Here is a 72,089-nt window from a genome sequence, read left to right as displayed (position 1 = left end):
AAAAAAAATTTCATTCCACTGAAGATCTCGAGGTGATCAAACATCTGTGGCATTTTCAGGGTTGTAAAATGCCTCCATGGCTAGCTAGAAAGGACTGCTGATATATTTAGTCTGTAGGGGAAAAAAAGTAAGTATAACTGGCTTGGAGCAGATTTGAAGATTTTTATCTGAGAGATTTTAATGGAATTCTGAGAGAGACTGATTCCACGTTTCTGTGGTATATAAACCCTTTTTCCTCACACATCATCCTAGACAGGGGTGATATAAGACACCAGTGGAAAGATCAATGAGACACACTGGAGCACGAGTTTCTCTGCACGGTAACAGCACCTGCTTCGTGTCTACCTCCTCTATCAACATCGAGTGACTGCAGATTTGATATAGCTGCTGGCTGGCTAGAGCTCAATCCAGGGAGCACTGAGATAAAGCACAAAGGTTTGAGGAAGCACCAAAAGTCTTAGCAGAGATTAACTCAATCCCTCGACTGAAGTAGAGCACCTACTTACGTGGTCTCACAGGTTAAAGGTCTGGTTGGCAGAATGATTGCCACTGCCAAAATTTCTCTTGTATTAGCGGTCCCTGGAAAGACCTGGTTTCTTTCAAATGCAAGCTACCTGGAGCAATTTGTCTTTTGTCACCTGAGGATGAGTCTAGTGCCATAAATCACGTAAGCTTCCAGACAACAAGTAAAAGTCCAACGTTCTCTGTTACAAGCACCTATTCACCCACCAAATAATGTCACGGACGTTAGAGTTTCAAAGGGGAATGCGAGGAGTGGGTTTGACACGCTGATCTCACTGACCCCACTTGTTCCCCAGGAAGCCAAATTGCAGCTGCTGAGCCAGGAGATGCTGAGATGCCTGACAGGACCAGGGACTGAAGCTCAGCCTGAGAGAACCTGGGTCGAGTCAGCCCCAAGGAATGGGAGGCCATCCAGGATTCACAGCTGCCCGGCTGCATGCTGTAGTTGGCTGGTGGTGGACCTCACATGCAACCAAAGCGTATTTCAGGTGCATATTGTAACTTCAGGCTTGAGCATATAAATAACATTCAACGCAGTGTACAATCTGCATCAGTTAGGTGTTGCTATGGTCTGGTCATGCATCTCTGCCGAGCTTCTTAATTGAAATTACAGGGACTTTTGTGACCCATACATAAAACTACATATCAATGAACTTTTGGGCACTGGTTAATGCAGAATGAGTGGTTACTGTTAGACAGAGAAAGCTGATATATGGACAAACTAGTGCTACTCACTTCAGGAATCATATTGCCCCCTCACTTCCCACCCTAACTAACCACACAACAGGCCTGCCGAAGATGTTAAAACTGCTATGTGCTATTTACCATTTTAACACTAAAAGGTGTTAATAACTGCTATGTGTTATTTGTCATTTAACTTATAATTGTAAGGACTCTTGGAAGAAAACACAACAGGAAAATACCTAGGACATTGTCACATAGAATAAGGCTGTTAGAGAATTATTGCAATTCTGTCCAGTCATTTTATGCATAGTTTTGTTGTAAAATATGACATTCTTTTGTTTTTTGTTGAAAAAAACTGTGGAAATAAAGTGGTTGGAAGAACCACTTAGAATCTTAGGCTATCCCAACAGTGATAATTTTAATATCTCTGTGATAATGTGAAGCTTTCCAGAATGACTATTTCCCTTTAAGATATTAATTCATTTAGCTAACAGTGCCCAGATTTGCCTATATCCCCATTCTGAAACATGTCTGTTTCTCTGGACAGAACTATATCAAGCTCCTCTACAAGGAGAGAAAACAACTACACAAATCCTGTCAACACACAATCAAATACCTGTGGTTTCCTCCCATTTACTGGCAATTTCATATGTTACAGGGTCTCTTTGGTGCAGCTGCTGTGAACCACTAGCTGAAAATTGGAAATCTACTATGAATCATATTCACATGAGTTGTTGTAAGTTTATACAAAAGGACAGCTACCTAATTGAGAAAGCATCCATAAATATTTACTTCCTGATAGGCAAGATAAGCTGCATACCAAAAAGAAAAAAAAAAAAAAAAAAGAGATGAAGTTTCCAGTTCTCTGCAGAGCGTATGCTCTCAGCAGCTGTCAGTAGCACTGCTTCTCGTGTAAGTCCCAGATGAAGTTGCAGCTTTGTTGGTCTATATGGTCTACAGCACAAAAGATAGTCAATTAGCCAAGGAAAGTTCCCTTCTGTGGGTATAAATCTGAAGTCAAAGGTCTTATTCTAAACGTATTCAACCTATCAGTTTGGGAAGAATGCTAGCCATATGCACAAATATTTACTACCTAAAGCTGAAGATTTTTTTCCCTGGATACTAGACATGATGGGAAATGAAAAACAATAACAACAACAACAGCATTTCTTCCTGGCTCCTAACAGCAGAACATTATTTTCATTTTTAATCTACCAATATTAGTCTCTTGTGTTTCCATTCTCAGTTTAGTAAAAACATAACTTGTGAGCTAACATTGATTATTTCTAAATAATAAACACAAGTGCATTGAAGTTTTTAGATCAGCCGTCACAATGCTGCACAAGCTGACATAACCACCTTTCAGAGCAAAACAAGCCCTTTCACAATTGCTTCATTTCAGGAACCACCTTTCCCTCCAATTATACGCAAGCAGCAAAACAGCTGTCAACTCCTAAACTCACTCAAATATCTAATTAGGCTTTATTGTACAGCATAACTAGTTTCTGGGATCAAATTTAAAAGGGTAAAAAATCATCAATCAATAGAAAATGAAATTAAAAGGAATGAAAAGACTGCAGGTTGGGTTTGCAGGAGCAATATTGTGTGTAATCGGGACAATCAATTTTGTCATCACTCCTACCTTAAGCTACGAAAGGCAAGGTCAGCCTCTGAGAGCAACCTAATCCGGTGGAGCTGAAGTTTGGCAGGAAGGCAAACAAATCATATAAACAAGTTAGTCAATTGCTTAGTCAAAGCTCAACCTCTAAGTCGAACGGAAAACAGAGAAATAGAAAATGTATTGTATTATTTATTTACAAAAGGAGTACATTTTAATCACTGGCTCTCTCTGAAAAAAATATCAAAAGAAGCTCTGTTGGAGTTCCAAAGATCATGTTATTTCTAAACTTGAGCAGAGCATCCAAAGTATTGCTCTTAGCCATATTAGGTTAAAGTAACAGAGCTCTCTAAGTTCCAAACTTTAGCCAGAGATACGAAAACATGTGCTTTCTTGCTCAGTGATGTCAGTTAGTCGAATAGCTGAAAAAATTAAGTTTTATGTTCAGCAAAAACCAGAAGTTATGTGCATGAATAATGCTGGACCCCGCACATGTGAAAAGAATATAGCCTAAATAATGACATTTTGGATATTTTTTTTTAAAAAAAAAAGGTATTTCAAATGTTTTTGCTGTCTCAAAAAGCTGCTAACTTGTGCCTTATTTGATTTTTTAAATTATATTGGCTCTTGCAATCCATTTTGATAGTGACCCATGCTTTAACTCACTGGTATGCAGCAATTCAAAGTTCACAGGCAACAAAAATGCTGTGGCTTTGTCTGTGAAATTCTGATTTATTTAATTTTTTTTGAGATACAATGTTGCGTCCCTTCTTTCATCCACAGCCCCAAAAAGCTTGGCAGGAGAAGAAATTAGTAGCTAAGCACCAAGGAGCAGCGGCAACGAGGCAGATGCGTGCTGCCACCAGAAGACAGCCCAGACCCACCCCACATCACAGCGAGCCGGGATCTCCCAGCGCTTGGGACAGGGGTGAACACAGAAGGTGAAGGACAGGAGACAACCTGTGCTCCTTCACAACCAGCTCCCAGCTCCAACTTTCACCCTCAGCTACCCTCCCTTCCTAATTCATCATTCCGTACTGCAAATGCCACTCTTTACATAGCTAAACTGTGCTGCAGTGCTGAAGGTTCAAACGCTACCACCCATGCCTTGTAAGAAGGCCACAACTGTCTATTTTCTACAACTCCCGTTATAACCTCTAGGAAATGAAATCCTCATTGAAAGCATAGTGGTTTAAAAATAGGCACTAAAAATGGAGGAAATGCCAAATTTTAAATGAGCCCTATTTGTGTACACACATCGTGCTACTACGATTGCACACAAACGTTTTCTCCAGAGAAGCCTCATCTTGTTCAGCAATGAGGATAAATACATGAGGAGGCAGGATAATAACCACTCGTGCAGCCTGAAACCTGGAACTTGTCAGTGTTTTAATTCTGTGAATTTATAGTCTGAACATCATGAATGGGTTTCCTTGTATAAAAAAAAAAAAAAAAAAGAATTTAAATCCTAAATCTGGAAAAGGTATATAAGTATATATTAAGTATATTATTATTAATATACATCAAGGAAAATATCTTACTGCTTTTTTATGGCATTAATACTATAAACTTCTTTCAAAAAAGAGAATATAAAATAAAACTGAATATGAAATACAAAAGCCACTTCTTTAAACTAAAATGCGTACCTACATGTTATAAATCACCCTGTATATTACTAAAAAGGTCAAAGTTAAAACTTTTCTGCTTCTTTAAAGAAGTCATCATGACTACAGAATTGCATCTGACAGAGCTCATGTCCTTTCAAACTATTACTCAAAGCCTTTCTGCATGCTGCATACTTTCATATAACCATATAACCAAAAAATGGGAGAATCTTTTAACATCAAAGCTGAGGTTGTTTTGTTTTGCATTATAATTACCTATAAATACTTATTAATCATGTCAATAAATTGTTAACTATGCATGAAAATACAAGCAAAATTAATATATTGATCTTAAGCAAAATTAATGCCAGGTACTTGTCCCTATTACAAGATACCTATGGTAATTTTCTGGTCAGATTCAGATGTGCACTCTTGCACACCACAAAACAAAAATAAAATTTTTATCCTCAAGAATCCTATCAACCAATTCCAGCACAGTAAGAGCAAAAGTAGACAGAAGAAACATTTGGATGCAGATGGTACGTATACAAGGAGTACTGAAATACACCTTTATTTACAAGTGACATGAATGTAACAGATTTATCTTTCACACATGTAGTGTCCTAGCAAAGTCCAACAGAAGAGCTAAGCCCAGTAGCTGGCTTTAGGCAACTTTTATACATCCTACTGAGTTACTAAGCACGAACAATCGTCCGCTGAACGTTCCAAGAAGAAAAGCATTGACTGAGATGGAGAACAATGAACAAATTTTTCCTTTTCCACTCGCACTTCTCCGCTTCCATTTTGGAATGTGCTCATTTTGCATACAAACCGATCCCATTCTTACAAACCCTGTTTTGTGTACCAGCCCCTGATCAAGACACACAAGGATTACAGTATACCCATTGCACATTAATAGACAAAATGACATGGCCTTGCAACCTAAGAAACACCTGACATGAAGTATTCGACGTGTCATCTAGCTCCCAATTCTTTTTAGGAATATAGGAGAAGGTAGCATCACAAAGTTTTAAGTTGATGTGGAGCCTATGGGAGCAGACTCCGCATTCGCTCAGTTGAGAATTAGACCATTTTCTACCTCCCTTAAACAACCACAGAACTAAACACTCAAAGCTCTCCTTCTCACTTATTGCCCATAACGAGCCTGTTGACCAAAGTCCCCAGACAGGTCTAAGGATTAACTGGGCTATACAAGTGATTACCCAAGGTTAAAATAATCGGGTACTGAAATTATAAGCAAGGGCAACATTTGTTCTTCCTTAGTTACTGGAATCAGTAACAGGCATCAGTAAGGGATCTACTTGTGCTTTTGCTGGTAAAGTTTATTTCAAATAGGTTCAAATACATGTTTGTCCAAGCTAGGATCCCTGCCACTGTGAAATGCTGCTGCTCAGGCAAGATGCCACTAGCTTGCAGCTGAACTCAGTGTCTCAGCTGAAATTTAAACACCGGTGTTATAAAGAAAATTTCACTTTCCACATGCCTTAAGTACCTAACATGCCATGTTTCCATTTCCTTTTAAAGTTGACACAGTATGTAATGCGAGCCACAAAACAAAGTACCTTGTTATATGCTTCAGCAGAACATCCCTAACAGCTTTGCAAATTAGTTCAGCAAGTAATATTTATTTATTTTTTAATTCCTTAAAGTTATACGTACGCCATTCAATCGTGCAATGGCATCAGAATTACTAAGGAAGCCTCTGGGGACTCATCCCAGCGTTCTGTGATGTTCATTTTACTGCTACTTTATTGTTGCTTGTTTAAGAGAATTTTTTTCTCATAGAGTGAACACCAGGCAATACCGATCCTTCTTTGCTTAGCTTACTCCATGAGTGTTTCTAAGGTTTGTTCGATTTATGATATAGCTGAAACTGGTAATTTTAAAAGACCTAAAAGAAAATGAGTTTCTTTAAATAAGTTTGGGATGTTGACAACTTTGGCCAACCAACCCAAAACCTAAACAGTCTGGATGCAATGTTTTTAACATCTAACACACCACTGATACACAGTGATGCTTGCATTTTTGTGTTTCATCAGCTGAGTAGCTGTTTTCCTCATCAGCTATCTCTGCTTCTCATTAAGACACCCATGTCCCCATCTTTGCCTTGTTCTCACCCCAGAACCCAGTTTTCCAGAGATTCAGTCAAGCTAGGCAATAACAGACTAGCAAGACTGCTTTTTCCACCATCATTAGGCCTTTAAAGTGCATGATTGCATGTATTAAAAAAAAGGGGGGGGGGGGGGGAGGGAAATATACTCTGCGTGTAACACTTCAATGCTTTGAAAATTATAGAAATGTATTACATTTCCTCTTTGCAACATATAAAACAGTTCCAAATATACACACGATCAGCCCTGCAGCTCATTATCAGAACACGTGTGCTCAAATAAGACTGCAGCATTTCAGCTGCTTAGTTCATCTTTAATCCTAATTTTAAGCCCGTACTCTCCTGTTGTTTAAGGATGACCTAGTATTTTTAGAAATGAGGAAAGATAGCTGTAAATACACACTGTCCTGTTTAACAACTTGCAAGGCATTTCACTCTTGTAAGGGAAGGAAAAGCTGTATTTCCTTGTATTACTTCCATCCTAGTAACAAGAAAAGCGTTACAGAGGTATCTATAGTGACAGGGCTAATCTAAAACGTCTGGGAATGGCTGCAGAACAGAGGTTCCTCAACCACAGAGGTCCCAGTGCAAGTCTGCACGGGCCCAGCAGGGAGCTGGCTCATCACAACCCATGTTATCACCACTGCAGGTACCACATTTGGGAACCCCTCTTCTAAGGCATAACATACAAAAATGTTTCTCGTTGGCAAAGATAAATGCTATGATCTCTTACAGTCACAAAATAATTCATTCATCACTGATTGTTTGCATTTCTTTCACACATTCACAGACACCAGAATTATCAGTTGTTCACATTTGTCAAGCATCACATCCCTGCCTCCTGCCTATTAAGTGGGGAAACTAGGACAGAGAAACTACATAAAAGTTACTGGGAGTCAACTTGCAGATTTTCACCACACAAGGAATGCAAAGGGTGCACAAGTAAAATTATATTCTTTATTCATTCCATTTTAGCTGAGAATACTCCTATTATACAAATACGGTATAAATTCCAAAATCACAATATATTACAAAATAAAAAAGTACAAACTGCATTACTTAATAAATATATCTAACAAGTTAATCAGAAAGTAGAAGAAACAGAATTCAGATTGGAAACATTTAAATGTTTGACCCAGCAAACCATACAAATCTCAATTTAAATACTTTTTAATGCAGAACACCGCTCCTGATTTCTTGATTAGAAAATAAAGTTAAATGAATAAAATGTTGTGATCAGATAATGATTTGTTGGTGCAATACAAGTGCCAAAAAAGAAGCAGGGCCTGTACAAAAGACACCATAACCCCAGAAACCAGACACAAACACTGAGGTGCAGCCAAGGCAATTATTGCCGAAGCGGGAGGCTATTATCTAGTCACAACATTCTATTGCAAGTTAATGTTCTGTTATTACAGATAAATAACATAAATGGAGCAGAGGGTAAGCCAACCAGGCAACAAGAGGCCAGTTTACTCAAAACAGTAATTAAATACAGAAGAGTCAATTGCTCCCTGTACTGTTCATGTCAGCTGCATTCCAACCGGCTCAAAGGACCTGTTCTGTGCTGGAGGCAGAGAAAGCAACTGTTTTAAGAAGTAATCTTTTCAGACTTTGCTGCACTTCTAGAGAAACTATTGTTTTGCAAGAAACACCCACAATGCTTTCATCAGCTAGGGAGGGTCATTTGACACCAACTTCATTTGGTAGAAATATAAGGTTTATGGGTAAAAAAACACAGCAAAAAATAGCTGTTACATCATAAGCCTTATCTACAAAAACCGTTTACAAACGTTTTTGGCTGTACAGCTCAGAGCCAGATACTAACACGAGATGTAGAAGATGGAGGTAACAGTTTATAAATATTGTGCAAAAAATACATTCTTATAGAAAATAGAGAAACAGTGGGGAGGGGAGACACAAACATACACGGAGAACCCGCTGGCAAATAATCCGAGGCTAAGGTGGTTTTTTTACAACAGAATATTACAAATACGCTTGGATTTATCCCCCACAATCTGCGGCTCTTCTCAGTCTGGGGTGCTGCTGCTTCGTTAAGGATTAAGGCATCACCATCACAGCCAGCGCACCTTTTGTCAGTCTGTCAGCCCACGGGCCTGGTGGTCTCATGAGCAGGCATTCTGCTCGATGTACATCTTGGACAGGGACACTGCCATGGACTTGGCCAGCTCCTCGTCCCGCCTGCGCTGCACCTGAGTCTGTCTGCACCACGCCTCGTACTCCGGGTTGGGGCACAGGCGGTCCAGCACGGCATCGTAGTGCCCGTTGCTGAGCCAGCTCAGCCAGATGCTGGGCCGCGTCGGGTCCTCGGGCCCCAGGTAGTGGACCATGGTGGACACGGTGGGGCTCTCGGGCCGGCCGCCCGTCGTCAGGTGGATGTTCACGTTGAGCATCTGCCCCATGGCCAGCAGCTCCGGGTAGCCGGCCCAGGCGCCGTCCTGCGCGGCGGCGATGAGGAACTCTCCCACGTCGCCCTCGATGATGGGGCTGAAGTGGTCCAGGTGGTCGGCGATGTAGTGCACCGTCTGCTCGCGGAGCTCGCCGTGCAGCCGCTGGTCGCCGTACAGCGCCTTGCAGACGGCTCGGTACAGGCAGTTCCCGTCGGGGATGATGTGGAAGCGGAACCGGCCCTTCTGCCGCAGGTACCCGTCCTGCTTCTCCACCTCGGCCAGGTACAGCGCCAGCTTCTCGCTGCGCTCCGCACGCCCGCACAACCCCCGGAGGGGCACACCGCCACTACGGCCGCCTTCCTCCTCCTCCTCCTCCTCCTCCACCTCCTCTCCCTCAGGGCCAGCAGGCCGCCCCTCACCGCGGGGCCCGCCGGCGGCGGCCTGCAGCGCCTGGCGGTGCTCGCTGAGGCGCAGGCTGCGGTTGCTGGGCTCCTCGGCGGGCCGCGGGATGGCGGCGGCGGGGGCCGGGGGCTCGGCGTCGCCCCCGACTTGCCGCACGCCCTCCAGGACGCCCTCCAGCCAGGCTCGGCCGTGAGGCGGCGGCGGGGCCGGCAGCGTCTCCCCGCGGGCCTCGTCTCGCTGCACGACGCGCACCGGCACGATCCGCTCCAGCGGGCGGCGGCGGCGGGCGGCCACGGCGATGTGGGCGCAGGAGCTGTAGTGCGGGCCGGCGGGGCTGGCCGCCGGCATCACCTGCAGGCAGGAGGAGAAGGCGGGCATGGCGCTGCTGCTCGTGGTGGCGCTGGTGGCGGTGGTGCCCCCGCCGGGCACGGAGCCGTCCTTAGCGGGGCTCCCCGCGGCCGGGCCGGGCCCCGCGGCGCCGCTCTTGGCCGCCTCAGCGGAGGGAGGTCCCGGCGGCAGCGAGACCTTGAAGACGGCCGCGGCGGTGGCCGGGGGAGCGGCGCCCGGCGGGTAGTGGGTGATGACCGAGCTGTACAGCTGCATCCTCGCCGCCCCGCCGCTTTATAGGCGGCGCCGCCGGAGCCGGGGCGGGGAGCGGGGAGCGGCGGGGGTAAAAATAAACGCGGGCATCACCCCCCGTCCTCCCGCCCGGCCCCTCCCCGCCCCGCCGCCCCCAATTCCGCCTGCGCCACAAGCGCCGCGCGCTCCCGCCGCACGGCACCGCCCCCCCCCCTCCCTCCGCGGGCACGCGCGCGTCGGGCCCGGGCCCTTCTGGAAGCTGCTGGAGGCCGGGCGCGGGGGGGCGGGGCCGCGGCTGTGTTTACCTCAGGGCCCGGGCACGTTGGAATGCGGGGGGCGGGGCTTCGTGTGGCCACGCCCCCGCCAGATGGCCCCGCCCCCGGGCCGCCTTAAGGCGTCCATAACAAACTTGGTGGCGGTGGGCGAATACCACGGGAGGGGCGGGGTTGAAAGCGCAGCGCTCGGAAAGATCACGGGGAGTTTTCTTCGTTCCTGTTTTACATTAAATGAAAAAGTCTTAACTAAGAGAATCACTCGTGACAGACCACAGTGTCAAAAATAACTGCTTCTTTGGGGCCTTAGTTGTCTTTTGAACGCGTGCCCAGTGATACCAGCAATACCACACAGCATTTAATCATTTATGCAGAAAACATTTATTGATCTCCTCGCCTAATTTGCACGTAGAATGAAAAACTCTGAAATCCTCGACGCTAAAAACTGGGGGTGCTTAAGGGCACAGTTTTCACATCTGCTTTCCCTTTTTGTTTCGACTATAACACAGCATCCACTCCCATGCACTACTGGGAGCCTTTTCATAAAAATTTAGAGTCAACACGTATCCAAAAGCATTGCCTCTGAAGTATAAGAGGTGCATCAGATCTGAATCAAATCCCTGATTTCCCTGCCCCAGTCAGCAAGCTGACACCTCTGGACAAATGGCGATGGGCATTAGCCAGGAGCCCTTCTGGCAGCCTCTTACAGGGTGATCAGGTATTACAGCTGCTCTGAAATTACAGAATGACTCCTGTATTTCTGAATGTTCAGCACTCTGCCTTAAATATAGCATGTGAGATCAGTCAGTGAATCTGTATTTCTGGATGACAAATTGCTCAGAGAGGAAACAAACTAGCCAAGTGGTAGTAAGTCAAAGTGCTTTCCTCCTTAAAATGAAGGCCTGGAGCAAAAGAAAGATTCCTGTTTAGTTTTGCTTCTTAATCAAAATTTTACAAGGTATATTCCCAAGCTAAAATGATTTCTAATATATTCATAGGTGATCTAATGTAAAATCACTGGAAGTTGTCCCTTCCCAGAGGGTTTAAAACGTGCCAATAGCTGTTCACTGTGGGGTTTTTGCGTTGTTGCTGTAATAAAGATGCACATTACTCAATGCTCACCAGCTCTTCTGCCTACCTTTCTTAGTTTTAAAATGGTATGTCTACATTTTTGCTTAGTGAATCGTTCTGCCTGCAAGTGAATGCCAGAGCTGACTTCAGGGTGGTGGGTTTAAGGTCTTAAATAGTCTGGTAACTGGGGAGGGGGGGGAGGCAGCTCTTTCTGTTAGAGAGCACTAAACTGATGCAGTAGAATAACACCACTTCTGTTAAAAATGAGTGCTGCAGTTTGAATACTCAGTACCACAGTTTTCTTTCTGCTAGGATGTTACAGAAACTCCCAATTCTGTTCTGCCTCTCCAAAACCGTAAGTTATTTGGAACAGTGGTACAGTAACCGATGGGCAGCTGTTTTATTTTGATTGTTAGTTATGATGAGGTAAAACATTTGTGGTGCTTCCTTTGAGGAAAGAACCATATTCATTATGTATGCCCAAATTTCCATCGTGTTAGTATTCTGATCACAGAATCACAGAATTGTAGGGGTTGGAAGGGACCTCCAGAGATCATCGGGTCCAACCCCCCTGCCAAAGCAGGTTCCCTAGAGCAGGTTGCCCAGGTAAGCATCCAGATGGGCCTTGAATATTTTCAGAGGAGACTCTACAACCTCCCTGGGCAGCCTGTTCCAGTGCTCCGTCACCCTCACCGTGAAGTTCTTTTGCATATTGGTGCGGAACTTCCTTGCCTCCATTTTTTTGACCATTGCCCCTTGTCTCGTCCCCACAAACCACTGAAAAGAGGTTGGCCAAATTGCTCTGTCTCCCACACCTCAGGTATTTGTAAACATTGTTAAGATCCCTTCTCAGTCTTCTCAAGGCTGAACAGACCCGGGTCTCTCAGCCTTTCCTCACAGGGAAGATGCTCCAGGCCCCGTATCATCTTTGTTGCCCTCTGCTGGACTCTTTCCAGGAGATCCCCGTCTTTTTTGTACCGGGGAGCCCAGATCTGGACACAGTACTCCAGGTGAGGCCTGACCAGGGCAGAGTAGAGGCAGAGGATCACCTCCCTTGACCTGCTGGCCACGCTCCTTTTTATGCACGCCAGGATCCCACTGGCCTTCTTGGCCACCAGGGCACACTGCTGACTCATGGTCAACCTGTTGTCCACCAGGACCCCCAGGTCCTTCTCCTCAGAGCTCCTCTCCAGCAGGTCGTCCCCCAGCCTGTACTGATACATGCAGTTGTTCCTTCCCAGGTGCAGGACTCTGCACTTGCTCTTGTTAAACCTCATTTGGTTACTTCCCACCAAAAATTCTGATGCTCTGCTACAGCGTATTCTGGACAAAAAGGTTATTTATAGCTGAACAAAAATCCAAGGAGCACTCTGAAATAGATGCTAAATATGCCAGCAGTTTTTGGTGATGTTATCAGATGGATCATTCTTTTATTCTCTTTTCACCTATAAACAAGTGTAAATAATGCCATTCCTGTTTTCAGTTAAAATGCATGTAGTCAGCTTCCTAATGTTAAAATACAAACAAAATCTGTTACTAGGTAACTAGTGACAAAACAAACATTTATACCACTCTATTAGCGTTAATAGTATATTGCTTTCAACATATTAATTACCTCCCATGTGAAGTAAATAGAAAGAGAAGTTCACCTTGATGTTTTTTACCTGTTATTAAACACTGACAGTGCAATGTGGCCAACATTTTCCGTGACTGAGCACCTAGAGTTAGTCATACGCATTTGGCTTGGGTGGAATCCAGTCTCTCATGAAATCAATGACAAAAATCCCATTGAGCCTTGGCAGCACAAGCCTTTCATGGCTAGTTCTCAGCTTTCATAGAAGGAGTTACCAAGAAGTCAGTACAGATCTGAAAGGTCATTTTCTAAATATCTGCCTTCTGTTTTTAACAATTACCTCTTAATCCATGGTTTGCTTAAGGGTTGCAGGCTGAAGAAGAGGGTGGCAACAGAGAGGAATGATCAGGTGCTATGAATACAATCCCTGTGAGAATTAAATTTCAAGGAAGAATTTGAACTTCTTCAATGCAAGGGTATCTATAAAAGGATGGGGCACATGGTTATGCCTTTTGTACCTTCTACTACCAGAAGATGCGTTTTTGCTGTTTCTCTGAGCTAGGTATACAGCAGCTGTTGGGGAAAAATTAAACTCTGCTTTTCAGAGTGGCCTGGATAAAACATGATGCGCAGATTGACTGCTTCCAGAATATTTTGACATTTTCAGCTTCTGTCAGTTTTGCCTGCATACTATGGCCACACAGGCACTAGAAGGCTTTGTAAAGCATGCAGAACACAACATGGAGATGCCTTTGACTGTCTTCCATAAATTACTGTTCCCAGGTTTCTGGTTCATTCAGTATAGGCAAATGTACAGTCCTTTGCTAATACAGAATAGATCTTAAAAGCGATCTCTGTAGTAATAAAGCATAAATATCTCTTGAGGTTAAAGTTTCTCCTGACATAATCATTATCCCTGGTTATGCTGTACATTCCAGGAATTGTTCAGATTGTTTAGAAGGCAGACCACAATATAAAAACAGCTGTGGAAAAATGGTGGCATTCAGTGACGTAAAACTGAAGTTCCTGAGAGTGGAACTACTTTAATGATTGACACAGAAGAGACAAATTAATTACATCAGCAGGATCATTTATTAGTGAAGAAGGGGAGAGAAGTTAGCTTAAATGATGTATTGAATGACACTGAATAAGCGTTTCCATAGCCTTTTTTTTTTCCTTGCAAACGTAACTGTCCTTAAGCCAAAGATATTTCTGGCTGAAGTATTTCATGAACTGATAGCTCTTTGTACATAATTGGACAATGAGATGTTTATTTTTTATTAGTAATTTAAAGTAGTATATCAAGGACAAAGTTAAAAAATAATAGAAAAAAGAAAAATAATAGAAAAATATATACATACTATGGATACCGAGGATCATCCAAGACAGGGAAGAAATACGTATGAGCTGGAACTAGAAAGAACATCCCGAATCATTAGTTTTATCCTTTGTTGCTGCAGGTGATCATATCATTCCTTTCATAAAGTTACCGACTCACAGGTAAGTTATTCAGCATTAAATGAACTTGTGAAGACGTCATGAACTAACAGCACTGCCACAAGAACGAACTGTGCTCTTTCCATTCCCAGTCTCTTTTTTCTTCTCTTGATGCCAGCTTCTTTGTGATGGCCTTGCGATGACTCTGTACTAGCTAGAGTATCTACCTCCTTCAACCCTTAACACACCACTAACATAAAATGAAGAGTAAGCGTATCAACACTTACTTTTGAAGTATAAATATGCTGCATAAAACAAGGGATGTATCTTAGAGAGTTTCCTCACAATTTGTTGTTTAGCTTCTGTTATACTGTCATGTTAAAATCATACTCATTGTATGGGTGCACTAGTCATTAGAGATGTAACCGACAGTGTGAAGTGTGACATCATGTGGCAAGACTGTGGAAAAAGGACTGTTGGTGATAAATATAGACATTCACTCATATCTCAGGGTCCCACAGTCATATCCCACTTGATAAGCGAGCCTCTAAATGTGAGCTATGACGCAGGTCAAGTCTCTCATTTCTACTCAGAAGTGTAGATGGCATTTGTGGTGGTCATTGTGAATACAGCCTTAAGATGCTATCAGAAAAATAAAGAGATCAACAATGCTATTTTCTCTGAGGAAAAAAATAGTAATAATGTGATGTAAACAAGCTTCAAAATGTGTATGAACTTTAGAAAGGGTTATATTTTAATAAACCTCAAATGATATAGAAGTGTTTGCTATGTCTATATTTTGTTATCTGATATAGGAAATCAAATAGTTAACTTTTTTCCTTTCATGTTGGTCAATGGCAAATTCAGAGTTGAGGCAAGTGGATATTCTGGCTCATACCAAGAGCAGAACAGAGTTCTGACAAGAACAGATTGTGAAGGTAGTTGAGGAAGTTTGCAATACAGAAATAACAGAAGCAGGAAATCACCACGTACAATTACAGGAAATATCATTAATAGATTAATCTTGATTAAAAAAAACAAACTGTAAATGTAAAAAAAAAAAACTGTGGTAGAAAAGAAGCTGCCGTACTGCCTACTCCTGAAGTTAAGACATGCTTCAGTGAGGCAGCAAGTAGCCAACATTTCCATGGGTGGCCTTGCAACAGAAAGGCTTTGGAAACTGAGGCTGATTCAAACAGCAGTCTCATCTGCTCTATCCTCCAAAACCTTGCAATGCAGAGCTTTCCTTACCTTTTTTTTCCACCAGGAAGCTGCCAAAGGAGGTATCATCATTTTACACAGCCAAGGATTGTAGAAGAAAGCCACACTGCATAGTTCATGTTTTCAGAGTCATGGAATAGCATATAATTACATAAAATACCTTTGTTATTCCACTGCTTGGTCCATCCTGTGGGAAAGGACTGTGGTTACGCATGGTATAACCAGCTCAACAAGTAATGTTCTAGCCCTGATGAAATTTAGGGAAAGAACGTACCTCATCGCAATTACAAACCTGCTTTGTTTCCACCTACGTTGCGTAGAGCTAACTGTTACGGCAAGGTCAAATCACAGCTATTTAACTCCACTGTCTAATGAGAAAAAATAAGGCAGGTAGAGCCATTAGAGAGGAGGGATGACATCAATTAATCCTTATTAACATCCTACCCTGTAAACAGGCAAACCTTTCTTAACCTAGTTTTTCATGCCTAAATGTAGAATACACCATTATTTTTCTGATTCAACATTTTCAAAGTTCCAATATAGTGAGAGGTAATTGAAAAGACTGTAACAGTGAGCCCAACTCCAATGTCTTTTTCACTGGAAGAAGCTGGGAACAACTACACTCCAATTAGTCAATTTATACCAGTAACTACCAACAAGATAGAATCTTAACTCAGTTTGGTCATCCTGAAACACAAAGTAGTGTTTCTACAGTTATGAGTGATAACTTACAGAAATTTTAAAATTAAATTTCAGCAATGTCAGTTTCTGTACTTATTCAAGTACATTTGAAACATTAAAATTGCTATTAAAAAAAGTACTAATTACAAGTTAATTCTCACATATTATCCATACATGAAAATTTTTCTAATTCACATTTTTCTAATTGTGATTTCTATGCAAGTACAATTTTATAAAAATTAAACTGTACTCATTTAGTAATTCAGTGTGAGAATCCCAACTAAAATTAACTTACTGTATCAGACCTGGGCCTTTCTGCTGAACAGAGGGCTTTGTGCATGCTCCTTTGAATTTCGTATAAAATTACTAGAGGAAATTTAGTGTATCTAATCTTGCTGGATCTAAATAAAGCTTCTGATACTGCACAGTGTGAAGTATTATTAAACCGATGAAAATGGGAATTAGAACTACAAGGCGGCTGTGGGACTCATTAGAGGAGAGAAAACTGAAGATAATTTAAAGGAATCATTATGCTGAAAGAAACTTGCTGGTGGAGTTCTTTAAAGATCAGTCTTGGGACTGACTTTGTTTAATATTTTCATTAATTACTCTGGCACATGGTGTACTATTGACTTTCACTAATGGCTGTAGAGCTGAGCAACATTCTTACTGTAATGATTTTTGAAATATCATACTGGAAACATTTGGAGACTGGAAATGGAGTTGCCTACGTGGATAGATGAAATTCAGCACTGCAAATGGAAGATCATCCACCTGGTGACAGGTAAGTATTTCTGCTATTAGCAGAATATCAGCAGTGGGAAATCATCAGGAGAGAAGAAAAATCAACACATGCTATGAAATCGTGGAATAGCTTCGTCATTATCACTTCTCATCTGGAGTATCATATCTATTTCTAGTCAACGTTGCTTAAGGATGTTAAATTTTGACTGGAACATAAGCAAGGGGGAATTAAAATGATCACAGCACCGGTGACACCCTAACAAGAGGAGAGCAAACATTCTTGGCTTACGTTATCTAAAGAAGATTGAAAAGGGCTGTCTATAAATATCTCACAGATGAAATACTAGGAAGCAAGAAGAGCTGATTAAGTTAAAGGACAGCACTGGCCAAAATGAAATGGATACAACCTGGCAATGAATAAATTTAGTCTTGACTCACAGCCTTGGCTTTCAGATATGACATAATTGCAAATAATTTCACGAAAGGATCCTGGTAACAAAATACTAGTAGCAGTATGTTGAAAACAGGATGGCCTGTGAATGCAAGGACCATTTTGGTATAATGATAACAGTATGGCAAATCGCTTGGTTAAGACTTTAATCTGTGTATGTGCAGTAAAATCTCATCCTGCTTCTTTGTTCCATTTATTTCTGTTTCCCAAGGGGTTTGTGATCTGTCATTCTCTCCTCCTGCAAATATACCCATCTTCTGAAAGTGCTACTACACCTTTTTTTTTTTTTTTTTACCAAATTGTTTGAGGGATTTATGTCATTAGTCTGAACAAAGAGCAACTGTCTCTTATATCTTGTTTGAAGTTTGCTGCTGCTTTAATGGCCTTCAAAAGGAACTATATACCTGAAGACCTGTTCACTTGTTCCAACGCAGTGAGAATAAAATAGACTTCCTGTATTTCTTTTGGGTCAAAAATGCCTCCGACAATCTGGAAAAAAAAATAGGAAATACATGCATTGTTTGAGTTGTCATACTTGTGTTGCAACCTACTCTATCTGTTTCTCTGAAATACAGGACTAAGACAAATTTTGTTTTTATAAGAAAAAAATGTCAAGAACTGTTAGCAGACGATGAACCTGGTTACCTTGGAGACTCAGTCAGAAATTCATGGCCTGACATTGACTCTTGATGACTGTCAGTCAAAGGAGGCAGGATGTGTAAAATGATCACAATTAGAATCTGAATCAAAATCTGAGGTAGCTGAACGGGACAGGAGCTTTATCGTGTTTTGCCAATTCCCTTGTGTTGTTGAATCTGGACATTTCCAAGCTAAAGAGACAAACGGGCATATTATGCACAGATACAAAAGCTTTCTTGTTCTATTCTGACATAATGGACACTAAATACTGTGTTTTAGTTCAGTAATAAAAGGGCATCTAGTTTTAAAAAGATGTTATGTTCAACTGTAAACATCAGTACCTTAGAGGTCAAGTTCATCTAAGCTCAGCAAGAAGCCATGGTGAGGAGTGGTGCTGATGCAAAAGCCCCATCTCCCACTTGTGGAACCACAGGAAAGAGAAAACCCAACCCACTAGTGAAAGAGCAACTGTCCTGGAGAGACAACCAACCTCACTTTGTAAAATTAAAGCCAGTATTTTATTATGTCATAAGTGCTATTATTTAAGATTTGGCACAAGCACCGTTCCAAATCCATTTTCAACAGCTCCTAACTAGGTTAAAATATCATAAAATCCATTTCAGGGAATTTGATGAACGAAGACAATAAGCAAATAACTTTTGATTATTATCTCAGAAGATTCAGTAGCTGACCTTGTATAGACAGCAACGATGTTTCTAAATAAACAAGGTTATTATGACTGCAGTAATTAAGGTGTGAAACATCAAGCTACTTAACATAAACATAGTAGTTACAGTAGTAAGACCGGGCTGTAATCAAAAGTAAGAAAACAACTACGACAGGATAAAATACATCATAAGCAAAGTGTTGAATTTTCTGTTTATAAATAAATGTGAATCATCAGGTCAGTACCCCAGTGTTCCTCTCACATGTATTGAAGCAATGTACGGGATTACAAAAAACAGTTTTCTTAACCTTTAATCTGATTCCTGTATTTCAGTGTAACACAGATGTAATTTGGGGCAGTTTTCCATGTATCATGCTACAGCCTATGTTAATAAACTTTGTCTGTTTCCAGTGGAAAACTACACTTCTTCCCCAAACAAAATGAACTCTTCTATATATTATTATTGCTGGAAGGTGTCCTAAAAGTAAGGCAAGTCTTACAAATGGTATTTGTAAGCCAAGTAACAATTTTTGCTTTTCACTCACTTGCCCTTATCATTTTTGCTAAACTGAGAGAAAAGGTCTGAGAACACCTGAGTTACAAGCATAAGTTTAAACTATTACTCAGCACATGACTTCATAATGACATTATAATGACATAACCCTTTTTATATTAACTTTAGTAGCATTTGTGAAAGTAGTAAGTGATGACATTTGCCCATTTCTTACCAATTACATTTCTCTGATATAAAAAGATTGTTGCTTTACATCTTTATCAGCTTGAACTCAAGAAAGAGAAAAATTCCAGCATTTTAAATTTCACGTTAGTTTCTATCTCTTTCCATATTTCTTCTGTGGACAAAGTGAAATGGTGCCCAGAGATTGCAAAAAAGAGGCACAATTAATAAAATTGTTTTAATTCTCAAAATTGAAGGCACACTTTTTCTATAAGCCATACGAATCCTTTACACCTTGTGGATTCATAGCAATTAGAAAGATTTCATCCATGCTAATGACTCCAAATATCATAAATGATGATTTATTATGTAAACAAAGTTTGTAATAACTTCTGGTCCATAAAGATTATATACCACATTGAGCAGACATAGGTGTTAATCCTAGGAAAATTAGAAGATTTCATCCCATTTAAAAATCCTTATGGTTTCTGCTAGATAAGCCATTATTTTGCTCCTATATTTATAGGATTGTGCTGTATTGATGTGGTTTGTTCTTAAACGGTTACTTTCTCTCTATGTGCAACTTGAGTTCAAACAAAATTAAAGTGATTTTTAGTGCAAATGCTAATTATTGATTTGAGAGCACTGCAGATCACAGTGTATTGAAACACAGACTAAAAACCAAGTAGTTTTTTCCATCTAGCCCATTCTCTGATGGATTTCTTATCGTGGGAGAATTATAAGAAAATTCAGTGCAGCTTCTGATCATTGCACTGGTGTCTCAAACATTTTAAAAGAAGTCAAAACCTACCTTTGCTATTACACAGGAGGCAAATCAGCCACTCACCATGACTTATATGTGTTTGACATCACCTTTTTCTAGCTTGCAGTCATAACCAGCAAGAAATTTGGCTTTCTTCCACCTCTGGCACCTAACTCACTATTCTCTATTTCCTCCAGATTTGCTTCTGGTCCTGATGTAGCTGAAAGAGCCCACCTGGGCTTCTCACCTGTTTCCAAACAGACTGGAGGAGGGAGAGGAGCATCGACTCCAGGATGATCCATGCGGCATTTGGGTGCCCGATGACCACCTAAAACAATTAACCAATTCCTCTGCAACATGCCACGACGGGGAGGGGGGGTGGTTCTTTACCTGTCAGTAATTTAGGCACAGTGCACCAGCTCTCCTCGGGTACCGCTCAGTGCACCTCCCAGACGGTCTAACCGTTTATATTTCAATCCAGCACCTTCCACGGGCAGCCAGCTGCTCCTAACCGCTCACAGATTACCTGGAACGCAGAGGGGGCTGCGAGCGGACGAAACGCCCCTCACACGCACCCGAGGGGGCCGCGGGCCCCCACTGACCGCAGCCATTTCCCCTTCCCGAACGGAAGCGTTCTCGTCCCGCTCCGCCTGCCGGGGGCGGGCACTGGTTGCCATGGGTGCGGCGCGGCGGCCCCGGCCCAGCCGGGCCCAGCCCGGCCAGGAGCGGCCGTGAGGCGGGGGCGGCCGCCGCCCGCCCGCAGCCCTGGGCCCGCTGCCTCGCCCCGGCGCTGCCCTGCTGCCTGCCCTAGCCCCAGCCCCAGCACCGGTGAGGCCCGGCGGTGTCCCCGGTCCTGGGGTCCCCGGTCCTGGGGAATCTCCTTGTGCTGAAATTGTAAAGGAATCTCCCTGCGCACTAAATTAAAGTTAATGTAGCCCACGGTCATCCACAGTCATTCTTTCCTTTTGGTTGTACTTCTCACAGTGTAATCTCACTCCGGCGAGGAGTTCTGCGCATCCCATCCTAAGGTGCAGAGATTTGGGAAGTGATGATACAACTATGATGCCACCCTTGAATAATTATAGTCTTGAACACAGTAATGGAATAGTTAAGCTTTTCTTTGTCTAGCTTACTTTGTATATAAAAATAAATAATAACAGGAGTTTGATTTTTAGCTCACTCAATCCCTCCAGCAAGACTTGTTCATCTACAAAAGCACCATTCAAGCACAATATGAAGAAAAAATTGAAGAGCAGGCTTCAAATCTCTGTAAATATGTAAAAGATAGACTGACAGACATTGAGTCTTTTCATAAACGGGTAAAGAGAAAAATTCTCGTTCACTTATATGTTAACCTTCAATATATGCCAGTTCTCATTCATATGTCCTCCTTGTTTGGGTTAATATGATATTTTACTTAATAAAAAGCAATTCACAGAAGTATTGAAAATAAGAAAATAAAGTAAAATGCTAGCATAGTTTTAAAAAAATGACTAAGGTGTCTTTTGCAAATTTGCAATTAAAACGGATTATGTTGTACTCTGCATACTAACAGTGATAGCTATGAAAACATCTTAAATTCTAGGGTAGTTATTTCTAGTAAAATTTTTCATAATAATATTGTAATAGGCAAGAAATGTAGCACACTTTGTGTGCATACATTATTTACTATTCTTTTCCCATACATTTCTTTGAAAATACATATTCAGTGATCTTTAGGACCTTCCATGAGATCTTCAGGGTCTCATGGACCACAATCCATGTCAGCATTAATGCTTGTAGGCAATCATGTTGAAACTAGGGTGCACTCACTACGAGGGAGAAGTATGTGTAAAGATTCAACCTCATTTTTAAGCTTCTGATACGAGCATAAAGAAGCAAAAGTTAAAAAAAATAAATAAAGGTGTGAATTCCCATTTTAAACATCTGAAACAACCCTTATTTAATAAGTGCTTGTATTTAAAGCAGTTGGGAACCTACCTTTTGTAGAGGAAGAAATACAGTTTGATAATTAGCCAAAAGCTGAAAAGGGATTGAAGAATGTGTCAGGGGGAAAAAATGATAGAAAAGGAACATAAGCTTAGTATTTTTTCTTTGAAATTCAAGAGTTTTAGTAGTATTTCATTTTCTTAAAAGAAAAAGAAGGCACAGTTCAAGTTCTTTGTTTTTTATTATTATTGTTTTTTATTTTTGTTTGTTTGGGTTTGATTATTTAGTGATTGTCTGCCTCCTATTATTGCTCATCAAATTGCAGAAAGAAATCCAAATTTGTCAGAGCTACCAACAACAGTTATGCGATGCATTGGCTGTTCTCAGAGGAAATATTGAGGTGGGTTTTAACCATTAAACTGGTAGTAGACTGCTGATTGGAGTAGTAATATGTCATAAGTCGGTACACTCCCTAAATCTGGAGAAGGAGATGTTTAAATTTTCCATGAAGGCTAAGTATGTAAACTATATTAAGTAGAAAGAATATAATGGGCAGAAAATACTGTTTTTACAAGTGCTGTTTTTCCCCCCTCTAGTATTAAAATGCGCAGTTTAGCATTCTTGAATATAGTTTTAGATAAGTAACAGTGTTACTACCTCATACATAAGGAGTATATTAGTAGGCATCAGTGGAAGAAAGCAAAAATTGCACAGCTTTGCATTTCTTGGCTACTGAAAAATAAATGACCACAAAATATTAAAAAAAAAAAAAAAAAAAAAAAAGGATTAGACCCATATAGGCAGTCAGCACTTATTTTTGCATGAGGATAGTAAACCAGAGCAAATGAAGGGATTTCCTGGAACTACTGGCCAGTGGGAAGGTAAACTTGTTTGAATTCACAGTAAAGATGTGACAGCTGTAAGAGGTGGGTGAAGTTGTCGTAATATAGAATGTAGTCTGTTCCATTAAAAGGCAAAAAAAAAAAAAATCCTCTGCTTTTGTAGTTATGTTACTATAAATGTAGACAGTCTATGACTGGGTCTCTTCAGAAGCAGAAGCATAGTGATCACATAAAATTCCATTCAACAAAAATTGAAAATATCTTGATAAATTTGATAATTGAACACTGAGGCTGCCAGATAGAGATGATGATGACTGATGACTGATCATGGGCACTCAAAGTGACTTTCTACTGCCCTCTAGGGACTGTGCCACAAACTTTTTTATTAACATGTTTGAGTGTAATGGGAACAATAATAATGATCCAACTTTTGGATGGAACTTAAATTTTATCTTTCTTCTTCTATTAAAAAAGCAAAATGTGAAAGCTAAAATGTGAACGTCTACATATGATCAAGTAACTGCTATAAAGACCATCTGGAATAATGGAAGCTTTATTTTGTGTGTGGAAAAAAAAAAAAAAAGCTTTTGAATTCCATGGAGTGTGTAGTAGCAGCAGGGAACTGAATTGCAGGGTCAGGTTCCTTCTGCTTTTCTTTCCCTTTGGAAAATCTTGCACTACTCTTGGATAATTTCAGACCAGGTTCAGCAACCAGGTAAAGATTCACCCCATGCTAGGCATGCTAGCTCAGTAGGTAGGGTGCTCTGAGAAAGAAGAACTGAGTTTGACTCCACTGTAGCTGGAGAAAGAATTGAACCCTGCTTCTTTCAATTCATCAGTGAGTGCTACGATTCTTAAGGTATTGCACTAGATATTGCTGCTAATATTAATATTTTAAGAAAGTTAATCAATTTTTAATCACCTGACCGTGGAAAAAGAAGTAAACTAGGTGCTTAGGTACTCATGAAGGAAAAGCTCACACACACTTTTAAGCTTAGTGTTTCCTAATGGCCAGTTGTTGGCCCTATACCACCACGGATATGCATTTCTGTATAACGGGAGGCTGCACATATTTTTCTTTGAAAATCTTATTTTTATTTTTTGACTACATAGGAAGTAAATCATCCACTGTGGATGCTTATTTTTTTAATGCTTTAATGCAATTTAAGCACTTTACTAGTGCAATCAAGAAGCAAAAATAAATGCCAGTAATGCAGAAGTTAACATTTTAGTAGTTTATCTTAATTGCACCCTCAGCAAGTTTGTGAATGACACCAAGCTGTGTGGTGCAGTCAACACACTGGAGGGAAGGGATGCCGCCCAGAGGGACCTGGGCAGGCCTGAGAGGTGGGCCTGTGCGAATCTCATGAGGTTCAACAAGGCCAAGCGCAAGGTCCTGCACCTGGGCTGGGGCAATCCCAAGCACAAATGCAGGCTGGGTGGAGAATGGATTGAGAGCAGCCCTGAGGAGAAGGACCTGGGGGTGTTGGTTGACGAGAAGCTTGACATCAGCCGGCAACGTGCACTTGCAGCCCAGGAAGCCAACCGTATACTGGGCTGCACCAAAAGCAGCGTGAGCAGGGCGAGGAAGGGCATTCTGCCCCTCTGCTCTGCTCTTGTGAGACCCCACCTGGAGTGCTGCGTTCAGCTTTGGGACCCCCAGCACCAGAAGGACATGGATGTATTAGAGCAGGTCCAGAGGAGGGCCACAAGGATGATCAGAGGGCTGGAGCACCTCTCCTGTGAAGACAGGCTGAGGGAGCTGGGGTTGTTCAGCCTGGAGAAGAGAAGGCCCCAGGGAGACCTTATAGCGGCCTGCCAGTGCCTAAAGGCGGCCTACAGGAAAGCTGGGGAGGGACTCTGTGTCAGGGGGTGTAGGGTTAGCACAGGGGGTAGTGGTTTTATACTAAAAGAGGGGAGAGTGTGGTGATGCACTGCCACAGGCTGCCCAGAGAAGCTGTGGATGCCCCATTCCTGGAGGTGTTCAAGGCCAGGCTGGATGGGGCTTTGGGCAACCTGGTGTGGTGGGAGGTGTCCCTGCCCATGGCAGGGGGTTGGGACTGGGAAATCTTTAAGGTCCCTTCCAAACCAAACCATTCTATGATCTTGCTACACTGTATGTATGCTGTACTTTCTGCATACTTTATTATATGAGTATTAAATATGTCTATATTTTTAATATATTAAATATGCATTTTTTCCAATTTTTCTTTGTATTTTTCTATGGTATTATAGATTGTGTATTAGATATAACATGCTTCTCGCTTAAATATTTGAAATGTCAGATAGAGTAAAATTTTATTTTCAATACCACAAAGAACTCTGGAATGTAAAATATGTCCCGTGATGTATTCAAATTACAAAAGAAAAAAATCTGTAGAATTTAAAAAAAAAAAAAAAAAGGTCTGTGTGGCTTATGCAAAACTCTCATTCAAGAATCTCTTCTTGTAATAGAAGTATTACAACATAAATACAGAAGACACAGAATGTTCACCAGGAAAGCTTTTGAGGCTTTTACGTAACAAACTGCATGAGAAGGAGTCCATAATTAAAAATCTGGAAAGAAGACTGCAGGAATGTCAAGAAAAAGGAAGGGCTAAAATGGTATTTTTTTTAAAAAAAATAAATAAATCATAAACTCATTGTCTGAATGTGGAAATCTTTAAATTTAAACACCTTCTACAAAGTATACTTCTAGTCTCATTATTTTTATAGAAAACACTAGGATGGGAAAATACTAGCACACTACCCTTACTAAAGGTAAGTACTTTGACTAAGATAATCTACAGTACTTTATTAATGTCACACAATTTTATATCAGTGATAGTCTGAACAAGGGTTTGTAGTTGTACTGCCTCTTTTGGTCTATTTTTTAATAAAATAATATATATATATATATATAAAAAACACTTCTATAAATACTTAACAAAAACATTTTAGAAATTATAAATCTTTCATAAAATATTGCTCTCAATGCTGTTTTTGTCCCATACATGAACATTTCAGTTACAAAAAGTCCGTCTCTGTCCTACTGCTTCTTACAGAATTTACTTACATTACTTCTCATGTTTCTCTTTGTTCCTTCTGTCTCTAAATAACTTCTGAAATAAATCATTTTATTCAGAATTGTGTTGTTAATCATTTAAACTGGCATTTCGAGTATTCAAATGACGATTAAAATCTTTCATGTTTATTTTTTCTTAACTCCTGCAATAGAAGTTATCTGAGTATGACAGTTACTTGGTTACTACCATTAATAGATACGAAAAGCCCTTTTCAATTATGATTCTTTTTCCCCCACAAATGCAGACAAAAATAACTAGATACCAGGGCTAAGAACTGTCTTAAATATTCAGTCTGTAGCCTTCAAACGGTAAACATAATTCAGCCACAGAAGTCCATACATCATCTCTTTATCCCTTCTGTAACATAAACATGTCCTACACAAATTAAGTATACTTGTCTGCAGTTCACTGAAATGTGAGAAATCTATAAAACCTTTTCAAAACTTCACATATGGCTTAGACTGATGAAAAGCAGTCTCAGGCTTTAAAGAGGTTCTAGCAAAGCCTGACACTAGATCACTTTTTCATCTCAGCTCCCTATACATCATTGAGATGTATAGTACTAATGAGATCTAAAAATGCCATCTAATTCTTCTGGCAGCCATCTAAGATAGACAGTATGACCTGTAAAGAAAAAAGGTGGGGTTGCAGATGTACCCTGTAGGAAATGAGCTCTCTTTCCAGCTGGAATTCATAACTATTCAACCTTTTCTAGAAATGGATATTTAAACCAGGTCAGTAGTTCTCACATACAGAAAGAAGTGATAGTAATTCCATCTTGTAATGGTTTGTTAGCTACAGCAGTCAACAGTGATACAGCTTATTTCTCCATTGCTTCATTTGACCCCAATAAGTCTGCCTTACTTTAAGAAAATATGTGTATTTAAGTGTTCTCTGTAACAAAGACTGCAATCAAGTCTTCCACGTGCATATAGGAGGCTGTCATTGCATTTCTTATGATTCAGATTCTCCAGAAGAGGAAGAGGCTGGATGTGAACCAGCGTTGTCATTATCACAGTAGTCTGTGGAATTTTAGTGGTATAGTATGTTCACTATCTTTTAAAAGGTCTGATTCGGTGAGAGTGTTTTTAGTGCACCTGACTGGATCAGAAAGCAGAGTGTAAAGAAATGTTTGTAACTTCCACTGGAAATTGGATGTTACATTTTTGATCATTCAGATAGTTTGACAGGAGAATTTAAACTGTCTTGCAGCTTTTAATTGCACAAGTTCAGGTATTTGGAGACTTTTAGTGCCTGCAATGCAGAATTCTCAGTGCATCATCAGATTGTTCTGCAGCTTTTGGACTCTACCTCTTAAACAACTGGTGTGTGTATACCAACTGTAATGGCTGTGAAACCCACTGTAAAGATACCCAAGCTATCAGTTGGTCATCATTTTGGAGCCAGATGCAATAAATTGGTACATGCACATGTGGTCTCGAAAGCATTGGGTTCTGCTTAACAAAAAAAAATCATGTGTAGATTCTCACTAATAGCATAAGCTGAGAAGGTAAATAGTATTACAAATTTTTGTGTAACAAGTATTACAAACATTAGTTTGAAGTGGCAGAGGATGTGAAGAGAAGAAAAATTTTAATTAACTATACACTAATAACAGGATTTAACCAAGAGGGAGGGGAAATAGGCATAGTCATGCTGCCATCAAGCAATGTGTTGTAATGTAACCACAATATTGAAATGCGGTAGAATTCTACCTGTAAAGTCTAAATCTTTGACTAAAACAACTTTTTATAAAAGATGAAGCAGCTAAAAATAAATAAATAAATAAATAAGAGGAGTCGTCTTCAACATCAGAGACAAATTCATTTTTTAAATTTTTGGCAACTGCACAGTAAGAATCTTGTAATCCTGAAATGGCACTAACAAAGCTTTCTGGTGAGGTTCTATTACAAGTGACAAACTGGTAAAGAGAGTAACTCTAAGTATTCATCTATATCATGTGAAGAAAAAGGTGAAGACAAAGGTTAGAAAATTTTTCTTTTTCTAAGTTATATTGCTTAATCTATGAGAATTTTCTAACAAAATATTTAAATGAATATAACCAAATGCTTATTTTGGACCTTGAAATTTACTGCTGAACAGGAAGATAGTTTTCTAAGGAATGATAAATGAGTAACTGATGGTATATGTGAGCACACTGGTGTATGAAAGTGGTGTTGCATGCACATTACGGGAATATTTCAAAAACTTGATTCACATTGGTGAGTGAAACTGAATGAAGCTCAAAATCTGAACACAGGAATATGAATTAAAAAGCTGGAATCTCAAAGAAAAAAAAATGTTTTGTGACCAAAGAGACAGACATAGTTTCATAATCAAGAAAGAGGACAGCTTTTCTCAAGTCGTATTTTAGTTCCACAGCAAGATGTCATTAGCAAATCATGTAAATTAAAGCATAACATAACAAATGTGGAAAAAGAAAAAAAAAATATGCCAACTAATATTGGAAGTTTTTGAAGGGTATAAAATAGACAGTGAATCAATGAAAGAATAATAAATGGCAATATTAAGGACAAAATATTCTTAACATATTGGGAGCAAAGGAAATAGCTGCAATTGCATGAGCTTACTATTAGGTGAAAATTGTAGCATTGGTTATAATGTGAAAATCCTGGGGGCATTTTAAAAAAGGATGTGTTGCATTTAGAAGAAGGCAGAACAATGTGCCTATATCACAGGGTAACAATTACTTTCTAATTTACTAGCCTCCAGAAAGGATTTAAAATATTTGCAGAGAATGTGCATTTGTAGATGAGGAAACCCAAATAGCTTAGGTTCAGGAATCCCCCGGAGACAGCTGTCCTGTTTGTATTAAGTGTGTTAACATAATGAAAAACTTACTCTGACTTTTTTTTTTTTTTAATCAGCATTACAGATTTTACAAAAAAAAAGAAATTTTCTGACAAAGCTGATTTTTTTTTTATTTCAGTAGGATACCCATTTGGTTGGATGGTACCTGTCAACACAAGACTTTTGCAAGGTGTTTGATTTAGTAGCACTGTTTAAAAGATAGCATTAAATTTGCTACATTTGTATGTCATGCATTAAAGTTTAGCTATGTGACCTTCAACTAAAGGGGTGGCAAGATCCTTGAAGTCTAGTTTCAGACCATAGGTAGAGGTGGATATTCATGGATGAAGGCGTTTTCCTACAGGGAGAACTAGGAGGCACAGTGGTGAAGTTTTCACTTAGGAGAACTTCAGCGTTACATTAGTTATGTGCACTGTGGAGCCTGTAGGGTAAATATCTACTGTTGACATTTGTCTTTGTCACTCCAATTAGATAGGATTCTGTCTAGGTCCTGCACTTTGCATAATTTTTGAAAGAGGTAAAATTTTCTTCGGGCAAAGCACTTGTTCAGCAGTGAAAGATCTCAAAAAATACCTGGAAATGAGGAATCAACTCTGCTTCTTCTCCAAGGGTTCTGCATTTATACAAAAGAAAACATTCTGTTCTCCTCTGTCAAGGAATTTGCAATGCAATGCCTATTCTCCCTCCAAAGCTATGCTACCCTAACTCTTTTTCCAGCTCTGTCATGCTTTAAAAAGATAAAAAGAGCTATTTGGGCCAGTAGTTACTTGTTAATCCCATCCTTGCAGGTGCCTCCATTTTGTTACATTTAAAAGACTTGACATAATCAAACACATTGGCTAGGAGATGAAACCACATAGGAAAATGATTGCTGATTGGAGTGTGTTTCCAAAGGAATAAAGGCATCTTGATATCCTGAAATTTTCAAGACTGGAAGCCCTTTTAGAATATATCCATTAGCTGATCTGAAGATGGGGGTGTAGTAAGAGGGTGACTGTCTGAAAAGCAATGGCTTGTGTTCGACCATAGGCTATCCTAAAACTTTTCACACTCAACCTTAACGTTTGAGATGTATAGCTATACTCAGTGCAAGACTTAAAATTATAAAAGTGTTATGTAACATGTTATGGATATATGATTTCCCGCAATAAATATAAATAAACATTGAAATGATAATTTCCCTTGCAACTCAAAACTCGTATATTTTGAGTGTTTTTCACGACAACTTGTACAATTGCACCCTCTTGTGGTATAAATAATAGGCTTTAAATACCTGAAGTATACCTCAGAAAGGGAAAGGTACATCATAATTTAAATGACTGATGTTCAACAATAGGTTTTGTTTTCAAGGCAAATTCATAATATATCAGCAGCAGATCCAAACTTCAGTTTATAATTTTGCCTAGCATAAGCTCAAATATTTTCTTGTTTGGTATCATAAGATAGCATCAGTGATTTTCATTTTATTTCTTTGCAGTAAAAACACAAAAATCATACCTGTTATTCAAACAGACAATTATTTTGAGAGTATATTAAATACTGCAAGATATCAAAGGCAAATGAGTTGTTCTCAACTGCATAACAAATAGCTACATTCTCTTAGTATTACCTCAAGGACTATTTGGCTAGAATACTGTGCTTATCAATGGATGAGTCTGGTTTAATTTTGTTATAGTCCAAAATTATGTATGTAGATCTATCTAGTACTATTAGAAGCATTATTGTAAAAGTCTACAATACGTAAAAGTTAATATTTAATAAATATATAGTTGAATTTATTAAGGCTTAAAATATAAATTTTTTAATTTAAGGTAGTAAAAATGTTAGAATGAAGGCAATAAACTAGATAAGGTGAGAAATGTTGAAGTATCCTGTATAAGCCACGCTATAATCGCCTTCCAACCTCTCGCCCTTTTTTCTTACAACTTAAAAGTTCCCCAGTTTAAGCAAGCCAAACGCTACCGCTGTGGGCAGATGGTAGAGAGAACATTGCTACAAAACCTGCCACTCAAAGTGTAACAGATGACTGTAGCTACAGAAAATTGTCCCTTTGTTCATTTTGCTAATGAGTGTCCTCATTGCAGCAGGAGACTGAATAGTTAATGACCTGCAGTTCTTGGGCTTAGCAGATGGTGGAGCTAGAGCTAAAGGTTGCCTAAGTAATGTGCAAAGGGGAAGTTTGGGAAGAAAGCGTCTTGTGTGTAGTTTACAGCCTTTCATTAAAACAGTAAAATATTATGACCACGCTTATAGTTGCGATACCATTTAAAGCTCATTCAATTTCCATTTCAAATCGTTTTAGTTTGTCTAAGACTAAAGGGTCTTCTCTGAGCATCAGCTGTTGATGCTCAAATATAGCCTGGGTGAGGGAACAAATACCTAAGCCCATTAGGAGCTGTAACAGTTGCTTAAAAGTAAGTTTGTTTTGCAGGGTTTCAAGTTGACCACTGACAGATCATAGTCTTAGTTAATTACTCAAATATTACTTGTGCTGTTTCCTTAGCACTATTGGTTTCCCTAGGCTGTGCTAGTCTCTCTTGGTAAAAGTTTTCAGTAAAAACATGCAATCTAGTAATTATCTCAGAAGACTAATTGAAAGTTTCTTACTGCATAAAGACCGTTTACAACGAAATAATGTTCAAGCATTTTATTAGGGTTCCAAAAAAAAAAATTGCATTATTAAAAGTAACATTTTTTAATAATATTGGGTCTTTATGTAAGCTGCTACTGTTTCTTCAGTAAAGGAAGGGGAGACACAAAGTAGTATGAATTACTTTTCAAACCACTTGACATTTTATTTACATGATTTCTTATAAAATCGGTGAAAACTTTGTGGCTTTGCATAATACATTGATAATTTGTTCTGGTAAACAGGAGATCAAAACTGTCTTTTCTGAGGAAAAACATAAAGTTCTAGACTAAATTTTACCCATAAATACATTATAGTTCAAGTTTATATGTCATTTGAAAACCTCTGAATTTTGTTTTCAAAGTTCCTTAACACTTTTATTTGCAAGAAATTTTTTAAAAAGAGTACATATTTTTACCAGGCAAAGCAAATAATATCCTAAGTTTTCCTTAGTAAGCAGAGTAATTGCTGTCTGAGTCTTCTCTTTTGTGTTAATATTTTAAATAGTTTCAGGAGTTAGTTAATATTCTGGTATTACTATAAAGATTCGTGCCAGCTTGAAAGCTTTTCTATAATTTTAAAAGAAATATGTGGCAGTAAAATCTAGACAGCCATAAGACAATATATTCAAATGTTTTCAATAGCTTTGAAACCAACAAGAAAAAAAGAGTAGCTGTCCCAATAAGCTTCAGTTGCATAAGAAGTCTTTTCCATAATGGATGTGGCAAGATTTAAACAAAGGACACGCATAATAAAAATGTAAATGAGTTTGCTTTACTAAAACTATAACTTTAAAGTCTTTTGTTGTATGTTATCCTGGAACCTTCTTACAAGGTAATCACTGTTTGCATAGAGATTTAAACCGTAGTCTTCAATAGCATTAAACCCCTGCACGGTCTATGTGTGACAGGCATGCAAAGCCATGTTAATGTTCAGAATATGAATTGCCTCTGGGTGGCTCCGACACCAAGTAGAAAACCAACTGTGTTGATATCAGAAGGCCTGATGGACTCCATGCGGCTCCCAGCCTGAAAACTTCACCGCTTTGACATGTGATGTGCTCCTCATGACACTGGCAGCACTGTCACTGAGAAATGGCACAAAGGCAACAAGCCCCCCTCCTTCGCCATGCACTTTGCAACCCCCTGGTGTTGCCTGTCCACAGCCTCTCCTGCCTGCCTAGTTACGGACAGCACTTCATAAACGCAGGGGGAAGTGTGGGTGGATAGGCCCCAGCTGCCTTCCTGGACACAGCCTCCATAATAAATTGACCTGAATGATGAGGGCACACAAACAGTATGATATGCATTATTCCTGTCAATAAAATGTCCCCATGTGTTATGGTCTTTGTATATAATGTACTGCAGCCTTTCTTCTAGCGGGGACCCATTTAGAGTCGCAACTTTTTTTTTCTATTCATATTATGACTCTGTAATAGAATTCAGAAATTATATGATACTGTGTTGTATAATATTATACCAGTGCAGCGTTTAAATCCTTGATTCCTTACATACAAATTCAAGGCATCGCAATCTTTTAGGTTGTCTTTGAAGATGATGACCATGAAAAAAAAAAGTCTGAAAAGGAGAGAGAGGATTTCAGTGAAGAGGTTTTTAAACCGGGCAACGAGATTTCTCGTCTTGAAAATTCTCTGAAACAGTCTGAAAAAGAAAAATATGTATTAGGTTAAAGTTTAAACTGCTGTTAGATCAAGATGATCAGCTTAAATGCAACATGTAAGAAATGTTACTAAAGTTGGAATTAATTGTTAACATGCTTCAGAAGGATAGCAACTCATTTCTGTGCTGTTGTCTTTTTCTGGTATTGAATGCTAATTTTGTGTGTATTTGTACAGAAATTCATACATATTTATTCTAATTTTAATGCATATATTTACATAATTTTAATTTATGACAAAGGAATATTTGCTGTGGCTTTTGAGACTTCTAATATTGCCTAGCAATGTGGTTAGAGTACATATTTTGTGGCAGATACATGTGGTAAAGTTACTGAAATAGAAAAGTGTTGGATGTAGATATTGATATTTTAAAATAATAGTCTATTATTTTATTGTAATGGAACTGTATTAAAACCTACTCTCTCTAGAGTAGTTTTTGAGCTTTGTAAAATATCTGAATATGCATTTCTTCATCTAATTACCAACTTTTGTGTTTCTGTGGAAGTTTTCTAACAGATTAGTTTCTATCAAATAAGCTGTCACTACCTTTCATACCTTTGCCTTATTACAGTTCTTAAAAGGAGCCTTTTTTCCCCTTAAAATACAACGTACAGTCTTTACCTACAAATTACTTTTCATATATTGGCAGCGTGAAATATTTAATGGAAGACTGGAAACCATGGCAGTAGAGTAGTATTTGGCTGTTTAGTTTTGTTATGTCCATATAGATGAGACTCGGTATCACCTTTAATAGTGGCAGGATGAATTTGATATAGAAAGTATTCCTGGTTCTTGTTTATCATCTGATTCAATGGTGCTTCTCATCTTTTGGTAGTTTTGTATGAGCAATAAAGAACCACCTGCTAAAACACTTTGTATTGGCTGTGACTAACAGCAAGGATGTCCAGAATTAGTAATAATGAAAAGCTGTGGGCACTCAGTCACACTTGGCTCTTGAACTTACTCCTTAATCTCTATCTGACCAGCCGGCTGAACAGCAGGAAGAAGGCTGTGAATGTCAAGGGCGGTTGTGAAGGTCACCGTTCTGCCAGGGCTCTCATCCACCGCACATTCCACTGGGTTTATAGACTGACCTGAAGCAAACATTTTGCATACATTCATGTGGGCATGTAATTTCATGGTTTTTCTCTTTCTCCTCTTGTTTTCAGATAGACAAGTTCAAAGCATGCGATCAAAAATGGAATCTGATGAGCGAACTATTCAAAAGGTACTGTAATTTTTGCATTTATGAGCTACGCTCCTGGTAGAACAGTAATGAGCTTGGACTGTTAGCAGCGTATAGACCAAACAGTGCTGGAAAGCTGAGAAATAGACTTTAACTTGAATGACGATACATTTTGTTTTATGGTAGTGTAACTTGCTGTAGGGTAATAATGAATTAGTGTTCTTTGAATGAGTATGGTGGTTTCTCATCCCATCATATCATATACTTTTGTTAAAATGCAGTGAAAATTCTGAACCTCAATAAACTACAGTAAAATGGTTGATGACTTTAATATAAAAAGAAACATATTCGGTAACCTTTTGAAGGCAGGGAAAGAAGAAGAGTATATGCAAATAGATAGTTACTTAAAAAAAATAAAGGTTAATTTTGGTAACCTGTGATTTGTTAAACATTCTGCTATTTATAGATATATATAGATATATATATAGATATATGCTATATATAGAGTTGTTAGTGTATACGAATTATTGTTTATGTGTTATATGAGCAAACAGTAACTGAACTAATTATAAAAATCATTTTAAAATAACTTTTAAATGCTAATATGTATTCATTAATAAGTGATCTCAATAAAACATTGACAGGTCCTAGCGTCTTCCTGGTATAACATCTAGATATATTTCCAGTCAGCTTTCTATGTTGTGATAGTTCTCAAATGACTTTTTTTGACAGTGTATAGCTGTCATTCCTGAGACCTATTCATTTTTAATAGGAAATCTAAATTCCTATGAAGAACATTCCTTCTGTCAAACATTTCCAAAAGGTTTTGTAGAAAAGTCACTTTGTGGTAAAGAATAACAGAAATAGTGATGCCTCTATGTCCTCATTCCAGCATTACTAAATTCTCACCAAAAAAAATCACATTTAAAGAAGGGTTTGGGGGCGTGGGTGGGGGATGGATGACAACTGAGGCACTGGAGTTCTGAAATCATCCCTTCCATTGACTTTCCTTGTGACCTTAGATGAATCTGTCTTCTATGACCAAGTTCCCCACTCTGAAAATACTTATCTTTACAAGAGTATTGAAAAGTTAATTTAATTAAAGTTTTAAAACTATCAGGATCCTATACATGAAATCTAAAATCAGAAGTGGAAAATTAATTGGTCTGTCTAACGCACTAGTCTGTCAAAGAAGGGATGTTTCTGTTAGTTTTGTTGATGTTTAGGTCTGACTGTGCTCGGGGAGCCCGCTTAGGTTTGAAGTCTGATTATGCTGTAAAGAAAGTGACTGTCATCAGTTCTTATATTGAACATTTCTTCTTATTACAGTTGCAAAGTCCAAATAATATTTTATATAGTACATTTTTTTTCCATTTTTTCACTCATGGGAAATTTTTTCCAGAAACTTACTCTTTATTTTCCTTCACTTCATCTCCATACAATGGAGGGCATTCTTACATGCAGTACCTTCCCATAGATACTACCTCAGTCTGTGGGTTTGAGTCAAAGCATAGGAACACTTTTACCTTCCTCTTACATGATTTGAAAGTGCTGCGCTTGTGTAAATTTGGATCATGTTCTTTCCTCCGAAACTTCCTCCAATAAAACTATCCATATAGGTGTCTCTTCACAGTCAAGTTAGATAAAATGTAAGACTGTATTGCTTTCAGAAGCCTTTGGAGAGCTCTTTTGCGTTATAATTCTGATAATGTATCTGATCATTTCTATTCCCAAAAGAAAAACTACAGTTCTAAAGGATTAACCAAATTATTGAAGTTTCTGACATTTTTTTCCCTCCTTTGCATATCCCACTGAAAGGTGTTCACTTGATAGGCAGAATATGTATAAATTCTTCTTTCATCTTTAAAAAGAGGAGCCAGGCAGGAAGACATGCACTACTGCAGTGCCCAGCAGTTGGAATTTCACTCCAGAAATTGAGTTCACAAAGTTGATGCAGACATTAGTATGCTATGGATGCTATGTAGGGAAAAGTTGACACTTAAAAATAGGATTTGAAGCAGACTCAGTGTTGAATCAGCTGGTAGTAAGTGATGGTGAAGCATGTTGGAAGCTCTGTCTCTTAAATGACTAACTAGAAAATACTGACCAATGTCTTGTAGGTGGGACTTGGAGCCTGAAACTTCTTCCTGTGCCCAAGCAGCCAGGCTGTGCCCTACCTGTGGGCAGCTGCCTCCCTGATTTCTCTCAAACCTTCCTAAGTGATGGCAAGCACTGAGTTTCTCATAAGGACTAGAGCACTTGCCTAGGGTTCTGGTGAACTTGAGGACATTTGAACACATAGTTCTATATGCCAGTGATTTAACTGCTAGTTTACACTGTGTTCTGTCTGGAAAATATTCACCTCAAAACTGGGTGCAGGAAGAGCAAGCACAGAAGAGCCGTAATCTCTAGACGACAGGCGAGGGTACTCAGCATAGAGGAAGGAACTTTTCTGTAGATTTGTTCTTTGGATTACTGCTGAGTACCTTTGTTTGGGTTTTGTGTGTGTGTGCATAGTGGGGGTTTGTTGTTTTGTTTCTTTGGTGTTTTTTTTCCTCGTAGTTCGTAATCTAATGTAAAATTCATAAATGATCTAGTAAGTCAAAACACAATGTTCTCCCTTTCTCATGTAGTCACAGCTTTGCTATGTTATGAAGCTCATGCATGAGTATTCTGTATCTAGTCTCATGAATTTCATATTCTTTGAGTCCAATGGCACAGCTTGAACAGAACTGGTGGCTTATTCTCATCATAGAGTGGTAGTTAAGCTACTTTTCCATGACTTGGGATATTGTAATCAAGCCCCATAAAACTCCCAGAGGCATACAATGTAGGCTGCCCTGATTTGTGGCTGAGCATTCCAGCTTCTAGGTTATTATGCTGAAGGGGAGCGTTTCTCCATTTTTATGAAAGAAAATGAATGACAGTGTTGTACTCAACATTGTCCCCTTTTAAATATGTTCTAAATGCAAATTCAGCAAGTAACAAACTCTGTTCTTCGTGATGCTGAGAAATATAGATGTTTAACTTGCAAGTCCCAAGTGACAGTAGCTCTGACAGCTCAAAACCAGCAGAACCTAAGGACGCTTTGCCATGCAGTGTAACTGTTTAACCAAGCTTGATCCTGGAACTTGTGAAGGCTCGTTTTAAAGTCCTTCTTAAATTGTTCTTTAGGCACAGTCCTTTGTCCTCGGTGAGGTTAAATGTATAATTTGACTGGCAAAGTGTATTTTACAAGGACCTGTTAGAATTCACTGCAGGTTATACAGATGTGTGCTGATTGTTACACAAATGTGTAACAGAAGGATTGCCACTGCCACTGCTGTATGACTGTAACAAGTTGCCACAACTCATTGACCGTTAGCCACATTTCTGAGAGTTTAAGTCAATGAAGTCTGTTTCTAATGTTTTTGTTGTCTTCCTACCTCGTGTGACATCACACTCTATTTTGCTTACATCAAAAGAACTTTCTATGTGTGACTCGCGGCATTATTAAATCCTACCATAAAAGTATCCAGCTGTAAGTCCAGCTCCCCATCTGCGACCAGTTATAATATAAAAATGCTTGTCCGCATGTAGTCTCTTGATCAGGGAGACTGTATCTAGAAAGAAATTTTAGAGAACTATGCCTGTTTATAATATGAAATCCAACACTAATTCTCATGTGTTTATATTCTAGTTGATTGAAATTCAAGAACAAATGAAGGCAGAACTTGAAAATGGAAGGCTATTAGCTAAAAATATGGTAAGATATTTACATATATAGTATTTTTGGTAAACCATCATTTACTGAAAATCTGATAAAATATACAAAAACCCTTTAATACCCCATAGATTTAATATACTTTTTTTGGGGGGGGGGTGATGGGTCAGGAAATTGTTTTTCAAGTGATAAAACATAGCAAAAATATGTTAGAGTTTTATTTTGTGCATGTGGTATTTTGAGAAGAACAGATAAACAACAATACTAAAACTATTTTTTAAAAAACATGATTTTTTTTTAGGAGGACTTGGAAAATAATTAAATGCAACATTATTTAGAAAGATTTGCTGCTGCTGTTAACAAACATTATAGGCAAAGATACAGAGTTTTGTCTTAAAATATTTTTGTATTCTGCATTAGTCTCATAAGAACACAGCCTTTTATTTTCTTTTTACATGATTCAGGAACTTTCCAGACGGCTGGTCCTTTATTTTACCATTGGACTTTTTTTTTCCTAGCCTGATTTCGTACTGGCTTTCACACTGATCACCACTAGTATGTCTTTGTTACAGTAAACTGACTGGGTTTATTATAATAAAAAATAAAACACAGCTTGACTTGCAATCTAAATGTGCTGGAAAAGAATATGATACTGTTTAGGAGAGAAAAGGTTGTGAATAGAAAATCAGTACCACTTCAGTTATTTAAACATTTGCTTTTCTGCAGCTTGTCAAACTTTGTGCCAAGTCATAGCTGCTTTACTTACTTTGTTTTGTTAATCTCAACACCATGTGTCTTGGGCTTTTTTAGTAGGGGGGCCAGTCCTGCAGTCCTTACTCAATTTTCAGTTTCAGTGAGTCTGGGTAAGTTTTGTAGTACTGCATTTTTTAAAATTAGAGAAAAACAAAATATAGTGTTATAGAACAGGTCTTTCAAATCAGTTGAAGAGGGTAAAAAAAATATAAAATAAATAGCCTATTAAATAAATTTTAATCAGCATCTTCATAATGAAAATAGTTTATAATTCTCATGACATTTAAGGAAAATGTCTTTAACCTGAAAATGTAAGTGGGATTCTATTGGAATTAGGAAGTGATGAATGAAAGATTTTAAAGTCTGACTGTCTAAATTTAGTCTATTAAGTCAGGGTATACACTCTGCTCTTTCTAGGAAAATCTTTTTGGATAGGAATGTGCCAGTAGAGAATGCTGATGAAGTACTGCAGTCTGATTTGTGGATTTGTAAATCTGCATATTTATCAAAAGCAGCTGAAGGCATTGTTGTTAGATGATATAACTGAGAATTGATTTGGCTTTATAGCATGTTTCTGAACTGATATGTAACATGAGAAGAACTCAGACAGACTTCTGGATCTCAAATAATAACTGAGGTACCTAGAAAAATCATTTTAAGTGATTTTACTTGTTTTAAAAATAATTTTAAGTGAAGTACAAATTGAGTTGTGATAGTTCTAGAAATCCCTTTGGAACCTTTTACACCAAAGCTTAGGTAGTCAGGTTGGATATAATCTTAATGTATGAAAAAATCCAGAGATTAGAAAAAATAAATCAGGGCAAAAATAAGTTCTCAAAATAAAATTATTTTGAAAAATGAATCAATATTGATTCTTAGATATACAATTCTGTTTATTCCCACCCCAGGGGTAGTTCCAACTTTTATCTAGAAATGCTTCATCAAAGGGGATCTTATTGAATGAACTGGGAAAACCTTTCTAGGTTAGAAATAGTTTGAGTTCAAAACAAATGAGTACATAGCCGTCCAACCTTTGCAAAGGCTGTTGAGCGAGATTTGACCTCACTAGTCCCTGTCCTCCTAATTCTCTCTGTAGTCAGGCACACAGTTAGCAAATATCTAGGACATACATACTGTGCTGGTTCTAAGGTCCTGTAGTGCCCCAAAATAAAGACACAGAAAGCATGCATCATGGTCCCTTATGAAATGAGACGAAGATGCCTTGACTACCCTGCAGTACCTCCTTGCATTTATTTAAAATGCAACTTCTTGTGGCCTTATCTTTTCATTGCATATTATCAAACAAATCAGCATGAAATATAGCAGTAATGCAGTAAGTTAGACAAGTTAGAGCAGTAATGTGCACAGTGAATGTGAAATAACATGGAAATAAAGTGGAATTCTTATCCTCTGGGAATCAGCAAGGAAGAAGTAGATTCCGTGAGCCCTTACACGCTTTGCTCGTTGAGACTTCTTGTTGATACTCTGGGTGCATACAAATGTGGAAATGAAAGATGGACAAGCAAGAGAAAAAAAACACCCTCAGAGTCAATAGTGCTCAAGAGGAAGAGAAATGAGCACTGAGTGTAAAAAGTAATTTGTAAGTAAGGTTGGAATATATAAATCCTGAAAATATAAATCCCATGACATATGACTGGAATAGAGCATTTACACTCTCAGAAGATCTCTAAGTACTAGCAATTTTAAAAGCAATTCTTGTAGTTCTGCATATTTTGACTTCATTAAAAGAAATTGAAATGTTAGAAAGTGATATAAAATGATATTTCCTAATAGCTTGAATCCTGGAAAATATAATAATGTTAGATGAACAATTACAAAACAAAATCAATAAAGAAGTACACAAATTTGAATCAATAGTAAAATTCTGGAATAAATCTTAGGGGAAAATGTTGATTTAAATGTTTTTCCCCTCTTGCCCGCTTTCATGATTCTCTCAATATTTGGGGGGTTCATTATTTGTAAACAATATTTCTGCTTTCCTCTCATTTGAGTAATACAAATTTATGATCAATGTTGAGCAGTAACACAGAAATTACTGGCTTTGTTACAACTCAGTGCAAGCCAAGAGTTGCTGTCACTTTCTGATGTTGTTAACAGTCCCAGTTCATATCCAACAGAGTTTTCGAAGAAAAAGTGTTTTTCTCTCCAATTATCATGTCCCCCATCTGTGAACTGAAAAATAGTTTTTCACTGCCATAGATCAAAAGTGGTAACACAATTAAATTTATATCTGCAAAAAGTCACTTGCCTTTTGAATATCCTATTTAGAGAATACTTCTTGTATTCTAATTTTAATATTTTTAATAAATTATAACAAAGAGTTGATATTAGACTTTTTCCAAAAGTTTATGCATATAATTTTGTTCATATTTCCTGGTGGTTCATTTTAGCAGCAGAAGGAGAAGAGAGATAACACTGAGACAAAACTGCAAGATGCCTTGTTTGTGGCACAGAAAGAAGTATTCAATTATCTTTTTTAAGTAAAATACAAACAGATTTTTTTTAGCTAATATTGCAAAGTGTTCTGCTTGTGTTATACCTCTATTTTATTTGTCTTAATCTAGTTTTTCCACTCTTTTCTCTAAAATCCATATTCGTGTTTCAGCTGAGTAATTAAATAATTCTGTTAAACTGTACTGGTAAGACTCTACTCTCATTACAACTTTACTCTTTTACTCTTTTTTTCCATTGTATCTAAATGGAGTTAAATAACAACACCCCTAGGCTTGGTCCTTATCCTCCACTCACTGCCCCTTTGAATTTAAATGTTCCTGGCTGTTTCTTGCATTTTAATCTAGATAGAGTGAACATGGCAGATCACAGGTCATGATGTTTGACAGATATAATTAGTCACTAAGCCTAGCTCAAGGTTTGTCCATCTGAAATCAGTTCAATTTACAAGGTAAGAATCTGCTGGAAGAAATCCTTTTGTTACCGTTTTACTGCCTAAGTAGCTAAAAATACTGATCACCATTTATAACACTAGACCCCAAATCCTAGTTTTGTCCACGGGCATTTTGTCTACAAAAATACAAGAAGCAGAGACAGAAAACTGGGATGCTGTTTGACGAAATACCTACATATTTGAAGACCAAAAGCAGCACAAGGTCTACCTTATGTACATGCCATAGTATTGCAGAAGACCAACAGGTTACTGTGCTGCACAGCACTGCAAGTTTTTAAAAGATACTCCATGTATTGAATAAACTTTTATTTCTTAGTTTCTTAAGCTGAGAATCAAGTTCATCCACAAGAAAAATATTTCCTTTACTTCATCAAGATTTACTAAGTAGGATGTGATCCTGAAGGAACTGTAGAAATAGAAGCAGAGTTTAAAATGCTGCTAGGGCATTTGGTTAAAGCTCTCACCTGAGTTACTAGCTAACAGGAAAATCCTTGGTAGGGTCTAAATAGTGCTGAGAGGCTCTTGAGAATCAGCTGAGATAACCTGTCACAAAGATCCTGTAGTTTATCCACATTTTTATACTTGTCGTGAGGTATGGTTGGTTATTATTGCAAATGTATGCACTTAATTTGTCCCAGTCTTCAAGCAACAACAACATATGCATCCTATATATATATAGTAAATGTATGTGTATGTGTATGCATGTGTATGCGTATGTTTATGTGTATATGTACATATGAATATATGTCAGTACTGAAAGGCTGCTCAAAGATATTAAGAAATCATTGAATTATCTTGAGATGAAAGGAAAGATTGGCGAGAGTCTGCAAATAAAATATTCGTGACTACATAACTAATTTTTTTGAATGGCTTTAAAGCTTAGTGTAGTTTTGAAAAGCCTATTGTCATCCACCATCCAAACACTTTAAAATATGCCCATGGTCAAATAAATATATTAACTCCACAAAGCAGTTCATTTAGGGAATTAATTTGTCCTTTATGAGACTCTAGTTTCATTTGAAATGGCATGGGAGGGGATTCCTGTGGCAATGGCCTCAATGATTTTATAAGTAAAATATATGTCTTTATATTACTATTGATGTTAAAGGAGTTATTTTCCATTTATGATCTCATTTTTTCATGAATGATCAAAAACACTTCTTGGATTTACAGAGAGAGAGAGAAAGTGTGGTCTGCCTTATATAAGTTGTCCTCAATTTCCAAAGACAGCCTGTTCTTGTAAGTCCTTCTACTCACTTGCCAGATTTGGAATCCTTTAAGTATAAGAACATGTGAGAGTAATACGGAGAAATCTTTTAACATTTGAAGGTTTTCCTTTAAAACTTGTACTTTGCTCCTTTGTAAGAATGGTTAGCACTGTGAATCTATTAGAGTTAGTTTTTTGAATTATTTAAACCATCACTCTACCATGAGTTTTATGGATGTGATTATAATCAAATAAATATAATTTATCATCTGTATGTAGTACCACATCCTGTCATTCACCAAAAGTGTGAGGAAAGTTGAACGGTTTGGATTTCTCTTTTGCTATGAGTTATATTGTATGTATTTTAGAAAAATATTTGACTGAAAATGTATATATATTTGAGGACATTCTTTAACTTTTGCAAAATATTTTTATATCGGAATAAACATAGAGAACCATTATAAAAAAGAAGGATTTTTTAATGTTTTATTATCCCTAAAGTTAGATTGAAGTTTCACAATGCCTTTGAGTAAAGGATTATTGATAGCTATGATCTTCCTAAAAGTTTAAATAACAGGAGAATAAATAAATAAATAAATAAATAAAAAGAACTCATGACGCTTAGAAGTTAATATCTAAATCAATGTGTTAATCAGCCTCACTTTTTGAAGTTGGATTTCCTTCAACAGTTATTTGACATATCCTATTAATTAGAGTTAGATTTGGAAATCTGCAGCATGTATTGAGAACAAGCTATATGTTGAGATTAACTGAACATCTAGGTTAGTTGAAACGTGTCATATTTGAAAGTGATATTTGATTGTCTTAAAACAAAAAATGGTATACCATTAGTAATTATCTATTTGTTACTGAGTTACATCTCAAATGTTATAAGCATAGAGGAATATCCTTTACTAAAGAATTTACTTTCTACCCATATGTAGTGCATTTGGTATCATTTAAGTACTGGTTTGAAATGTACCCAGATCTCTACTTGCCCTAAAAATTTAATCATACAGTAAAATCTTCACAGCAACAACATGGAATTTCAATCTCAATAGCAATAACATAAAATTCCAACAGAAATTCAGCCTCTGTACTATCTACAAAACATTTTTCATTTTAAGGACAATTTCCTTGTCAAGCACGAGGAGATTTTTGTCCAAAGCCCACCAGAAAAGATCCTTAGATACTATGAGAACAGTCTTGCTATAGAATTTTCCCTGGTCATGCATATCCTACCCCCTAAAGATTACACGGGGTTTGAAAAAACAGATCTTCATGAGAAACTTGGTTGATACAGCTGTGATGTTGAGAGGTGAGGGGATGATGAACTGTAGGCAATACTTACAACATTTCCATGCTCAAAAAGTCTAGATGTTTCTACATGCTTATGCTTCGACTTTCCAGCAAACCTTTCTGAGTGTTGGGCTGCTCTGTTTGAAGAGTAGAGCTTTAAGCTACAGGTAATATGGGCAGTTGCAGGGAAGGAAAGATATGAAACTGAAAAGTTAAAAGAAAATTCCAACTTATACTGAAAAATAGCACTTAAAATTTGTGCATGAATCATTCTTCAGATATCATCTTTTATCCCAGTACACTTTGATAAAATGACAATTTCAGTTTCTTCAGTATTTTATTAGGTATATTTTTTGTGGTTGCAAATGCCCTTTTTTCCTCTTGCTTCTTTTAGTATTTTGTGAATTTTCCTGTTAGAAACATGTCAGGAGTACCTGAGGAACTGAAGGAGATCTTGATTATAGTTTAACCTTTAAAATGACCTATCCTGTTTTTTCTCCTGTTAGAAATGTTTTGAGGAGTTTGAAACACTGCTTACATTTTTCTGTATTCCTTTTAATTATTGATTCTCCTGTTCTACCATTTATTATCCTTGGCCATAGGCTATTTTTTGACCAATCTGGTGCTGCTGTTTCACAATCTTTCTCTTTTCTTTTTCCCTATTAGCTGAATGTCTAAGGGTATACCATCCATAATAATCATAATTCTATTATGGTTTTCTACTACTCTTACAGTTGTTCTTTCTGGTGTCCAGAACCCTTCATAATTGCTATTGTGCTTTAAAACATATCAAAGACAGTAGGATTCTGACTTGGTGAATTAAAAATTATTAAACCTGTATTGTTTGGTATTGATATTGATCAATATTGATCCTACAAGAGAGTACATGAACATTCCTCCTCCACTCCTCCACACACCCTTTAAAAAAAAAAAAAAAAAGAGCAAAGCACGTTTATCCCCTTCAATCTCTGAAGTAAGAGGATAAACGCCCAGACCTGACCACTCTTCAGTGGCCATCCCAAGGGCCACTCTGTGGATGTCCAGGCCTAACCTGGCATCCTGCCCATAACTCTACAGCTCTGGGAGGATGGTGCCTCTCAGAAACCACATAGACTTTGACATGGCCTTAAGTGTTTTAAAGGTATAATCTACTGTTAATGAATAGAACAGTAAATGATATCGGTACGTTTCTGCTGTATAGGGTTTTTTAATTTTTTGAATGTGGGTTTGAAGGAGCACACAACAGTACAGTCAATAAAGTTAAATTACTATTCAATTACTATTAAGTACACATATGGTGTTAGCTGATATTTTGCTCAGTGTTTATATTGTAGCGAATTTGGTTGTGTAATTTTGTTTTGTAGGTAGAGCAGGGGACACCTGCATTCGCCTTAGAAATTTTTATGTATCTAGATGGGGATTGTATTTACACTGGAAAATCCATTTTGTTATGAATGAAGATACTGAAAATAATAAGATATCTGCTTATACTCGGTTTCAGTGGCAGCAGATGACTGCATACTGCACTGTTGACAAAATAAGAGGTAGATACAAGAAGAAATAGTATTTAGTAGGAAAACAGTAAAATGGAAATGGAAAAGTACATCATTCTAGCTAGTGCCATCAATGAGGAGGTTTATCTTACTGAATATTTTTTTGTTATTTCATCCATTTAGAGCAAATAATTCATATTTAAGTAATGTAATGGTGAGAAGGATATAATAGTAGAGCAGAAAGAGTGTCAAAGAGGATTGCCACAGTTCTCCTGAAATCTGTTTCATAGCTTCATTACTTTTATTTTTAATTCCATTTCTTGGGTTCATTCTGTTCTCTATATTCCCTAAATTCATCCCTTAAATCCTAGTATTTAATACAGACCAAATGGTTTTCTTCCTCAGTATTTATATTCTTCAAGGTTTACTCAATGTTATTGCAAAGTCTTACAATAGCATTATAATTATTAGTGTTGAAATCTGTTCTGTTGATAGTATTGAGGTTCACTCAAGTTTGCCTTTTTTTTTTTTTTTTTTGAACTTAACTAAACTAAAAGGAATTAATTTTCCATAAGATCTTAACAGAAATTTATAAAACCATTTTGATGCCACTTGTATTGCAAGCAGCGGAAGCTGTAAGTACATCCAAAAAGAGGGCGGTAACCTTTGGCTAGTACATACATACGTACAACTTCTAGATTTTTTTTTAATTTTATTTTTTACAGTGGCTGAAGTAATTGTAATTTCATAATTTATGCAAGAAGGAAGAAGACTCTTGAAATTCCCCAAAATGGAAGATTCCCAGGTCACTGTGTCTGATATTTAGAACACTCCTCTACATTAGGTAGAAAGTGAAAATCTGTCAAGCCCCATGTTCATCCCTCTCCATGATGCATGTTCATCCCTCTCCAGCCGGGCCTTTTTAGCTGTTCAGTCAACAGTGTTCACGTTTAGAACCGTTCAGGCAATTAGGAGTCTTGCCCAGGGTGAAATACTTTCTGGTAATATGAATGGATTTTTGTTCTAAGTAGTATATGTTATATTTCAAACTTTCACCTTTAAAGATGAAAATGAGATTGGCAGTAAGGAGACGTTTGACCAAAATTGCCAAGTGCTCCTTCCTAGATGTATTTTTTCCTAATGAAGAAGTTGCATTTCCAGTGTCTGAAAGCTGAGTCTATTTGAACAGTGGATGGAAAGCATAGTGAGCATGAAAAACTTCAGTTATTAAATTCTGTCTATGCTTAATTTGCTAGAGATTAATTACGTATTTGATTACATACAGAAATATGTGAAATGTCTTTCCTGAAATATGATTATTATCATCATAATAATAATAATATGTTATATACTAACTCATGCTACAGAAGAGCAGAATTTTCCTACCAAAGTTAAATTTTGGAATCCTTGTTCAATAGGATTCATATTTTGATTTTCAGGAGGCAATGTTTAGATCAAGTTCAGTTCTTTTACATTGCCTGAGGTAGTGAGGTGTTATAACCATGCTGAAACCATAGCTAATTAATTACTTCCTCTGCTAAATATATGGTTGGTTTTCATCTCTATTAACAGGTGTATCAGGTAGACTTGATGTATGTAATAAAATCAGGTATTTTTGCCAGTTGTTCTATTTGGTTCCAAATAACATGCCGTCATAATTCCTATTATATAAAAGCTTACATAAGTAAATAAATATATAGTTATGTGCTACAAATACTTCATTAATGACACAGAGAAAGGATTTCCTGTAGAACAGATGGCCCTTGTAGTGTTAACCAAACTGTTCATCTATACCAGCATTGTCTGGACCCTAATGCCCTCAGGCAAGGGTCCGACCCAGTTGTGGAGAGGCTCCATGCAATCATGACAGATGGCCATGTGTTGAGGCAGCCCAAAGACCGTGCATATGTACCAAGGGTGGTTGTCGAGAGCTCAGGCTCACAGTGGAGATTAGTCAGTAGGCTTATGGGTCTTCTACTATGAACAACATTAATGTAAAACAAATGAAGGCACATGAGAAGTTAAATCTAATGGAAGGAAGAAAGCAATAGTTTCTCAGCCCTTCACCCATGTTTCATTGGGTAGATGAATAGGGGGCAGAAATTTGTTTCATTAGCTTCAGTCAGTCTGCAATGAGTTGAATGACTGACAACAATAAATACCTAAAATGATACATTCCCAATTTTGAAAAGCAAAAATGAAAATGCACTACTATTCCAAGTGGTTGGAACATGCCTATAATGTTTAGTGTTTCTTAGCTATTTTATATATAAATCTGAATACAATCTTAACTAAGCCTTAGGTTTTAAAACTGATGGATAAGAAATACAGTTTAAATAGCAAGAACTTTTCTGATCAAGATATTAAGACTCCTTCTGTGTTAGGAATATGGTTCGATCAGTTGGATATGCTCTTGAAATGGAGCTGGAGTCTCACCTTCAGAAGATGATTTTTCATCCAGTTTATGGTTGCTTTCCATATTTGCAAAGAGCTTTGCTCTTCTGTTCAGAGAGGAAGAGCATAGTTTTGACAGATACACAGATTTCAGAGAAAGAAACTAAAAAAAAAAATAGTAGAATATCAAAACAGTTGGGGTTGAAGTGATCTAATGAGAAACAGGGTAATGGTTTGCAATGAGGAAAAAGAGTGAGTTGGAAAAATACAATGGAAGGGAATTCACACATTTAAAATTGAACAAGTTGAAGCCTAAAAAGTAGCTACTGTTAGCATTACTTTTAAAGTTTGACGTAAAATAAGGAAGCACAGGTGCAACTCTCATTCATTTCTTTTTGACTGCCATCCTGAACAGGAGTTCAGTGCCACTGCTTCCTCAGGGGATCACTCCTAGAGCTAGGAATCTTCAGATTAGGGGAAGTCATTAGATGTGGTCCCTTCTACCCTGACATGTCCCAGCAGTAAGTGAGGGGATCAGTAAGGGTTACAGGAGCCTCTTTGCCTTGTATTTCAAGGAGCTCTGATCTTTAAAAAGAATCAGAAGGAAAAAAAAAAAATAAGCTTGTGACTTTAGAGCTCCTTTGCACAATGATTGCCTGGTTTGCTATTTTATGTATAGTTACAATGGGCCTGTTTCTATTTTTAGAAACTCTCCATTTGCCCAGCTATATTGCCACAAATCCGGGACGTCACACCAGTGTAAAAACAATGTGAGAAAGGAGAGTTTGATCACGTGATTGTTTTTGCAGTCATTTAGTAATAATTAATATTTACAATTAATTTCATTTGATTTTTTTTCATAGTATGTAGATAAAAATGACTTTCCTTTATTTAAAAAGGCCTGATAACTCTGCAGTGCTATCTATTCTTTAATTCTGGTGTTTACACCTCTGAACTGGCCACATAGCTACCAGCATGTGTATTTGAAAGAAAGTGGAATGTATCTGCAGCTGAAAAAACAAAATGATGATTTGATCTGGATAGGATTAATACAAAACAATACTGACAGTTTGAATTTTCTGTTCAAGCAGACAGGTGTATAATGTATTTGATTTACCAGATCCATGTCCAGTATGCCTGTATGGAGAACCCTGGAAATGTAACAGGGATTAAATGTCTCTCTTGGAAGACAGAATATTTATTTGTGTGAGGTGTGAAGAAGCAGCAGGGGGGTTGGAATTAGATGATCTTTAAGGGTCCCTTCCAACCCAAACCATTCTATGAATCACTTAGGTTGGAAAAGACATTCAAGCTCATCGAGTCCAACCATAGCCTGACCTACTGAGTCCCATCACCAAACCATTTCCCTTAGTGCTACGTCCACATGTCTGTTAAATACCTTCAGGGGTCCCCACCCCTCTCTACCACTCTACCACTTCCCTGTGCAATGCTTTAGCTCCCTTTCTATGAAGAAATTCTTCCTAATATCCAATCTAAACCTCCCCTGGTGCAACTTGAGACTGTTTCTTTGTGTCCTGTTGCTTCTTACCTGAAAAAAGAGACCAACACCCTCCTTTCTGCAATCTCCTTTCAGGTAGTTGTAGAGAGTGATGAGGTCTCCCCTCAGCCTCCTTTACAAATACCTTACAAAACAAAAGAATGAACTTACTGACAAGATGATCTTTTAATTATTACAAGCTAATATGATCGTCTATATATTATTTATTTTTACATCTATGTATATACACACTGACCCTTTTTAAAGTCTGTGGATGTCACAGAACTACTGCTTCTTTTACCTTTTAGTGTTAAAGTAATGCTATGAGTAGACATTTATGTAGCAGCTTTATCCCAGGACCTCATAGAATTTCTCATGACATTTAAGGAAATAGAAATCAGAATCCCAGAAAGGAGAGTAAAGATCCAAGGTCACACAGACTGTGCCTAAGCTGAGTGATGGGGGTGCTCTATTGGCACCCGCATAAATACTTCCATCCAGTCACCCAGACTGGAAATTGACCATAGCTTCCTTCTAAATCCATGCACCTGGTTTTTCCTTGCTCTTACCCTTGATGTGGGACTGATTTGAGTCAGAACATCCACACAACACCAAAGATTAGGAATTATTCCTGGGCCCAGAATAGACACAATCATGAAAATCAGGGTTAGGTCTAAGAATCAAGAGTTCAATTCTTCGTTCTAATTTCTTGACCGTGTATTTCCACACGCTGCTGGTTTTGCTATGGAAAATTTGTAGTGATAGGTCTTGAATACTCCTCCATTTAAGGCAACAGTAATTTTACCACTGATAGCAGTTAAGATGAGGTTCAGACACATAAATGGAGGACAAGATTGCATTTATATACCCACAGTGCTGTTTTTGTTACAGTTGCCAAAATATTGCTTGTCACAGCCCTTAGAAACAAATGAAAAAATGAGCCGACTGTGAATTTAGGTTATAAGACCCTTTTTTTTTTTTTTAATGGAGTACTGGAAATATCAAACAGCCCAAAATAGGAAAACTTGTCCCAAGAACAGCACTGCATATGAGCAAAACTTTGTATTTGTTTTTTACAAAGTTGACTAAGAAAATAAACAGTGTTTTACTTACATTTAGATAACATGCGTAGCACCTGAGCAGCAAGCTGCTGAAAAGACCCTGACTGCAGAAAATGAGAAACTGAAGAAATATAAAGGTCAAGAAAGGCAAACCACAGCAAGGTAGTAGCCAATATTTTTAAGATGGGCTTTGAAGACATTTAAGAAGCCCCTACATTTAACTACTTCTTTTTATACTTTCTTCTATCTTAGAAAGGAAGTTGAGCAATGTAATATGATATGGAAAAAGAAATTCCAGATTCTACAAAACAGGTTTAGTATTATAACTCCATCGATCACATTTATAAAAAAAGGTCTATAGACTTTGCAAATTATATTCATGAAAATGAAAGTAGTTAAATATATTGTCCAGTTACCTAGTCATTAACATCTGAGGACATAATAGCTAAGTCTAAAAATTGAAAATAAATAACTGCAATAATTTTGTTCACCTGCTTGTAACAACCATAAACACTTCAGACAGGTAATTTTGCATGATTTTGCTAATAGTACTCAACATTTTTAAAAATTGAACTGGTGTTCATGCTTTTAGACTACATGTTTCTTTAAGCCTGCCTTCTCTGGCAGGCTTGAATGAGATTTTAAGCTGTTAATACTCTGGTTCATTACCCAATTTGTTTCTCTGTGTCTTCTTTCCTAATGCTCCTTTTTCCCAGCAATCTTTTTCATCTCCCTTGTTTCATACTTTTCTGTCACTTCCTTTTCTCTATCCCAGAATAACAGTGCTTTAATCTGTTTTTTCATGCAGTTGCAGTTTTCTTTAGAACATACACTTTTACTCAGATGGTCTTCTTTGCTATATCCAGCCTCTCTACAATCTTCATCTTCCTTCTTTGCACTCTGAAGTATTTGGGCTGAAACATGCTGATTTGCTGAAACTCACAAATTTTCTCATTGTCAAATGTAATGAACTTCCAGCCAGTGAACACTAAGGGTCCCATGGAACGCTGCTCAGTCACGGAGACCTGTTGAGAACTGTGCTTCTGGGTCACACAGCTCCAGCATAACTGCTCACGACATAGCTTCCTGATTTGCTATGAAGTTGTGACTGAAGTTGAAAACCTTGGAAAAGCTATGAATTCCCTTAGTCTAAAGCTGGTTCTAGCACAAATCCTGTTAATTGGAAAAGCCTTATGGTGCTTCTAGGGTAGGTAACACCCTAGGGTAGGTAACACAGTCAGCCTCAGTGTATGTCTACTGCTTCACTCACTTGGATTAAAGCAACCACTTCATCAAGATAAAGCCCTAGAGCAGTTCTGGTGCTTGTTTGTTTCCTGTAGGCAGTACAGATTAGACGGCACTAGGTTTGGCTCACTCAGCATTGTGCAGTCCCCTGCTTCTATCTCTAGAACACTTGAGTTTTCAAATACACCCACATAACATCAGGCTGCACGTATGCAACATATTTGTTTGACACCATTTTCATAGGCCATGATGTAGTTCAGTGCTATTTTAGGTAGAAAACTACAGATTAAGAATATCTAAAATCCACAGTAGTGTCCCATGGGACCAATATGGACCCATATGAATGTAACAAGTCCTCTCTGGAGGGCACTAGTACTGATCAGTGTGGTCAACAAGTTGTGTGGCATCTTTCTGGGCTGTGATTTTCTCCATCCAGAAAAATATTTAGTAGCGTGTATCCAATGTATTGACATCCACTCAGGATTTTTAGTCTCTGAAGAAACAAGCAGGATTTACTAGGACTGAACTCCACAGCACTTGGGGTGGAAAACCTTGGTAGTCTCACTTCCAGCAAGAGTTGTCAGAGCTTTCAGTCCCTACTGAGAACATAGGAACTGGAGTCTGAAAGCTTTGGGATAAGATGTGGAAACTGCAGGATTTGTAGCCAAAAGTAGTTTGCGTATGTTGCCTAGTATGGCAGAATATGAGAGCCCTAGCAGATGCTGGATGACCTTAAGACGTTCTTGGTGATATCTTTGCTACTATTCTAGGGATGAATCAGACAAACTAATTTCAAATTTAGAGAGTCCGGAAGGAATCTATCTAACCTTGTAAACACTGTATTTATTCTTTCTGAGATTTTTTTTTCAGAATTTCAAGCTCGTATCAAATCCAACTGGACTGATACCATATTTTAGAGTATAAAATTTGCCTCCAACTGCACATTCTACTGTATTTTGGACAGCTCTTTTGCTGTTTTTTTGTTTGTTTGTTTGGTTGGTTGGTTGGTTTTGTTTTTTGTTTTTTTGCTTTTGTTGTTTTTTTTTAATCTCCACAACATTGCTCAAAGGTGTGGAAATACAGTAATTCCTGTCCTACAAATGGTGAACTGTAATGAAGGTACATCCATTGCACATCAAACTGTACTGTACTTTGTGCTTGTGCAGTTTGATACAATACCTCTAAGGTCAGTGGAGAGTTTCTTGTTAATTATTCATTGAATTAGGCCCCAAGTTATCCTCTCATCTAAAAATTGTGAGAATACGTTATGTTGATATAACGATAATATAATGACAGTGTTATCAGTGTTCTTAGTAATAATGCAAGTCTCTGTAGAAAAACAAATTTCTATTATTGTTATCTACTCGGGTCTATCTTAATGGGTATTTACTGTGTTACCTAAATAGGTTGGTTCTAGCGGATTTTTTAACAGAGACTATTAAAATTACTTGCTTAAATAGGAGATGTATTTGTCATTTTATATATAGCTAATCGTAGTAGTATCATAGAAATGTATTACTTTTGATAAAAAGCCAATTACTGGTGAGATACACATAGTCTATAGGAACATCTTTATTTTTGCTTATTTTTTTCTGATGGCTTATTAAAGAAGTGCAAATTATTTTCTCATGAATTTAGCTTCACATATCCATAAATTATAATTTTATTCTACTCATATTTTAAAATTTTACATAAAAAATATGTGAGCCCTCTTGTGGCCAGAAGAACTTCTATGTGTTTTATGAATATCATCAATACCTGTGCATCCTGATGGATGAAGAATTTCTAGAGAACATCGAATGTAAATATGTTTAATTGGTCCTTTTAATGTCAATTCTCTTTCATTTTTGTTAACAATTATATCCATTTAAGTTTTCCTTTACTTCTTTTAACTTTACTATCTGTAGCTGAAATGCCCATGAAGTTCTGGTTTTGTAACCAGACACAAACACGGCACAGAACTCCAGACTTTCTGATATCTTTATGCATTCTGGTATAATTGTTGTGAAAGGTGCTAGTTAATGTAAAATGTTTTTTGTATTTATTTATTATTTTAATGATACAAGCTTTTTAAAAAATCTTTATAAATATCAAAGACTTGAGTCATATAGGACCAAATCTGATTATCATGTCGAGTCATCTTCTGGTTATTACTTAACTGAAGCTGAACTCTCTGTGGTTATTCTGAAGCAAAAGAGACTGTATTTTGCTAGTTGTACTTTCATGACAAATACCAGGGAAAATAATCCAAACCATCCAAACTAAATACCCTTACTTAAGGAAAATTCTTATCAACCAATACTTTTTTTTGAGCTTACCTTAATTAAAAAGGTTTGTTTCAGCAGTTTAATACCTTTCTTTGTAAAGAAAGAGGAAAAAAAATTACAGCTGTTCAAATTACCTCATGAGCTGGACCTTGAGAAATTAGGTAGCAATTTTCATTGATTAGATAAAGTATCAGTACTCTGTGGTTAAAGTTTTAGTAAATTTACAGACAGGAAAAGGACAGTAGTTTAAATTCAAAGGGTGCATTCTACCTCTCCATAGATTTTTCCACTTCATAGATTCTGTTACTTTACTCATACATTTAATTGAATATACTTAATGTAATATATTAATGGTATTTTAATGTATATGTGTCCCATGGTTTGCCGAACATTTATGGGTTATTTCTTCTAATTTTGCTGATCAATAGTGTTTGCTTAATTATTTCCCCTAAGGCCTGAAAAAGATACAAAACTAAATTTTCTCTAAGTGGTTATTTTGAACTTGTGCTAGAGAGCATTGTTTTCTGTTACTCAACCTACTCCTGTATCATGGTGTTTGTGGTACTTGTGTAAAATTATTTATTTATGACAGCTGTGTATACCTGTTAAAGAAATACAGACTATTGACATGTTATTTATATATAATTTTTTTCATTTTAATATGGTCTTTTATTTTTGTTTTCTGCTATGTTGTGATTAGCACAATCTTTTCAGTAGCATGAAAGCAAATTAAAACCAGAGTGTATTTGTCAATTCATTCACTGTCAAACTTTTTTTTCTTAGAAAAGTAACATACATTCATACCTCAAAAGAGATGCCATATTCACAAGCATACTTGATGTTCATTGATAAAATGCATTTTACCATTGCATCCTTATTATAAAATATCAAGGGACTCTTTACAAAGAATGACCATCTGTAGAATGACCAGAATTGAAGATTTAATACCTGACACCCTATAGAAATAATATACACAGGACATACACAATAGTTTTAGAACATATGCCACAGAAGAGGCAAAGGTTAGTGCATTTAGTAAGGAGAGTTAAAAGTCAAACTTAACACTCATTATTAGTGAAATCAACTTTCTCATTTTCAAAATCTAAGGGAATACAAAATTTTATTTGGGCACAGCAGTGGGTAGTAATTTATAGACTGTTTGCTTTCCTTAAATAAGAGGAACTCAGCTGCAGGGTTTTTTGATCAGCTGAAATTTATGAAATAGAAGTTGAACTTTAGGCTATGCAAGATATGGACAGCTTTCTGATTCCAATGTTATTTTAAATGGAAGACTCTCCTAGGACAAGCCACTGCTTGTGAAAGTGCTCTGAAATTGAATTCACAATGATGAACAATCGTACAAGGTAGCTTGAGGCTATCCTCCATCCATATTTATTATATAACTGCTATCCTCCATTTATATTTAAGAGTCTCTTTTATTTCCAGCTCTGGAGTCAATATCAATCAAATTTCTACATCATTATAGTTATTTTGTTACTTTAAAAGATCAATTTTAATATGTTTTTAATTTTATGTATTGTAATTCTTAAGAACGACAACATAATATAAGTTCATTTCATGTTAAAATCCTTTCAGCCTACATGCGATTAAGGACGAGATGTTTCTTAGACAGACCCTGCAACACCAGTTAATAGCACTTAAATGTACATCTTTTGGTGAAACAGTAAGTAAAGACACAGCAACTGGGTTATTTTATTTAATGCTTGGTTTTTATCGCTAGTTGTTCTGACCTTTCTAATATAACAAGACATAAAAGCCAGCTGATACCATAACGTCAAACATATTTGATAGTGAAAATGGTAAATCTAACAGAGGCAGATCGGCAAAGCTGGATTAACTCAGCTGCCTGCAGTGCAATCTTGTGTGCATAATTTGTGTGTACAAATAACATGTAAATAGTACCTTGATATATATAGTACCTTGAAATACTGGAATACATCACTAGGTTAACATAGCATACATCTGCAGCATATGAATGAACCATAATGTCAAATTTTTAGTCACTTTGTGAATTCAGACTAAGACTGTAGCCCCTTGTACCCACCTGATAGCAGGTAGAAGGATCAGGAACTATAAGGTTTGGCCTGTTTCTTGTCCTGCGGGCACTCTCACTGGAAGTCTTAATGAAGTTAAAAGCTATCCATCTTCCTCTTATGCAAGTGGTACAACACCTGAGAGTGAAATTTTCATCCTCCATTAAACTTCCAGTGAAGTTTAATAGGGGGAAGATATATTCTCGATTAAGGTAGAGGACTAGCACAGACTTTTTGCTTTCCTGATCAATGGAGTAGACACAACAGTAACTCAGAATCCTTTGGGTTTAATTTAAATCTTTTATATTTCAGAGAGGTCTTCAGTCTTTGGATGGACCTGGGTTAGGACAATTTCATATTGTATCTAACTCGGGTCAGATTGTCTTCTTGCAAGCTAGAGATACAATACACTGGCCTTGGAGATCCCTTAAGAAAATCCCTTAAGAAAAGGATTTGGGCAAAACAGAAATAAGAGGTGTAAATGTTTAAAATTCATTTATTGTGTGGCAGTTGGTCTTAAACAGAATTATTTTTATTTCCTTCATACAGAATCGTATGAGTTTTGTCCCCTTTTGTGCTGTTCTGACAGCATAATAAGAATTTCAGGGAGAATAAAGATGAATGGAACTTGTCAAATTGAAAATGTTTTGAGTTTATCATCTCTAACATAATGAATGCTCAAACAAAATGCTAGGTTAAAATATTATTTTCCATTGATATTCTCCTGATAAAGGAAATATATCAAATATATTCATATATCAAATTTAGTTGCAAATATATTCAACTCTCCATGTAAAAGATTTGCAATTCAGCTACAGTCAAGCTAAAACATATTCCTCTGATTTGGGAAGGATTATACACTGATTGCAATTCCATACTCAACATGAGTCAACAAAATGCATCCTTTTCAAAATCTTTTATTAATATTGGTTTCTTACATACCACTTGTATGTCTTAAGCTACACTGTCTTGAAACATGTTTAGTATATGAGTGGCATTTCACTTACAGATGGTTTGCCCTGTTTGTATTGAAAATTATACAAAAGATATGAACAGATCCAAAGCTGGTTTATGTTCACCTTCAACTTTGGTATGTATTTTTTTTAAACATAAATGCCTTTAAACATGTTCTGAAGTAAATAACGACAGCATTTTTGACAATTTTGTGCATAAGATAAGACTCCTATATATCCAAGAGTCAACATTTATCTTTGCATAATGGAAGATAGTTTCAGAGAGAATTTCTTAATGTCATAAAATGACTTGCTACAGAGACAGATATATGTAATTTCCTGTTTTTCTACAATACGAATTATGATTAGTTAAATTAATTTTATACGATTGTAATGTTTAACATATTCATATCTTCTATATTTTTTGTTGTCAGATGCATGCAATAACAAATATTTGTGTAAAACAAGACATATTTAGTTTTAAAGCCAATGTAATTTAAAAAAATAAATCATTGTGTTTGCAATATGAACGTAAACTGAAATATCATTGCCCCAGTGAGTAACAAGACCAATATAAGCCTAATTCATCTAATACCAAAATAAATGGGGAGACCACAGTGATGTAAATGAGAAATGAATGGGATTCTAAAGTAGGGAACAGTACAGTTGTCCAACCCATAATGGTTTATCTGGTCTTGCTTCCTTTTAAGCCTAATACCTCAGTCTCAGTGGGTGGATTATCAGATTACTTCAGGGGAGGGAGAATTATACACCCGATTTGTGAGCACAGATATAAACTTTATGAGAAATATATGTCACTCAACTGGGATTATTTTTCAAAATTCTCACATCTAACACAATGTGAACATAAAAGTCTATATTATATGTAAGTAGTGAATAGGGGAGAATAAGATATTGTTCAGGCTTCTATAGGTAATTACAAAAAAAGATACCAAGGTTACAAAAATAGCCTGAGCTTTCCATTTTAACCATCAATTCACATAAATTTAATAAAGAACAATTTTGTGTGAAAAGCATCCTGATTCTGTATGTACAAACTACGTTTATTTTGGGTTGAGTTAGAGATATCAGGAGTATGGTGATTGTTCTGGCAGATTTGATCCACAGGACAATTTTGGTCCTGGAAACATTTAATTATCTCTATTGTTTTTCAGCTAGTGTTAACTGTGCAGTGATTGATAAATAATAGCAATAAGGACAACCATGAAGAAAAAGATATGTTGAATGTCACAGTATTTCGCATCTTCTGAGTAACCATCTTCTTTTACCTAGTTCTAGTTAGCTTTTTGCCGAGCCTATGAGAAAAGAGTTAAAATCTGTGTGTTTTTGGAAAGTGAATTCAGTGTCTGTCTTTATCAAATTTTTTCCCCATGCAGAAGGCCTAGACAGTCATGAAATTAAAGAGAAGAGGGATGGTTACTTGGATCTATTACACTTGGTGGTAAAGGAGGTGACTATTTTATCTCACCTAGAGTACAATTGGAGGAGATTTTAGAGGCTGGGGAAGAAGAATTTTTTTATTTCCAAATTTACATTTGTCTCAGAAACTCAATTCTGTTGTCCAAGACACAGGACCAGGAGGCTTGGAGGGGGCCTTTAAGAAAACGTTTTATTTTGACTAGGTAAGTAGGGATATTTGGGATGTTTGTGTGTTTATGCCTCTTCTAGTTGAATATGAGGTGGTGTGTGTTCTGGTACAAAAAAAAAAAAATGTCCAATAGCTTCAGAAACTGGAGGCTTCACACAATAAAATAGCACTAGTTTCTTTTACTCTACGAAGTCTGTCTAACAAATACATAACCCTTTCAGATACCTACCAACCAGGAACTTGTCCAACTAGTCACCGTTACTATCATCGCTTGGTAATTGCCAGTGTTTTGGGAGTTTGAGCCAAATGTTGTATCATTCAAAACAAAAGCAGGTTTCCTTATTATGCAGGTTTCCTCATTATGCAGATTTCCTCCTGAACCAAATACAGAACACATTACATAGAACTATATAGTGTGTATGAAGCTATATTTGCTATATTCAGTAGATGATACTAAGCACAATTAAACAGGTTTGTAATTAAATAAGATACAATTAAACAGACTTGAAAACCAGCTTATAAACAACTGATTTTTTTTTGATAGGACCAAGATTTAAAATACTATCATTCAATAATGCTTTTTCATACTGTTTGCTTATTGTTAATAGAGGAAGTCACACAGTAACTCAGTTTGATCCTTTCAGTGCAAGCAGAGTGCAATCTTCCAGCAATCTGGCCTGCATGAGGTCCTTCTCTCATACATCACTCAAATAGATGTTAGCAAATATAGGCAGTTTGAAGGTTACTTTTGTGGTAAGCTCTGGCTGTTGTCTTTCATGTTTGGAAAATGACTCTGCCAGAGGAGTCACTTCTTGTGAAGGATGATTTTGTGTGCCTTACTGAGGTTTGCAGGCTGGTTTTTCTTTCCCTCCTTTTCTCCTTTTTTTTCTCCTTTTTCCTTTTTCTCTCAAAAATATGACAGATCATCTGTGTGAAAGGCCTTCTGAACTGTCTTTCTTCCTTTCCTCCTTTCCTCAGACTCAGATATGTGCAGAAAACTATTAGTCTGTAAGACTGGTCTGGAGAGTTTCTTGACTGGCTGTTGGCTTCTTTCTGCCACCATTACTACAATAATTTTCACAGTTTTTCACAGATGATGAACAGAGGAAGACCAGAGCCTGCGATGGTCCAAGCGTAGCCTCTGAATCACCCCATATCAAGGAGCCAGATGTTATTTTAGAAGTCTGCAATATTCTGGTTAACAAAGTCTCAGTAAAAGAGAGAGGCCATGGGGCTTCAAACTAAGCACAGCAAAACATAAATGTAATTGCATTTCAGCGTGATCAAGAACCCACGGGCAATCTTCTCAATTCTCTCTTAACAAACCAGAGACATGTTTCAGTTTGCAGAATAGTAATATGGACTTGTTTTAATTCTCCAGACCTATCACTCCTACCGAATATTGGCTGAATGAAGAAAAAAAATGTGTTTTTTTTTAAAGATACTGAAAGGTGATTAGCTCAGTTGTGCCCATTTAAGCATAAAGAAACTGCATTTTCAGCCACAAGGCTATCAATTTTTTGCTAGTGGTTTGAAAGAGTTGTTGCTGTATTCAGTGGGGCAACATGGAGCACAAAGTTAAAGACCGAGATTGAGAATGGTTTTATTTCTGAAATACTTCAGCAATTAACTTTTTCCTTAATAAGACCAGCTTGTCTGCTCATTCTGTTATGATGTTCAGTAGTTATGATATTTGAAGCTATTTATACCATGCATGGATATTTGTAAATGCCTCCTCTAACCTATCTGAGACCTCCTATGTACCAAGGTCCAAAGCCGAGCCCAAGTTACTTTTGGAACTTCTTGGTGGACACAAGGTGACTGACCGGGGTAGAGAACAGACTGATCCCACTGTGCGTAGGACCTACCTCCAGCCTGACAGCAGCCAAGAGCATAAGATGCTAGTACGCCTTGCTTTGACTTCTTAGCTTTAAGAAGCATGCTGTTTTTCACTTATTAGTAGTGGGAAATGTTCCTCTAATCTGAATTCTTTCAATGGAAAATGCTTCTCATGTCTGAGAAACTGAGTTTCTGCATGGCAGCCCAGGGACTGGTTTTCTCTGAAGTTCTCATGTTTTGTTTTCAGCACTTTTAAAACATAACAACAACAGTAATAGTAATAGTAATAGTAATAGTAATAGTAATAGTAATAGTAATAGTAATAGTAATAATACATTAGTAAGCCAAGCAAGAATATTCACTGCAGTATCAATTATACTGAAAGGAAAATATTCACTAAACTGATACTTAAAAATGATAGAAACATAGGTGGAATAAAGTCTTGAATTCAGCTACGAGAAGGAATATATCGAAAACGGCAACCCAACAAAAAGACTTCTCTAACATAGAGATAGTGATGTTTTGTCTTCTGCATACAGGCTGATATCTTTCTCATGGTTAGTTGAGATTGTAAAGTGTAACATTTGCACGCATTATTGAAGCTCCACAAAAATAATTGCTCTAATTACCAATGCTCTATAAAGTCATTCTAGTTACAAACTCATACAGGTGGGTGATGCAAGTTCCCCTTAATGAGGGTATGGGATACTCTAAAGGAATCCTTGACATTTTGAATGACTCTTCTGCCCTGTAAGGTATCTTCTTGACAACTGATAAACTCTGTGCTGAATAGTCTGGTAACCAGTCTCTTCCATGCTTCCATATCCGCGTGAATTATTAGGTGTCTAGTCTGTTTGCTGTATGGATTTTCTGTTTGTCCTCTTGTCATGGCTGCTGCTGCTGTTGGTGGAATGAACGAGACAAAAAAGGTACTAAGAAAATGAATTTTTTTAAGAAAAAAAACAACACCCTGTGCCTTGACTCTTTTCAGCTTTGAGTATTGACCTATGTAGCTTTATTTGCAAGACATGCTTGTAAAATAGTTTATCTTTCCTCTCTTTTGGGATTATTACCAAAGAATTCCTGTGAAGACTTTGAACTTTCAGCTATCACAGTGTGTACAGGCAGAAATCAAGGGATGTAAGTGGCTTCCTTACAGAATGACTTGTTTCTACATACATTACTGCTGTACATGGTGCTGCATATAGGAGGACAGTCCCAGAGTCCTTATTCAGTATTGACTGCATGAGCTTTCTTTGGATATATGGAATTTTAAGAGGGGCACTGCTTGGAGTCTTAAACTGTATGAATGTACCCATCAAAAGAAGAAAGTTATCAAAAACTGTTTGTCTTTGGTTGAGTTTCTTACATGTGCATATACAGGTCCCTATAGTTCAACCTGCCCTGCTACCTCACCTTCTCAGCTCCCTGAGGACTTTTCAAGGAAAAAAAAAAAAAAAAAAAAAAAAGGGAACGTTCTCCCAAGAGTTTAGGATAAGTACGAGCCAAGGAAGAGGAAAGGCCTTCCCTGCATTCCCAGTCTTCAGTCCTGTCGTAAAGAACAACAGAAATAAATAAAAGCCAGTCAGAAAATAGAGGTTAAATTGAAATAAGCTTTTGAAAGCATTAAACATATTAGAAAGTCTGTCCATAACTGGGCAAGAGTTTAATTCTCCAATAATAGAATTTGCTCAACATGCTTCAAATCATCTGATCAGATGTTCAGAGAGTACAGCTAGTAAGCTCCAAACTGAAAATATGAGGTTTGAGCTTTCCAAAGAAATATGCATGGAACATGGCTACCCCAGATCAAGACAAGAATATCTGTATAGTCCAAACATAACTGGTTTTTTTTGTTTGTTTGTTTGTTTGTTTTTAATCATCTTTATGTCAAGATTTGAACAAGCTAGAATTTCTTTTTCAAGATAGTGAAGCCCCCATAACTGGTGCAAACACAGAGAAAGCTTCATGTGTATGATTCCTATATAAAAATCGTCAATTGATTTTATTGCAAGTTGTCAACTCATGGAAAGATTATTGACATCAGCTTTAAATTTTTACTTAACCAAATGAATGTGAATTTCTTTTCTAAAATGGTGAAATATATAATTTTGATGACACTGACAATCAGTATGGAAGTGAGAGCAGTTTCAGTGCTGCGTGTTAAAGCATCAGTGAAATCACCATTTGGTTGTATCCACATAGCTGTGGATAAGGCCACTGAAAGCTGAGGTAGAATTAATTGCAGTAAATCTCAGGTGTCTTCATTGTTTGAAACTTACTGTGTTAGGGAAGTTGTTCTTTAAACAAGAAAATAACAAAATGCTTTAATGCATCATTTTTGCTGTGAATAAGTTTGATGGCATTAAATGAAATACATTACCTCATCAGCAAAGATGTGAAACAACAGTGGCTTAGGAATGAATAACAATCTAAAAAATGTAAATTTTAGGAAGTGAACTGTTTCCTTTACCTATTGTTCAAGTTCATGAATTTGAGATGCAAATGCTGCATCAGTTCCCCCAATTGTCTACCTTCTTATACAAGTTTAATAATACAATAGAATTTATCATACAATTAATTGTCACTTCATTAGCTTCAACAGAGATCTTTTATTTCCATACAAGTGCTTTTTTCTTTAAGACTTATGATGTCTGAAGATAAACATTTTTTAAAGTAAAAGAAAATCTTTAACGTCCTGTTAAATTAAGTATTTTAGATTAGATATAAAGAAGAAATCCTTTACTCAGAGGGTGGTGAGGCACTGGCACAGGCTGCCCAGAGAAGCTGTGGATGCCCCATCCCTGGAGGTGCTCAAGGCCAGGCTGGATGGGGCTTTGGGCAGCCTGGTCTGGTGGGAGGTGTCCCTGCCCATGGCAGGGGGTTGGGACTGGATGGTCTTTAAGGTCCCTTCCAACCCAAACCATTCTGTGATTCTGTGATTTCAGAAACACTTAGGAGAGGTATTAGACCTCCTTATCCTAGACAGGTTCCAGCACACACATCTTTCTTCACCTTACCCACATCATTTTCAAACAGAACTATTTCAATTCTTCACTACTTCAGCAAACCAGTTACAACTCCAAGAGGTAAGCGCCGCCTCGCTAGCCACACCAACAGCTTTTCTGCTCCACGGGAGGGATCGTCCCAGGGCGGCGATCGCTCTGTGCCCGAAGACACGGAGCAGCAGGCACCTGGGGGCCGGTCCCCCCCCGGCGTGCTGGGAGCGGGGCGCCCCGGGCGAGGCGATGCCGGCGGTGCCAGCACCAGGCACACGCCTGCTTTCTTTCTTTTTTTTATTTTTTTTTTCCTCCCCCCAGTTTCCAAGCCGGTACAAAATGCTGCCTGCAGAGGTTTGCAGCGGTGTTATTCAAATGACCAGGCGGCGTTCAGCAGCTCGCCCCCGCTCATCCAGCTGCGCGCTTCTGCCTGCTCATGGCTCAGTGCCCTCTCCTGGGGATGGAGAGGGGATGGGGCCGAGGGTTTTGTCTGCTTTTAACCTCAGACCCTCTGTAATGCCTAAGCACGGACAGAAGGGTATTGGGAACGTTTAAATTTCAGCATTAACAAAATGCACCCGTAACCCCGGTGCATTAAGGCAGAAAACACTAAATGTCCGCACCTAGAGGCATTTCTCAGCAACCGAAGGGACCCGTCCGGGGTCCAGGATCCCCCGGAGAGCTGGAGCGAAGTGAACAAGCCCCAGGGAGGTCGGTCACCCCTGTACAGGACAGTCTGCACTCACCCACCACACCCAGGTGCACTTCGCTGGAGGTGGCTGATAACTAGTGCTGTGGTTTTGCGTGGGAAACCCAAAAACACCTGTAAAGCATATTTCAGCTGAACCGTTCACTAAATCTGCCTCTAAAGTTGACGGCACATCACTTATACATGGCACATAGATCATAAGATGGTGCGTAAAGATCGGCCTGTAGGAACGACCAGAGGAAGAGCGCAACACTGGGAGGCGAAGCTTTGCCACAATATTTGCTCTCGTCTCTCTTGTTTGAAGCTGGTAAACCTGCACACCTCCAAACACCTATGCTTTCCATTGTACAGCATCCACTGCTGTTGATTTTTATGTACTCAGGGAGATTTTTCTCACAGTCCGGTGTTTGCATCTATTGACTTTGTAATCTGTAGACCGGCTCTTAATGAGCAGAAAAGACAAGAAGCTCAGAGATAAAACAGGGAATAACAGGGAGCCTTTACAGCTTGTCAGCGGGAGAAAGCTCAAACATCGATATCTGATTTACAGGAGTAACACAACTTATTTTGATAGATTGCACTGTTGCTGCTTCAAATTACTCTGTCAATCGAGGAAGAAGAGGTTAAGGGGTCATATTTTTAAAAAATGCTTGAAAGGGCTCTTTCAAGGGATTTTTTTTTCCGTCAATTTCGACCCCACGTTTAATTAGTTAGTTGTGAGGGCGCACAGGCTCTACTTTGCCCGGCAAAGATGCTGATTTTGTTAAATTCAGTTTGCGAAGCGCCTGAAATGGGCAGGACCGGGGAGAATGGGCAGGACGGCGGCGAAGGTCCCCTCCTGGCAGGGGGACCTCGCCACCATCGCCTCCCCCTCCGCCCGGTTCCCCCGTGGCCGAGGCTTTGTTTGCCGGTGCTCTGGGAGCAGGGGACGGGGAAAACGGCACGGGCTTGCCAGCAGAAGCGAGGTCAAGTTCGAGCACTGCGTTTTTTGTTTGTTTTTTTTTTGAGACCATTTTAAATTATCCATCGTGAGCGGGGGAAAACGCGGGGATCCTACTCAAGAAGTTTAAAACGTGGCAAAAATATTATTATTATTATTATTATTATTATTATTATTATTATTATTATTGTTGTTGTTGTTGTTGTTGTTGTTGTTGTTGTTGTTGTTGTTGTTGTTGTTATCCTTTTGGCCGTAGTGGGGCTTCCCTCCCTGCTCGAGCATCACCAGCACCCTCGTGGGAGCTCCACGCCGGGGGCGAACCCTGCTGCTTCTCCCTAATCTGGAGGGGGTGCGGGGTCCCCCGGCGGCCAGCGGCGGTCCCACGCGGGACAGAGCCGCGAGTGGGGCCGTGGCCGCCTGCGGGAGCCAGGACCCGGCCCCGAGAGGCTTCGGAGCGGCCGGAGCGCGGCGCTGCCCGTCCCGTCGGGGCTGCTCCGTCCCCGGGCAGCCGGCAGCTAGAATAAATTACAAGCCCGCGTTTAACGTTAGTGACTCTTTAAATGGAATTTTTCATTCAAAGTTCGTCATTAAAATAGAAAGGCCTTTTGGCTGTGACCATACAAGCATAGTAAATTGTATATGTTTGCGATACTGAATGAATCTTGCCCATATGCTGCGCTGCAAGGCTACATGAATGAAGCATTTACCAAATCAGGCCCACCACATTAAACAGAAAAACAATCTTTATTCATGGTAACTTATCAGTTTCAATTAATCAACCTCGACAATAGAAATTCTGATGTGTTCAAGCAACTTGAAAGCAATAGGTCATCTCCAGGGCAGCCATGTTGTGTCTTTGTGCCTATGGCTTCAAACAAAGCCCCATCCCCGAGAAATGTACATCCCCTCGCACATATGTGTGCCTAGATGTGTACAAACATCTCGGCACGCCGAGGGTTGCCGCGTTCCCGTACGGGCCCTATGTAGAGGGTTTATCTTTTTGTCCTACCAAAAAAAAAAAAAAAGTAATTGTTTTCTAGTATTTTTTGAGCTCTGCGAGTTTAAACAAAAGAAAAGAAATTTCCATTGGATGACCATCCTTTCAGTTTCTCTGCTGCTATGTGAATAGCATTGTGCAAACCATTCCAATGGTATTGAAAAGGGGTAACCATTGGTTTGATTTGGTTACACGGTTTCGTAAAGAGCTCCCTCCCACTGCCTTAGGGTCTGTGAAAGGTCTGTGACCTGTTTAGAACTGCCAAGTGAAATGTCATGTCGCCCCTCCCAAATGGGAGTATCTGCATTCATTTGATCAGTATAAAAAATGATTGGGGATGGCGAGATCAGGGCTTTTGAATTGCAATTTATAGCAGTTTACAAAAATGCACATTGTTGGAAAAGAAAACATGGAAGTGTTTCGTTCTAAATTGCATTACCTGTGAAATGTCATTAGTCTTTTTAGGATATCGCGTCCTATTTTTTATGATCTCGGAGAGAGACTTAAATGCCCGAAGTTCGGTGTTTGCAGGAGATAAGAGCGCACACTGTGCTGCCCATGGCCGGGCACCTTCCTTTCCTGAGCGGCTGCTGGAGGAGGACCTGCTCCTTCTCCAGCTCCTGCTCCTCCTCCAGGTCCTGCTCCTTCTCCAGGACCTTCCCCTTCTCCAGGACCTTCTCCCTGGCGGTGCGGCGGTCCCCGAGGGCTCCTGGTCTCAGCACAGCCCCGCTGCTTTGCAGGAGGGCGGCCGGTCCGTGCCGGGCTCAGCATCCTCCTGCCTCCCGTTGAGCGCTTTGACCGCCGCCTCCTTGTCCGCAGACGGCTGCAGTGAACGCTTTAATTTGTTGCTCTTGCAACTGCCTCCGCCGCCCCGCACCTTGAAAAACGAAGCAGGGGGGGAACGGTTACACTTAGTTTAAGCTATCCGCCCTTGAATTTGTCACCGCTCGCACGCCATTTACCCCGAGGGGCTGCGCCCTTTGTGCGCCCGCCGGCGAGCCCGGTGGCCGAGGGGCGGGCACGGCGGTGCCGAGGCGGCCGTCGGGGGGTCCCCGCCGGGCCCGTTCCCCCCACTCTGAGCCTCGATCGGCCCCGCACCCCCGGCAGGACCCGGGGGGGTCGGCAGAAAGGGGAAAGGGCCCGGAGCGAGGGGGGGTCACCAGTGGGGCAGGACCCCACGCGAGGTCCCCAAACGGCGGGGGAAGGTCCCCCGGGTCTGCCCCGGCCCCTTTGGGTGCTTTCGGGTCGCCTCCCCCCTCGCCACCTCCCCCCTCACCCAGCGGGGCAAGAGGTGGCTGCGGGCCCCCCCCCCGCCCTGCCCTCGGGGCCGCCGCGTCGCGGCCTCGGGCCTCGCCTGGCTCTCCCTGGAGGTCGCCTCCCCGGCCTTTGCTCTCTCCAGGAGCAAAACGTCGCTCGCCCGAAGACGAGACCTCGATAAAAGCTGCCCCCGCCTCGCTGGGAGCCTCCCGAGCAGCGCCGGCTGCGGGGGCGGCGTGTGTCCGTCCGTCCGCCCGTCCGTCCGCCCGCCCTCGGGCCGCTCCGGACCCTGCGGGCGAGGGGAGCGGGGAGGTGACGGAGATGGTGGCGGGCAAAATCCCGACCCTATTTCCGCGGCCGTGTTTTGGGGGGCCCGGCTGAGACGCCCTTTGTAGCTGTCGCCCACGGCTGAAGCGTTCAAACGGGGCGGATAAATTATTAGAGGAGTAAAAGACCTGAACGGCTTAATTGGGAAAAGCAGTCCTGGTTCCAACCAATGTCCGTACAATTGCACACTGCAGTCCACCATTATTCGAGCTTCATCTACTATGCACTATGTACCACCGTCTCCAAAGGATTGTTGCCCTAGAAACTTGTTTTAAATCTCCAGCTATATATCAACACCTTGTTTTAGCAGTCCTTGGCTGAATTACAGTTACACAGTTTGGCGCTTCTTTCAAATTTCCTCCCATCAGTTTGGCCAAAGAAAGGAATTTTTCTCCTTTAGAAATGAATTGGCTTAATTAGTAAGTAGATTAATGGCAATTGCTGGTGAGTTGGTTTCCAGCAGAGTTTCACCAGAGAGGGTTAATCGGAGTCAGGTCTGGAATCTTTCCCAGAACTGGCTGCCAGCCATTTCCGTCAACCAATCACCCCATAAACAAACGCGCCATCCGCTGAAATAGAGTTGATTTCTTACTGTCACCCCGCTGCACTCACTGCCCCGAACAGCCGCCACCTCGCCGTGGGCTTGAAATGGCTCGTCCCGAACCCGGGGCTGCTCATTTCCACCTATTTCCCCCCCCAAAACTTGCAAGTGTCTCCCCGGCAAGAAAAGATTTGGTTGGGAGCATCGGCATCCCATAAACACGCAACCTGCTTTCAGCAGCCTCCGGCTGAGATTTTTCCCTTCCGAGTAGACAGGAAAAAATCGAGGCAAACACAATTACCGTAACAGGGCAGTCCGAAACGCTTTCCCAAAGCCACTGCCACAAACACAGGGCAGGCAAGAAAAACGTCGTCGGACACTTTGACATCTTTTTCAGCCTTTCCACTGATTTTTTTTTCTATACTGATAAAATGCATTCATACATCGACTCGCAGCTGCATTAGTCTTGCAAAAAAAAAAAAAAAAAAATCCCTGCTGAGAAATGCATATAATAGGAAAAACAGATCGGCTGGACAGCAGTGTAATTAATGCCAGAAAGGGCTGAGGCCGGTTTCATAGTTTGTCTTTTGAGGATATCAAGACGAGACCTGGTGAAAAATGACGCATGCTTTAACATTTCAGAAAGCTGGCAACTAGCAGAGCTCCCCCCTCAGCCCCTCCTTTTTTTTTAACTTTATGCCTCTGAACAAAGGGGTCGGCAGAACTAGCTAGGTTGTAATGAGTTCTGTGTCCCTAGCACATTAAGTGCATCATGGAAACATATTGTATCGAAATAGTTTGGAGGAGAATACTGGGGATGAAAGAGAAAGGGTGCTTTGATCAGCTCCCTGGGGTCCTGAGTGCGCGCAGACCGACTTGCAAGGACTTATTCAGCTCCAGCGAGACACACTTACAACACCATTCAAAGAAATTTGCATATCTGTAATTTATCACATTTGTCCCGAACATTTTTGCAAGGTAAATAAAAGTTGGCTGAATAAAAAATATCAATCATCACGGAGCGAGAGCGAGCGAGCGGGAGACGAGGGCGAAGTGTTTATTCAGCCGGGCTCCGCTTGCAAAACTCGTGCTGACCGCGGACTAAAACGGGCCGAGGAGGATTTCCGAGGCGGCGGCCACGCGTGTGCCCGAGCCCGGAGCTCCGCGGCCCGGCCCGGCACGGCTCGGCCCGGCTCGGTCCGTCTTGGCCCGGCCCGGAGCGCCCGGAGCGCTGCGGCTCCGCGCCCCGACCCGTCCCGTCCCGTCCCGTCGGGCCGTGCCCCAGCTCCCCTCGCAGAAACGCCTGGCACGGACCGGGAAAGGGTTTGGGGGGGCGTAAAACGTAGCGGCGGGGAGACCCCCCCCCGTCCCCCCGACGGGCATTGTTCGGCTTCAACCGGCGGCAGCGCCACCGCCACCAGGATCTTCAACTTGACCTTGGAGAGGGCTCCGCGCCTTCGCCCCATCCGTCACCCGGCGCGGTGACAGTGATGCATGGCGCAGCGCTGCTGGAGCGGGGCACGGGCAGAGCCGTCGGGGCCCGGCGGGGACGGGGCGCGGAGCTGCGGCCGCCGAGAGCCAGTCCCGCAGCACCCGTCTCCGGGCTGGTGGCGGGGAACAAAAGCCCTAGGAGGCGACTTTGGGGCTAATTCCGTGGCGGACAGGTCGCTGAGGGGGCTGCGGGGCGCCGAGGAGCAGCCCGCCCCGTCGGGGCGCGCCCGCCGCAGCTCGGCACGGACGTCGCCTGCCCGCCGCCACCCCCGCTCCGACACAGCCCTCAGTCGTCCTCCCCCCCCCCCCCCCCGCTTCTCCCTTTCCTTCTCTTCCCAAAATCCGTCGGCCCCGGGCCACCGGCGGCGGGCAGGCACCAGCCGGGCTGTCCGAGCTGCGCCGGTACCCGCGGGGGCGCTCCCCGGCCGGCCCCGCTCTCCCCGGGCCGCTCCTCGACGGCCGCCCCGAGAGACCTCGCCCGGGATGGGACCGCGGCCGGCGCCGTCGGGGGGGACCCGTAGAGCCGCGGGGGGGCCCCGCCCGTCGTCCAGAGGGGAATCTCCGGGGCCGGGCGGAGGATGTCGGCCGGGTCCCTGCTCTAACCGGGGCCGGAGCGCGGGTGGCAGCAGCTCAGAACGGCCGCCCCCACTCGGCCCCGTCCCCGGGGTGCTCCGTGGGGCTGGCAACCGACGGGGCGCCCGGCGCGGCCACCTCGCAGCGCAGCAGCCCTCCTCCGCCCGCCCCCCGGCCGCGCAGCCCCGCCGCCGAGGGCTCCGCTCCGGCCGGCCCTCTCCCCGCGCCCCGCGGCGGCAACAGGGGCCGGGGCCCCCGTCGGGGGGCAGGGGGCCGGCGGCGAGCGCCCACCCGTGTGGCCTCTAAGGTGCTGCCCCGCCCCGGGGGGCGCCCGGTCCGCGGCGTGCGCGGCGAGGCCGGGCCTCCCCCGGGCTCTCCAAGCCGCTCGGCGGCACGCCTTGCGCGGAGCGGGTGCACGGGGAGGATGCCCGGGGCTGAGCCCGGCCGAGGCGGCGGGCGGAGGCGGCGGGGGGCGGCGGGCGGCTCGGGGGGGGCGGCGGCCTCCGCGGGGCCCCCCGGCGCCGGGCTCCTCTCGGCCCCGAGCGGCGCCGCGCCCGCGGGCGGCGAGCCGAGCGCTGCCTCCGGAGCCGGCGCCGCCGCCCCAGGGGCCGCCCGGGGGGGAGCCCCGCTCCGGCCGTCGGGGCGGCCTCCCCGCGGGGCCCTGCGGCGCGGCGCGGCGGCCCGGGGCGAGGCGGCCCCGGGGCTCCCCCGCGGCGCCGGCGGCGCTCCGGGGCGGCGGCGCCGCGGCGGCCTGGGGCGGCCGGCAGCGGGGCCCCCTCTTGGAGACCTCCATGCGCAACGCGGCCCGGCGGGGCGGGAGAGCCCCTCCGCCGCCGCCCGCCGCCGCCCGCGGGGGCCCCGACGGCGGCGGGGCGGCGGCGGGGGCGGCGGCCGGGAGCCTCCCCCGGCGCGGGGCCGCCCCGTCGGGGCTGCGGCGGGCGCGGGGGCGGCGCGGGGGCGGCGGGAGAGCGGCGGGGCGCACGCGCGCCCTCGCGGGCTCCTCCGGTCCCGCGGCGGGGCGCGCGGCGGCGGGCGGGCGCGGGGGCGCGCGCGGGCGCGGGGCGGCGCGCGCGGGCGCGGGCGCGGGGCGGGCGCGGGGGCGGCGCGGGCGGCGCCGTGCCCGGCGGGGCGGCCCCTGCGCTGCGGCGGCCGCGGCGCGCTCGGCCCCGCCGGGAGGTCTCCGGCGAGGCCGGCGCCGCCCGCCCGGGCGCGCTTCATTTACAGCCGGAGCCATTCATCCCCCCCGCCCCTTTGTTCGGCCTGAAAGTAATGCCGTGAATTAAAAGAAATGACAATATTTTGTATCTGCTCGCAAGTCCACGAGAAGGGCCCTTGAGCTTGGCAAAAATCAGGCGAATCATTCATCGTGCCACCCCGCACCTGTGGGCTTGGCATTGAAAACCCCGCGGACCTATTCCTATTAAACTTAATTATTCCCCAAAGGCGCACAATGGTTGAAATGGAGCAGGTTGGAGTCTGTTTATTGGTCGTAAATGTTTTTCTGAAGATCTTCTGAATCTCATTGTTAGCTCGTTGTTTGAGGCTGCCCTCTTTCTTTCAGACTAGAGTAGCCTTGGACTTTTCAATTTTCAATCGTAACATCTGCTTAATCGTACGGATCAAAATATGGAGACACAAAACATATGT

General features: G+C 40.2%; 2 protein-coding genes and 1 long non-coding RNA gene across 3 annotated transcripts in view; 2 read left to right on the top strand and 1 right to left on the bottom strand.

Annotated features, from left to right (window-relative positions):
* Window positions 1-4,176, top strand: part of LOC310893996 — a 10,337-nt gene extending 6,161 nt beyond the window's left edge. Inside the window, exons 3-5 of the long non-coding RNA XR_014579468.1 lie at window positions 819-1,010; window positions 1,865-1,942; window positions 3,608-4,176. This is a non-coding gene — a long non-coding RNA (uncharacterized lncRNA). The remainder of the gene's footprint in view (window positions 1-818; window positions 1,011-1,864; window positions 1,943-3,607) is intronic.
* A 3,320-nt stretch (window positions 4,177-7,496) lies between these two features.
* On the bottom strand, window positions 7,497-10,118 carry OTUD1 (OTU deubiquitinase 1). Its single transcript, XM_083823629.1, has one exon. The coding sequence runs from the start codon at window positions 9,973-9,975 to the stop codon at window positions 8,686-8,688; it is 1,290 nt and encodes a 429-aa protein (XP_083679755.1). The 5' UTR covers window positions 9,976-10,118; the 3' UTR covers window positions 7,497-8,685.
* Window positions 10,119-18,032: 7,914 nt separating this feature from the next.
* LOC310895560 (uncharacterized protein C10orf67, mitochondrial) lies at window positions 18,033-56,847 on the top strand (the record flags this gene model as incomplete). Its single annotated transcript, XM_083827029.1, has 11 exons — window positions 18,033-18,119; window positions 21,322-21,465; window positions 22,401-22,475; window positions 25,372-25,521; window positions 32,984-33,128; window positions 34,291-34,349; window positions 37,987-38,052; window positions 50,700-50,803; window positions 50,894-50,953; window positions 55,750-55,837; window positions 56,797-56,847. The coding sequence occupies 11 exons, from the start codon at window positions 18,033-18,035 to the stop codon at window positions 56,845-56,847; spliced, it is 1,029 nt and encodes a 342-aa protein (XP_083683155.1).
* Between the last annotated feature and the right edge of the window lie 15,242 nt (window positions 56,848-72,089).

Source organism: Anser anser, assembly GCF_964211835.1.
Source record: "Anser anser genome assembly, chromosome: 2".
Classification (NCBI taxonomy): domain Eukaryota; kingdom Metazoa; phylum Chordata; class Aves; order Anseriformes; family Anatidae; genus Anser; species Anser anser.
Note: the sequence above shows the minus strand (reverse complement) of the source record. Positions and strands in the feature narration are given on the sequence as shown.

What these genes read in the sequence shown, in the direction of transcription:
- OTUD1 (XM_083823629.1), bottom strand. Translation starts at nt 9,975, where the DNA reads ATGCAGCTGTACAGCTCGGTCATCACCCACTACCCGCCGGGCGCCGCT.